General features: G+C 40.2%; 2 protein-coding genes across 2 annotated transcripts; one reads left to right on the plus strand and one right to left on the minus strand.

Moving 5' to 3' along the window:
• Positions 1 to 31,753: 31,753 nt before the first annotated feature.
• On the minus strand, positions 31,754 to 34,507 carry LOC114259869 (uncharacterized). Its single transcript, XM_028199903.2, has 3 exons — positions 34,246 to 34,507; positions 33,957 to 34,086; positions 31,754 to 32,185 (listed from the first exon to the last, which is right to left on the minus strand). Exons 1-3 carry the CDS (start codon positions 34,361 to 34,363, stop codon positions 31,792 to 31,794), a joined length of 642 nt encoding a protein of 213 aa, XP_028055704.2. The 5' UTR covers positions 34,364 to 34,507; the 3' UTR covers positions 31,754 to 31,791.
• Positions 34,508 to 36,300: 1,793 nt separating this feature from the next.
• Positions 36,301 to 38,090, plus strand: LOC114259878 (uncharacterized). Its single transcript, XM_082908409.1, has 3 exons — positions 36,301 to 36,571; positions 36,736 to 37,058; positions 37,506 to 38,090. The coding sequence occupies exons 1-3, from the start codon at positions 36,301 to 36,303 to the stop codon at positions 38,088 to 38,090; spliced, it is 1,179 nt and encodes a 392-aa protein (XP_082764535.1).
• Positions 38,091 to 72,089: the final 33,999 nt, after the last annotated feature.

Genomic DNA, 72,089 nt, shown 5'->3' on the forward strand with positions numbered 1-72,089 from the left:
GTTTTGAAACATTTGATTGATTGGGAGGAAGAGAGGTTTGTAAAACCTTTGGTTGATGAAATCACTTCAATTAATGTTGGTACTGAGAAGGATCCGCGTCTAGTCTAGATCAGGTCCACGTTGTCTTTGGAGGAACGCGAGTGCTTAGTCGCTTTATTAAAAGATTTCAAAGATGTTTTCGCGTGGTCCTACAAAGACATGCCTGGAATCGATCTTGAGGTTGTACAGCACCGGATCCCTCTTGACCCTGAGGCCCGACCCGTCAAGCAAAAGCTTCAGAGAATACGCCCGGATTGGGCTCTGAAAATCAAGGAAGATGTCACCAAGTAGATAGATGCAGGGTTCCTGTTAGTATTTAAGTATCCTACTTGGTTGGCCAACATTGTTCTGGTACTAAAGAAAGATGGAAGAATTCGGGTGTGTGTGGATTTCAGAGATCTGAACAAAGCTAGTCCGAAGGACGACTTTCCTTTACCGCACATCGACAAATTGGTGGACTTCACCGCTAGGCATGCGCTGCTCTCCTTTATGGATGGGTTTTCCGGGTACAACCAGATCTTGATGGCACCCGAGAATAGAGAGAAAACTGCCTTCACCACCTCGTAGAGAACCTACTGCTATAGGGTGACGTTTGGTTTGAAGAATGCTGGGGCTACTTATCAACGGGCTACAACTACGATCTTGCACAATATGACCCACAAAGAGGTCGAGGTGTATGTGGATGACATGATTGTCAAGTCCAAGGAAAGAGAAGGCCACTACACCGCCTTGAAGAAATTTTTCCAACGGATTAGAGAGTATCGGTTGCGACTAAATCCTCAGAAATGTACTTTTGGTGTTATAGCAGGGAAAATGCTGGTGTTCTTGATTACACAAAGAGGAATCGAAGTCAATCCTTCCAAAATGAAGGCCATCTTAGAAATGCCACCACCAAGGACTAAAAAAGAGGTGCGCAGCTTTCTGGGTAAAGTGCAATTCATAAGACGGTTTATTGCAAAATTAACCTTAACTTGTGAACCACTATTTGGTCTCCTGAAAAAAGAAAAGAAATTCCAATGGGATGATCGATACCCAGTTGCTTTCAAGCAGATCAAGTAGTATCTACAGAACTCACTCGTGTTGTCACCGCCAGAGCTGGGAAAATCGTTGATTTTGTATCTGTCAGTAACCGACATGACAATGAGCTGCATGCTTGTGCAGGAATATGAGGATAAAGTAGAGAAGGCCATCTACTACCTGAGCAAGAAGATGCTGGAATACGAGACCCGTTACACTCTGCTGGAGAAGGCTTGCTTAGCCTTGGTATGGGCTACCAGAAGTTGAGGCACTACCTATTAGCTCACTCAGTAATTCTGGTTTCGAGATTGGATCCTATCAAATATCTCTTCGAGAAACCAGCGGTTACGAATAGGCTAGCCCGTTAGTTGCTTCTTCTCTCCGAATTTGATTTGAAGTACATGACTCGCAAGTCTGTGAAAGGGAGAGCGGTAGCGGAGTTCCTAGCCGATCACCCAACAGAGGGAGACGAAGCAGTGGAGTATCTGTTCCCGGATGAGGCCATTCTACAACTCGAAGAAGAGATTTAGACTATGTACTCTAACGGAGCGTCTAATCAGTATGGGTATGGGATAGGGGTGTTGCTGATACCACCCGATAATTCACACATACCTTTGGCTTTCAAACTCCGATTCAAGGTATCAAACAATGAGGCAGAACACGAGGCATGTATCGTTGGCTTGGAAGCCACCCTAGAACTAGGGGCAAAACGGTTGGATGTCACTGGGGACTTGAACTTGGTTGTGTCTCAAGCGAAAGGAGACTGGAAGGTTAAGGAAGAAAGGATGTAAATCTATCACCAAACCTTGGACGTTCTGATTCCCAGGATTGAGAAGCTAACCTTTACGCATCTGTTAAGAGAGGGCAACAGGGTCGCTGACGCTTTATCAACTCTATCTTCCATGATAGACATCCCTTTGGGAGTCCGGATGCGTCCAATCATCATTGAACAGAGGTGTGTGCTGGCCTATGACCTGATTGCCGCGATAGATGAGGTACAATAGTATCAAGATATCTAGAACTTCTTGGAAAAGGAGGCTTATCCACCAGGGGCAAATGCTAAAGATAAAAGGGCAATACGGCGAATGGCTACTCAGTTTATCATCTGAGGGGGTAAATTGTACAAACGGGCCATCTGGGAATGCATAAACTGTGTGTTGATGCTGAAGAGTCAAAGTGCTTAATGGGGACCATCCACGGAGGAGAGTGCAAATCGCATATGAGAGGGGTGATGCTAGCTCAGAAGATTCTCAAACAGGGTTACTACTGGTCAACTGTGGAGGAGGATTGTATTGGTTTTGTTCAGCGATGCCACAAGTGTCAGATCTATGCAAATCGCATGAATATCTCGCCACCGAAGCTATACAACATGACTTCAGTCTGGGGAATTGATGTTATTGGGGCAGTTACTCTGAAGGGGTCAAACGGGCATAAGTACATCCTAGTGGCGATAGACTACTTTACAAAGTGGGTCGAGGCCCAATCCTACGCAGTGCTAAAAGCATCACACGTAGCTAAGTTCATCAGGAATAATATCATCTATCGCTATGGGGTCCCGAATGAGATTATTTCAGATAATGGTTCCCACTTCAAGAAGGAAGTGATCGACTTGTTGGAAAAATACAACGTGACTTTTTATAAGTCATCCACATATCGACCACAAACCAACGGAGCTGTTGAGGCCGCCAACAAGAACATCAAGCACATTCTACAGAAGATGGTGGAAACCTATAGGGATTGGCCAGATAAGCTGCCATTTGCTCTTTGGGGCTACAGAACATCAATTCGAACTTCTACTGGGGCAACCCCGTATTCTCTGGTTTATGGGATGGAGGTTGTTCTGCTTATTGAAGTTGAGGTGCCGTCGCTGCGGGTTATGGCTGAGTGCCAGATAGCGGAAGCGGATTGGAAGCAGACCAGGTTCAAGGAACTTATGCTGTTCGACGAGAGGAGGCTGAAAGTACTATACCATGTCCAAGGTTATCAACGCAGGATTGCTAGGGCTTTCAACAAGAAAGTTAAGTCCAGGAATCTGAAATAAGGGGATTTGGTACTCAAAGACAACCGAGCTCCCATCCACAACTGTAGGGGAAGTTCAGACCTAATTGGACTGGTCCTTACGTCACCAAATCTATCTGGTCGGGTGGAGCTGTCATTCTTATGGACCTAGATGGCCTTGAATTCTCCCAACCAGTCAACATGGACAAGTTGAAGAAATACTACCCCTGAGTGGCTCGCTAGGCGAAAACCCCAAAGGGCGACCTAGGCAAAAGTTAGAGCACAAAAAATTTGAAATAAGAAAAACTGAGCTCGTAAGGTTGAAAACCCAAAAAGGGCGGCCTTGGCAAAAGTTAGAGCGTAAAAGGAGAGTGTTAACACCCAAGTGAACCCAAACCGAACTATATAAGGCTTGATTCCCATCTTCAGGATACATAGGCAACTTCATTCTGAAGTCTAGCCATAAACACTTTCAAATCAACTGTGTCCATGTGATTGTTCTGGTCATCTTTGTCTTTTCTACATCTAAGAGTTTGGTTGTGATCTTTGCTATCGGATGGTTACTATGCAGTGCAGTGCTATTCAGACAAGGGGCAACTTTTCAGTTATTGGATTTGGGGTTGTACATCTCAAAGATAGATTCCAGGTGTGTCAAGTTGTGATCCTTATCGAAAATGGTTTTGAAAAGTTTTAATAAAAGTTGATTTTGTTCAAATTAATCTTTTTATAGCTTAGACTATTTTTGGACCAAAAAGAAAATTTTTAGTACCCACAACCTTCAATTTCATTGATTTTAATACAGAGTTCTCAACCTCTTGATACAAATTGAAGTTGCTTTTTATTACATTCAAAAGGAAAACTTGAAAGTACAGATTAAAGCAATAAACTTGGGGCATAGTTGAGTCAGGTGTTCCTGCGCCCCCTCCCAGAGCTTGTGGAAGCTTCAGATGCCAAAGTAGGCCCAGTTTGTGCCTCATCTTCAAGCCAAGCTATGCATTCGCCAGAAAGGATGCAACTGAAATTGGGAGCGGGGGCCAAAAATTCTTTTGTCCTCCATGCAGTGGAATACCGAGCTAGTTGTGAGCCTCGGATCGGAAATGAAGATGGGGACTTTATTTCCTCTTCTGGGCAAGTCTGGTCCTATCCAAACTGACGCTGGAACCGGAATGGAAAGTAGAAGACACAGTGTGTCAAGCCAATCAGCTGAAAGCCAGGCTGGCGAGAGATACTGTAGCTCATCTCAGGAAAATCAAACCAAGGGCAACGCCAAGCGATGTCAACAGTAGACCTGTTGTACATCCAGTGGCGCCACCATTCGTCGTTCGGGAAATCAACTAGCCGTGGGTCAAAGAAATAGCGTCGTGCTGAATACGCAGGGCAAGCGTCCACTACTTTCAACTTATCCATCAGCCATACCTGGGGAGGGATGAAAAATAAGAGAGATTTAAGAATAGAGAGGTGTACGTGGAAAGAAAAGTGAGAAAAGGGTTTTGAGAGAAAAACAGAGCCTAAGGGCCGAGTGATGTGAGAAACACATGTGAGAAGGATGGGAAACATTACCTACAAGAGTAGTGGACTCCCTGCAAACTTGGTTGTCTCTCGGCGATGGAAAGCATCCAAACGCCTCAATGTTTCGGCTAGTGCCAAGCCAATACAACCTTTGCCCTCCTTCAAGCCTTGAGCAACTTCAATCAAGCGAATGCTAGACCCTCCAAAGCCAGGGGCAAGCAGAAAATGGGCCAGCATACACAAGCAGAGGGCATGTTGCCGAAAACCTTGCCAAAGACGGTCACTGCGATTGCCGGCATCAGAAAACCGATGAATCAAACTGGGTATGTCCAACTCCCCGCTGTGAACCAAAGCACGGGCTTCATGTAAAGTAAGCCCACACATCCTTCCTAAAGCCTGGATGTGGCTAAAATGAGACTGGGGCAAGATCTCCTCATCACACCAAGATTCCATAAAAGCTTGGAATTCTTCAATTGTAGGGCATATCTCTTGTCCGCCAAAACTGAAAACATGTGTAACCGTATTCCAACATCTAGCCGCGGCATGGAGGAATGGAAAACACAGTGAAGTACAACTTAGCGGGAATAATGCGTTTATCCCAAAACCCTGGAAGTTCAACTTTTCCGAGCCATCTAAAGTTGCAATCCAAATCGAGAGTTTTTCGGAAAAGAATGGCTCCATTTGTGACAAAAATAGACCTAAATTGCATAAACCATGAAGCTGGAGCTATTGTAGAAGATAAGGTGTTGAGTGGAAGACAGGTGGCATTCCTGCACTGGTGGCCGACCAGCCATTTTTGTAGCCGACTGGCCAGTACTAGTGGCCGACAACCACTTTAGATGGCCGGCAGCATCTTTAGATGGCCAGTGGCCTCTTATTTGGCTCGCTGGTCTGTCCATGTGTTTGAAAATGCCAAGAACCTGTGTTTGGTTCCACTCTTGGTGCATTTCTTCTGTCTCTCTTTAAGAATTTGGTCAAATTGCTTATCGAGTTGTTGTTTTGTTTATCGAGTTGTATTTATTTTGATTGTCGAGTTATTGTTTTGTTCATTGAGATGTTGTACTCTTTTTGTTATGTTTTGGTCGGTTCAGTACCTGATTAAGCCATTGCCAATACAATATTCAATTTTCATCCAATCTCGTTTTTGTGTAAAATGGTGCGATACGATGAATGCTCAGAATATGAAATGCAACGCTTTTTGAACCAAAAGCTGAATTTTCATTCCAATCATGGTTTCTTTTTACAAAGAGTACAAGTTTTAAGAAAATAAAACTGTCTAAGGCTAGACAATGTGCTAACACTACTAGTAAAAAAGAAATAAAGCAAAAGCATCCGAATCAGTGCTACCCATCTCAGGATCGAGAGGCCCTCTTCGTCCTCTTCCTGGACATGGACTCGGAACTATCGCCATTGGTGCTGCTATCTGAATCTGAACCGGAGCCCTTCTTGGAGCCCTCCTCAGCATCGCCACCGCCCTTAGAATCTAAACCGGTACTGTCGCCTCCACCCTCAGATGACTCTGACTGCGGGCTTGCTGGCTCCTCATCCTCATCTGTCTCATCATCATCCGATACAGGCTCTGGTGGACCGCTCTCGACATGAGTACGCCTGGCTCTGCCTCAATTGTGCGCCAGAGTCCCTCGTCTCTCTCTCCCTACTGTCAGGGAAGGCACTAAAGGTCCTGCTGCAGCTGCAGCTCCAGCTGGGGCGCCCGATGGAGCTGGCATCTAAAAAGGGACCTGAAAAAAACAATTTGTCAAATGCATCAGTTATGGTATGCAAAGATGGGTATAATGTTGAATGCAGTGTATGGGAGCAATGTATCACTGCAGTGTTGATAATGTAATGTGTTCAGATCTGTATGGGGCAGATTGCAGTTGAAATGCTAATGCGTCAGCAGAAAATTTCATGATATGAAGTGCAAACTGAAGGAAACTTACTAGAATCCTGTATAGACTGAGTAGGTTCAGGCTTGTCTGAACCATCCCCATCAGAGAAGCTGCTAGCTCGAGAGCCTGTCCAATGTACTTTATGGAAGCCTGCAAATGTTTTGAGATGATCCATGGTCTGTAAAGCATAACTGAAATGAATTGAATATGAAAAATATAAAGTGTGGTACATACCGGGATCGGGCCTCGAACTCCGACAAGCTTGTGACCAGCTGGTGCGGGCTCAATGGGAATCTGATAAGTCTCCACTCTGGATCCGCAGTAGGTCAGTGTAGTAACAGCTCTGGCCACCCTGCTCTCTGCCTCACCTGAGGGCTTCTCCTATCATGAGCTCGGGATACCCTAGATCCTCCCGCTCTCTCCTCTACCGCTGGAGCTCTGGCTCTCTCACTTCCATAGGCCCCAGTCAGAGGCAGCATGAGGTATGTCTGGATAAAGGCAGCGTAATCGCCCTCAAGCCTGAAGAACTCAACGTCCTAACCCCTTGTGAAGTCGATCATCTCCTGCGTGTTGTACCTCTCTGTGACCCTCATATATGTGGGAGGCGGCATCAGAACTACCAGCTTAGGCAAGCCGAGGCTCTGCCACAGGAATCGCTTCCCTAAGAACCATGCTCGACAAACTAGGCCCTCGAGCAAGATCCGAAATCGGGAAGGCTCCCGTGCGTTGGCAAACTAATCTCTGACCCTGGTAGGCATCACTACCCACGGCTACCAGGTGATCTGCAAATAGTGAATATACAGACTGTTAGTTGTTATTGTAATATGCAATATGAACTAAAGCTGAAATGATTGTAAGATTTGAGTTACCTCTGCCGCGGTCATGGTGTCGAAGAATCGGCGGAAGAAGGAGAATGACTCTCGAGGCCTCCGATGGCATCTCCCGTCATATCTGTGCGAGTATGGCACCATGGGTGGAATCTCTACCTCTGGCTCTGGGGCAAGCCTCGGAAAATAGGCGTTCACCCATAGCTGTAGAAAGTGGAAGTATAACAGTGAGTATATATCAAATGTGTACAGAGAATGTAAAGCAATGCAGCGTACAGTGTGTGGAGTGTGCAGAGAATGTAAAGCAGTGCAGTGTGCAGTGTACAGTGTGTGCAGTTAATGTAAAGCAGAAAGTAGAGTGTATGCAGAAAGTGTACGGTGTGTGTGTGGTATACAGGAAATACAAAGCAAAAATATAAAGCAGAAAGGTAGGGTGTACCTTCCAGGCTCTCCAGTAGCCTCCTAGTAGATGTCCGCTTCGACGTGAGCTGGAGCTCATGTATCTGTATAGTGTGGCCAAGCCTGCACCACCCCAATCATAGAATCGGACGCGAGACAGGTCCACCAGTGCACTCATGAGGTAGAGCCTGACGGTGTTCGCCCGGTCGGCGAACAAAGTAGTACCAAACAAGAACATGAGAAACCCCCGGGCGTAGTACTCGGTCTCCTTGCGGATCGTCGGCATCGTCCCTCTGAAATGATTAGCGAACCAGGTATATTGCACCATCTCTGATCGGGAGATGGGTGGGCGAATCCCTAGAGGTAAATCTTAGCGGCCTCCCACTCGCCCATGTCGGTGTCGTAAGGAATCGGATGACCCCCAACTGCTATGCCGGTGAGCATAGAGAAGTCAAAGGGAGTCATCGTCATCTCCCTTGCTATAGAGAAGTGGAGGGAATCGGTGGTATCCCACCACCTCTCTACTAAGGCGCCCAGTAGAGGCCAGCTCGCAATGAGACGTGAGAGCCCCATGCAAAATGCGGCGAAGGCGGCCTCGTCGATGATGTGACGGACGGCGTCAGGAAGCTCCATATACCACTCCCTCGCAGAGGTGGTCCCGTATCCTCGAAAGGTATGTGAATCCCCCTGTAAGCATAACAAGCAGATACAAGGCAGCGTAAGAAATACAGTGCAAGGGTATGTTTGAGACAAGCAGATGCAAGGTAGTGTAAGAAATACAGTGCACAAGTGTGTTTGGAATGAACAGATAAAAGTCAGTGTGAGCTGCACAAGAAATGTGATCTACATTGCGAAAAATGAAGAGAAGATGTATAGCTCGGAGGTGCCGTGGGATAGATGTGACTCCGATTTGCATAGTAGGAGGTCCTCCGGTGCACCTCGCGCAAACCCCGTGAACTGGCGGATGCTATCGGGAGGTAGCACGTGTACCTCGGGATGGTATGTCACCGGGTCGAACGGTTGAATGTTGAGCGGTAATGGCTCGAACTTGGGATCCATCTCCATCTTCGGAGAAGCTCCGTTGTGTGGGATGTCGTCTGCCATCTCGAGGAACGATGAGAGAATGGCTGAAAATATGGGAAATGGGCGGGAATGCTAAAAGTCAACAAAAAGTCAACACCGAAGGAGGAAAAATGGAAGAAAAGGTCAAGGCTCAAGAGAGGGCACTGAAATCAAGGGTAACTCGGGGGAAACAAATCCCAAGTGATGGAAATCAAGAAGGGAGCACCCAAACCACTTTTGAATCGGTTCAAAGTGTTGTAAACTATGAGGGTTTATCGAATCAGACGTTTGTGGGGCGTTGGAAAATGTGTTTAAAGCTCAGATCGGAAGAGGAAAGTGGTCTAGAGCAAAAGGGGAATGTTTTTCGGCAAGGGAGAAGTGAAGAATTAGGGTTTGGAACCCTATATTTAAAGACCCATGGTGAAATGCCAAAAATGCCCTGAATCTGTCATCGGTGGTTGACCGGCCACCAGTGTTGGCCGACCGGCCACATTTGTGGCCGATGGCATTATTTTGTGGCCGATAGGTGGCTGGTGGCCTCCCAGAGTGGTCGGTAGGCCACTGATGCTCTCCTTGGGTGTTGTGTTGTTGTTTTGTGCCTTGATCCCTCAAGGAAGTGTAAGGGAATTGCATTTTTAAGCTTAAGTGGCCTCTGCGGAAGCTCCGAACAGTGTTCTCAGTATGTGATGCTCAGCGCATACGAGGTGTATCCTTTTAAATTTTTGCAATTCCTCCGAGAGGTAAATCGGAGGTAGCAACTGAATCGGTCTTGTGAAGGCGTGCATTTCATTATTCAGTGTTTTGCATCGAACATGTTATTGATATTGCATTGAATATGCATTGTTATTGTACACAGAATATGTATGCTGCATTGCATTGTGCTACACATGTTCTCATGTTTGAATAGAATATGCATGTCACATTGTATTGCACTGTGCATGCCCTTACGTTAGCATAGAAATTGTCTGTACTTGTTGCATTGAACATGCATTCAATGTTGCATAGAACATGCTTCGTTTCTCGTTGCATAGAACATGCTTCATTTCTTGCATGATCTGCACGAAGCATGCCTCTCTAAGCATTGTGTTATGGTTATTTGTCTTGCATAGAACATGCATTCCTATGGTATTGTACTTGTCAAAATTTCTTTCTTGTGCAGGCACAATATTGTATATATGGTTCATCCAAAGCTGGTGCAACCAGACAATATTGTATGTACGATTCATTCCGAGGAATTCCGGGTAAGATCATTCCTGTACTTTGAACCTTCTTGCTTTGGTTAGAAACACTCGGGTACGCCCGGTGTTTACACCACTCCTCGCTGGTTAGAAGTATTCGGGTACGCCCAGTGCTTACACCACACCTCACCCCGTTGGTTAGAAACACTCGAGTACGCCCGGTGTTTACACTGACATCTCATAGGTTAGAAACATTCGAGTATACCCGGTGTTTACACCGACATCTTTTTGGTTAGAAACACTCGGGTACGCCCAGTGTTTATACCACTCCTCTGGTTAGAAGCGTTTGGGTTGTGTGCCCGACGTTTATACCTTGCGTTGGTTAGAAACATTCAGGTACGCTCGGTGTTTACACCGACACCTTGTTCCGGTTAAAAGCATTCAGGTACGCCCGGTGCTTACACTGCATCCCTTTGGTTAGAAGCGTTTGGGACGTGTGTTCGACGCTTATACCACCCCGTTGGTTAGAAACACTCGGGTACACCCGATGTTTATACCATCCTTCTGGTTAGAAGCGTTTAGACCTTGTCCCGATGCTTATGCCACTTTGTTTTGGTTAGAAACGTTGAAACGTGCTCTGATGTTTATACCACCCTCCGGTATTTTCACCGCTCCCTTTTCCCTCTTGCGCATTGTGCGTTAGGGCGCTTTGGTTAAATACATCTGGACGGGTTCTGATGCTTATACCGCTCTTTGCTTTGATTGCATAATGGTTGGAAGTGTTTCACTTGTTATTACTGTTCTCTGTGGTTCGGAACCTTAGAATGTGTGTCCTTAGGTTCGCACCACTTCTCCTCTCGCGTGTGCTACGTGTTAGGATCTTGTTTGCCTTCCCGGGTGCGCCCGACGGTTGCGGTTCTTTACCTTTCCCACGTGATTCATGGTTAAGATTGCATAATTTTCCTACATCCTTTCTGCACGAAATGTGGTTTGGTTTATGTTAACTTGCTTATGTATGAGTTTGCTGTAGCATTTCTTTGCACAACATTTGCATTTAAATGCTTCGTTACAGCCTCATTGCATGATCATAAGTTATGTTCTACATCGTGCATATTGTTTGCATCTTGCCCCAGAACTACGTTAGTTTGATTCCTTGCAAAGGGATACGTAGGCAGCCTGTGGGCCCAACCGTTCTTTGTTCTGATTGTTTGTTTGTCCAAGTCTTCGGCCTTGTCAAAAATGGGTCGTCTCTGGGCTTTGACATTCACTCATGTTATTTCATGATTTCCGAGTTCTGTCAAAGAAGGGCAACTGTAGACACCCCATTTTTGATCATCCTCAAGACTTGGACGTCATCATTGGAACACCCGATGATTGTCCTTGTTCGTGTTCGTTTTGAGTCCCTGAAGGTCTCGGCTGAGCGCCTTGCCTCGGAGCCTCTAATCTTGTCTGTTTTGTGCTTGGTTGTGGGCCAAGAGCTTGTTGCTTCACTTCTGGAGGAGAGGGTGACCTGTCGACCATCCCTCTAGCCTGTCAGCCATGACTTGTGGTGGCCGTTCGTCTATGTTTATGGCCGGTCGGCCACTTTTGATGGTCGACGGCTATTTTTCTCCTTTTTCAGATATTTGTTTGCCAGTTGTGCCACCTGTTGATCATTGATGCTTATCTCTATACACGTGTATGAAGGGATCAAGGCAAGCCTTTGGCTTGTTTTTCTATATAATGGGGGGTCTCTCCCCCATTTGAGGGGTTCCAAAAATTTGTGAGCAAATTTTCTCCCTCTCTCTCTAGAATCCTCTATTTCTTCCTATTTTGTGCTTGAAAGTGAGAATTCTCTACACATTTGCAAAGAGACCCTTTGCCAAACACCTTCATCTTGGAGCTGAGGTTCTTGGAGGCCTAGTTTGAGCTCATAAGAGTGGTTTTAGTCCAGAATTATCTCTCACTTTTATTCCTTAGTTTGTGAGCTTCATGCATCATCTTTTAACATACTAAAGTCAACCTTTTTTGGCCTTTTAACCACTGAATTCTAGGGGAATTTCAGTGGTAAAAACTTGGTTTTGAGGTCCAAAATAGGAGGGGGTGGCTTCCCCTCCTTGTGTCTTGTTTGCAAGTGTAGATGACCTAACATGTGAGCATGTTTTTCTACCTTTTTGTGACTTGATCTTAGTATGTTTTAGCTACTGATTTAACATGATTTAACTCTGTTTTGAGCTGTCTTGACCATATGAGCCATGTTTTGTATAGCTATAGTACAAATGGCCTTCACTAGCTTAATGAGTTAGGCCTCGAACATGTTTTGCATGAGTTGATTGCATGCTATAGCATCATTTAACATGTGATTTCAGTGTGTATAGCTCTGTCACACTCTCACTTGTATCAATCTTTCATTGCTTTTTAGAGTTGTGCTTTGAACCTTGTTTGTGAGCCAACATGTGAGCATGTTTTTCTTGCCATTTATGCTTCCATCTCAGCATGTTTTAGCCACTGTTTTGGCATGTCTTAGCTCTGTCCAGAGCTAGTTTGGTCAGTTTAGCTTGATACTGCATACTTCTAGTGTAGTGCTCTTCACTAGCTTTAATGCTTTTGGCTTTAAACATGTTGTGCATGTGTTGCTTGCATGTTTTAGTGTCTTTGGCATGCCATTTCAGCATTTAAAAGTCTGCAACCTCCCTCATTCCTTCATTTTTCTATTTGTTTTGAGGGTTGGTTAACCTTATGATTGTGTTTAAGCTTGAGATAGAGCTTGTGCTCAATGGCTTTAACTCTCTTTTGAGGGTTCCTCCTAGCCAAAGGCATGATCTCTCTCATGTCTTAAACCATCCTTTGGTTGACCCCTCTCTCATTAGAGGACACTCACCTTGGACAAACCGATTAAAGAATGGCTTGGTAATGTTAAAATGCGTAAACAAATTGAATCATGTAAAACATGACTAAGATAAGTATGTTATTTGCATTGCATGTGTTCAATCAGATGTTATATTGAACACAAGGTAGATTGGTCCATTTCATACTCAAAGTGATGAAATGAGCCAATCTCCTTTGTCTCCATCATCCTTGATCATGCATGATAGGATGGTGGTCATTCGAGTCTTATTTGTGCATTCATTGACTTTATACAAGCTTGACTCTTTGGCCATCATGCATTGAAAATGCTTGGTTGATGGCTTGAGAGCCAAGAATTACACTCCTCTGAGCTTGAGAAATGATAAGGAGGGTAATAGTACATATATTGTGTGAGAATACACTGCTTTGCCTCTGTTTGCTCTCCATTGCAGCAAAAGGGAGAATTCTAGGAAAATGGTGGCCGACAGCTACAAACAATGGTCGACCGGCCAGTAACAGTGGTCGATAGCCACCTATGGTAGCCGACCGTCCACCAGTGGAAAAGTTGTTCAAAATGTTCCTGTGTTGGGACAGAAGCAGTCTGGAAATCGGTGCAATGTTCAGAGATCAAAGCAAAGTGCAAAAAGAGGCATCCAAAGGCAAGGCGGTGGATTTTCGAAAGGAAGCCAACCGAGCATGCATGTCTCCCTCGCCCGCGAGGCCATTTTAATTGCTTTATTAGCTAGTTTTAGTTAATTAATACATGTGTTGTAATTAATTAGCTTAATTTATTTTGTAATATTTTAATTAGCTTAACATAGCTAGTTATGTTGTAATTAATTAGCTAGAATAGTTAATTAGTTGTTTTGTAATAATTAGCTTAGCTTAGTGTAGCTTAGTGCAGACACCCCATTTTTGACTGACCTTAAGATTTAGACGTCATCGATTGAGCACTCGGTGATAGTGCACATTGTGTTCGTTTCGAGGTTTCAGAGTTTTGGCTGAGAGCCTTGCCCCCGGACCTCTTAACTCTTTGTGCTTCGGCTCGGTTTGCGGACCAGGCCTTGTTTCTCTTCCCTAAGGGAGGGAGAGATCTTGTAGACCATCTCTTTGTAATCGTAGACCACTTTTTATGGTCATAGACCACTTTTTCCATTTGGAGACTAGTTTTCGGTTTTCGGAGCCTTCGGTCGCGTGCCTTGTCTCGGGACCGCTTAACGTTCTCCGTTTGGCGTGGTTTTTGAACCACACCTTGTTTCCTTGGCCTAGAGGGCCACTGTGGTTTGGGAGACCACTTTTGTGGTCGTTAACCACTTTTGGTGCTTGTCAGCTAGTTTTCGAGGCTCTCGGCTGCGCGCTTTGCCTCTCAAACTTTCGTCTTGCATCCGTTTTGGTTTGTTTTTGGTACAAACCTTATTTTCATTGTTTGGAAGGTGGTATACGGGTGGGGGACCGATTTTTTTCCTTGGAGACCACTTTTCTTCCCGCCAGCCAGTTTTTTGATCTGACAACTGGTCTCCTAGGTCTTTGAGCCATCTTTTCTAGTCGACCACCCCACCCCTGGCTTGTTTTCAGTGTGCTGATCATCTCCCACCATGGCCGACCACTTGTTGGCTTGGGAGACCACTTGTGGTGGTCGGTCGACCACTTGAAGTAGTTGGCCAGCCATTTCAAGTTGTTGGTTGCTTTTTGTCACCTTTTTAGAGATATTTTCCTCCAGCTGGCACAGCTAGAGGGCATTGAAGCTATCCTCCATACACGTGTATGGAGGGATTGCCTTGATTACCTTGAACCTTAGCTTCTCCAAGAAGCTTTGCTTTTGGTTCTCTATAAGAGAGAACCATCTCCTCCGTCCTCTAGGTTTAGAAAATAATGGCTGGAGTGATACATATAGTTTTGTATCTATACTTCTTCATTTTGCTCTTGTTTTGTGTTCAAAAGTGTCATTTTGTCTTACTTTAACACACAAGCACACACTCAAACACCATCCTTTTGCTACTGAGGTACTTAGGAGCTGGTTTTGGTGTTCTTGGGTTGGTTTGAGCTTGAAAAACCTGCTGGAGTTGCAGCCTTGAAGAAGTTCATCAAGGGTGAGTCTTTAACCCTTAAAACCCCCATTTTTGCTTAAGCTTTTGAGCCCTTTTGCATGCTGTTTTGAGCTTAGCTTCCTACTGCAAAAAGTTCTGTATTTTGGTGCTTAATAAGTTTGTTTAAAGTCACTTTTGTGTTTGGGATTGTTTACCTCCTCTTAGGCCTTGTTTGGCCTTGCTTTTGTGCCTTCTTTGTGAGCTTTGGGATCACCTTGTTTTGGCCTTCTCACCACTAAAACTCAGAGGAATTTCAGTGGTGGAAAGGGTGTTTTGAGGTCCTAAACTCCTTGTGTCTTCAATACTTGTCTTCATTAGCCTCATGTGTGAGCATGTTTGTTAAGCTTATGTTGGCCATATCTTAGCTTGTATTTGTGGTTATTTTGCTGTGGCATGCTACTGTTTTTTCTTGGTTTTGTCACTCCATGCATGCATAATACACTTGTAGTGTAAATCACACACACTAGCTTTATATGCTTCATGATGTAGCATGTCATTCTAGCTTGTTTTCTTTCCATTTTAGCATGTTTTTGTTGATGTTTTGCCATGTCGTACCTTTGTTAGGGTTTGGTTTGGTCACCCTTTGCATGCTCCATATACTTGTGGTGTAATTCCTTGAAATAGCCTAACATGCATCATGTTGTAACATGTCATTCTAGCATGCTTTTGGCTTAACTTCAAGAAGCTTTTGTCTTTGTTTTAGCATGCTTTAGCTCTGATTTTGGTTGTTTTGGCCATGCATGACTTGCTTTGTATAGCTATGGTTCAATCTAGCTTGTTAGCTTTGTGTGTCAAGCCCACTAGCATGCTTTACTTGGACTATTTGAATGATTTGGCATCATTTATTATATGATTTCAGTCCATGTTTCATGCTCATGCACTTGTATTTATCACTCATTCAATGTGTTGGAGGGTTTGCCCCTTTATGCCTTAAGATGAGTCATTGTCTATGCCTTCATGCCTTAGCTTGCGAGCCATCATTTCAATGAGTTTTTGGGGTTATTATTTCATGATATAACTCTAAATTTTGTTGGTTAAGTCATCCCATCCTTGGTCTTAATAGATGTAGTGTAATCCACCTTATTTGCCTTGTATGCATCATGCCTTATGCCTTTCATGCTAGCTTATTTTGGCTTCCTTCCATGCATGTTTTAGACTTATTTAAAATGTTCTAGGACTGTTTTGGGTTGCCTTGATCACATGCTTCATGTTTTGCATACTTGTAGTACAAGTGCTCTTGCTTGCTTCAAGCTTTGAGCACCACTGCATGCTTCATTTGTGTTGTGTACATGATTTGGCATCATCTAACATGACATTTCAGAGCTTTTAGCATTGTCATGTTCCCACTTCATTTACTCTTTAAGTGTCTTTGAGTGTTGTGCATTGTTGCCTAGTTCATGGCTTAGCTTGTATACTTGCATGCCTAGGTCTTTGAGTCCTCATCTCAGCATGTTTAGGTCTTTGTTTTGACCTACTTGAGCTCTGTCCATCCTTAGTTCATGCTTATTTGCCATGTATTGCATGCCTCCTTTGTAGTCCTCTTTATTAGCTTTCATGCTTTAGGACCCTAGCATGCTTTACTTGCATTGTTTAAGTGATTTGGCATCATTTCTTGTCTAATTTTAGTGCACTTAGTGTTGTCACACTTGCACATTTGTCACTCTTTGAGCACTCTTGAGAGTTGTGCTCTTAGGCCTCTTTGATGGGCCATTGCATGTGCATGCTTGTATATGCTCCATGTGCCTTAATTTTATCACCAATGGCCACTGGTTTGGGCATGACTAAGGTCTACCCCCTTTTGGTTTAAGTCCATTTAGCATGCTTGTTTATATGTTATTCGCATGCTTATTGTTCATTGCATTAAGTATGTCATCTTACATTGCATTGTGCATGCCATGTGGTTATTTGCATTGTGTATGCCAAGTTGTTTCTTTGCATTGAGTCTGCATGTTCCTAACATTGCTAAGTTGCCCTTGTAGCATTGCATTGTGTATGCATGCATTAGCATTGTTTGCATGCCATTAGCCTTGTTAGGTTGTTCGCGTTGCATTGCATGTTTGCATGCTTCAGTCATATTGCATGTTTGCATGCTCGAGTTGCATTGTGTATGCCATGTTATGTGTTGCATTGCATTTGGAATATGTGTTAGTCCAAACACGAGAAACGAGGGACATTTCATACTTAAAGTGATGAAACGTGTCTCAATTCTCGGTCGCCGACGCTCTTGATCACACATGATTTAGTTTTAGGCCTTATGTGTTTACTTGTGCATTCATTTTCATATTGAATTGTGCAACTTCGCCTCTCGACCATCACGCATTGAAATGCGCGATTGGTGGCCCAAGGGTCGAGAACTACACTCCCTTGAGTTCATTACATGATAGGGAGGGTGGTTGTGCACACATATCTTGCAAATACATTGCCATGCCCTTTCTTGCTCTCTGTTGCATCAAATTGCAGTTCAGCAGCAACAACTGGTCGGCTAGCCAGAAAAACTAGCTGGCCGACCACTTTTTATAGCTTTCAACAAAGATAGGTGGTCGGCCATGGCTGCAGACACTAACAACTGGTCAGCCACCGTTCCACAGGTCTCCAAGGTGAAGTTTCAGCTTTCTGGAGCTTTGTGCAATGTTCTGAGAACAATTGAGAACAGAGGCAAATCGGGTCATCGCATTGGATTTTCGAACGAGGCGACCGGGCATGCATGCATTCCTCTCCTTCTGAGGTTCCTAATTTACTGCTTTCCTTAGCTGTCATACTTAGATAGCTAGCTTTTTCTTTGTTTTATACTTTAATAGTTAATGCGTTTAGCTATTTCAATTTGTTTTGTAATAATTAGTTAACTAGGATTAGTTAATTAATTTATGATGTAATAATTAGTTTAATTAGCTTAGACTAGCTAGTTAGCTTCTTATTCGGTCTCTCCCTCGAGAGGGCACAATGTTGTAATAAGCGTGTGTGCGTGTGTGTGATGCATGTTTTCCAACCCCCATTTCTTTCTCCCTTTTACTTAACTGCTTACGATGGTTAGTTTTAGGGCACGTTTCAATTAGCATACCTTATGCTTGCATGCGTGCATCCATTCATCTGTATTGCATGCATCGGGCTCGGCGCGTCATATAAACCAGCATTGTATTTTCAATACCTATTTGAATACATGTACCAAGTTGCATTTCACATGACACTCTTAGGATAGCCGAGCCTATCTTAGTTGCATTTTCGCATGTGTTGCATTAGCCATCTTAACATGAACTAGGATCATGCATGATCTCTAACTAGTTCCTTGTTTTGGCTCGGAGTACACTGTGAGTGTTTATGCTTTAGCATACTGCATGTGTGTTATCGATTACCATGAAAACATGCTTGCCATGAGGCAAATTGCTTATTTGTTATAACTACCTGAATGCCTGTGGGTGAATGTTGGATTACTTGAATTGGAATAATTCATTGAAATCCTCGATTTAGCCTACTTGCGAGTAGCAAACTTCAAACCATTTCCAAACAAACGGATATGCAATGTTTTGTTCCAAATTAGGCGATCTAGTCTATACTTGTATGTTGTGCGCATCACATAGTAATTCTAGCTAATTAACCGGAATAAGAACACATGTGTTGTCAAAAATAAAATATCATGTTTAATATAGGCCGATCTTTGATTGGGCGAGCGGGGGTGCTCATTACATGACCTTCCCCTCTCGTACCCAAGTTCCCGAGCCGATGCAACTTTGGTGATGACGGACACGTCGCCTTAGGCATGAGTCAGGGTTTCCTAAATTCTCCCAAAATAAAATATTTAGGTGGCGACTCTGTATCTGGCAAAGCAGTCCATGTTTGGCACTTCTTTATAAAAATTAGTTTTCCAAAACGATTTGCCCGATTTGGACTCTTTGGTGATTTATCGGTCTTACATCGCACATTGTAAGATTAGATTCAGAACCGTGAAATTTGAGTCCAAATTGTAGTTGCTCAGAACAAAGCGAGATTCGCGCTGCCTCGTCGCACGCGCGGATGTCGGGGAGTTCCCAGGAGTGCGTCTACACATAGCTTATTTATTTGGACCCTCTTTCGCGAGGGCGTAATGTTGTAATAAGCGTGCGTGCATGTGTGTGTGCATGTCTTCCAACCCCACGTCTTTCTCCCTTTTATTTAATCACTTTCAATGGTTAGATTAGGGCATGTTTCAATTAACATACCTTATGCTTGCATGTTTGCATCCATTCATTTGTATTGTATGCACCGAGGCTCAACGCATCATTCAAACTGCATCATATTTCAATACTTATTTGAATACGTATATCAAATTATTGAATTCATATGCCATCTTAGATAGCCGAGCCTATTTAGTCGCATTATTGCATGCGTTGCATTAGGCATCTTGTATAGTTAGGGTCATGCATGATTTCTAACTAGCTTTTGTTTTGGCTTGGAGTACACTGTAAGTTTTACACTTTAGCATACTTGCATGTGTGTGGGTGATGCCATGATAGCATGCTTGCTACAAGGCTATTTGCTTAAATGATAAACTGCATGAATGCCTGTGGATGAAGGCTTTATTGCTTGAATTGGACAATTAGATAAATGTGAGTTTTAAGCCCACTTTGCAAAGTGGCAAATCATGTTTTAAGCCCACTTGAGGGTGGTAAATCCGCGTTTTAGTCCACTTGAGGGTGGCACTTTCAAACCATTTTTGTAAACAAACATGAGTTGATTTGTTTCAATTCTTGCGATTTTAGTCTATACTTGGGTGTGCGTCACATAGTAAAAGTTAGCTAATAAATGGAATAAGAACACATGTGTTTATAAAATAACATATCATGCTTAGTAAAGGTCGATCCTTTGATCAGACGAGCGGGGGTGCTCATGTCATGACCTTCCCTTCTCGTACCCAAGTTCCCGAGCCGAGGCAACTTTGGTGATAACGGACACGTGGCCTTTGGCACGAGTCAGGGTTTCCTAAATTTCTCAAAAATAAAATATTTAGGTGGCAACTTTGTAATCTAGCAAAGCAGTCCAGTTTTGCCATTATTTGATTCAAAATCTGCTTTTCCAAAATGATTTGCCAGATTGGATTCTTTGGTGTTTATCAGTCTCACATTGTACTTTATGATATTAGATTCAGAACCGTGACAGGAGTCCGAACTATAGGACCAATTCGAGCTCTCCGAAAGGGGGCGCGAAGAAAGTCGAGTCTACAATTAGCAAATTGGAAGATCTTGAAGCCAGAGACTTGGAGAGAGTAACGAAAAGGCACGGGGATGCTAATTAATTTAGCAAAACCAGGGATTCTAAGTTTTCTATATTGTCTTAATAAAGATGCAATCATGGAATATAAGGGGGATTGGTAGACTGGAGAAAAGAAGGAAGATTAAGAAAAGTCTTGCTGACAAGAAAGTGGACATTGTTCTAATTCAAGAAACAAAGGAGTTAGTAGTCAACCCTGATCTTGCTAGGTCTATGTGTCCTGGTGATTGTTTCGAATTCATGTCAATTGACGCAAAAGGTAGAGCTGGAGGCTTACTGTGCATTTGAAATCTAGAGGTATTTCAATTGAAGGCTTGTTGTTGCAATTACAACTTCTTGCTGCTAGCAGGTACAATTTTTATTTTTATTTTTAATTTTGAATGTGTTATTGTTAATGTCTATGGTCCTAATGAGGTGGCAAAAAGAAAAGAGGTTTGGGAGGGCTTAGTGCGATTAAAATTTAGTTTGCCAAAGCCTTGGTGTCGGGGGGGGGTGACTTCAATGAAATTAGGAACATTTCAAAAAGAATTGGATGTTCTAGAAGGGATATAGGGATGAGGAATTTTAACAACATGATTGAACAATTGGATTTGATGGATATGTCTATGCTTGGAAGGAAGTTTACTTGGTGTAACTCTTAGGATAGGGAGAAATGGAGTAGGATTGATAGATTCTTACTTAATCAGGAATGGGTGCAGAACTTTAACTTCAAGCTTGGGGGCTTTCCTAGGTTGTTGTCAGATCATTGTCCAATTATTCTAATGGAGGATGATAGGAACTGGGGCCCTAGACCATTTAGGTTTCTTAATGCGTGGTTGTTATATCCCAAGTTTGTGCCATTTGTGTAGCAGAGCTGGTCAGAGTGTAGGGCAGAGGGATGGGCTGGGTTTAAATGTCTTATGAAATTAAAAGCTTTGAAGCAGGCACTAAAACAATGGAATGAGGAGGTGTTTGGAAAGGTTGAAACTAGACTTAAAAAAGTTGAAGATGAGGCTCATGCTCTCGTTCTGTTAGCTGAGGAGAGATCTCTACTTGGTTCTGAAATGATTAAAATGAAGGAAGTGGGGGAGGAAACTTGGCAATTGAGTAAAATGTTGGAATGGATTTGGCGGCAGAAATATCGAATTAATTGGGCATCTAAAGTTGATAGAAACACAAGATATTTCCACATTATGGCCTGTAGCAGAAACAGTAGGAATTACTTGAGTTCACCCCTGGTGAATAGGTTAATGATTGAGGTAGGGCTAAAGTTAAAGCTCATTTCATGAGGCAATTTTCTGAATTTTGGAAAGTTAGACCTAAATTATCTGGCCCTTTTAAAAACATTGTTGGTGCTCAGGTGGTGGAACAATTGGAGGCAGAGTTTATACAAGAGGAAATTAGAAATGTTATCAAGAGGTGTGAGGGCAATAAGGCCCCTGGGCCTGATGGGTTCAACATGGCATTTTTTAAGAAATGTTCAGGAATTGTGAAATCTGATGTGTTACAGTTCATGAGGGATTTCCACCAAAACGCTAGTTTTGTTGGTGGGATAAAAAACTTTTTCATTGCTCATATTCCAAAATCTGATAACCCATCTTGTTTAAATGATTATAGGCCAATTAGCTTGATTGGCTCTATATATAAGTTACTTGCTAAAGTGTTATCAGATAGATTGAAGTTGGTAATGCCCAGGATCATTTCTGAGGTTCAATCATCTTTTTTGGGAGGAAGGAATATTCTTGATGGGGTTTTGATAGCAAATGAAATAGTAGATGGATGGAGAAAATCAAATAGTAAAGGTTTGGTTCTTAAACTGTATTTTGAAAAGGCGTATGATTCAGTTAATTAGGAGTTCTTATTTTCCATGCTTTCAAATTTTGGCTTTGGAGATAATTGGGTGAGATGGATTAGAGCTTGTGTGTCTTCTACAAAGATTTATGTCTTGGTTAATGGGTTACCGACATCTAAATTTAGCCCACAAAGGGGTCTATGTCAAGGAGACCCTTTATCACCATTCCTATTTAATATTGTAGTAGAGGGCTTAAATATCTTGTTAAGTAGAGCCAAGGAGTTGGGCTTAATAAAAAGGGTTGTGGTGGGTTCAAATAGATTAAAAGTTTCTCATTTACAATTTGCAGACAACACCATTTTGTTTTGTGAAGCCGAGTGGGTGGAAGTGGTGAATATCAAGCAAATTTTAAGATGTTTTGAGATTTTATCAGGCTTGAAAATCAATCATCATAAGAGTGTAATTTGTGGAATTGGGGTGGATGATGGGCTGCTGCATGCATTTGCTAATAGACTCAATTGTCTACACCAGAAGCTACCCTTGAAATATTTGGAGATGCCTTTGGGGGCTAATCTAGGTAGGAAAAGCACTTGGAAACTAGTGGTGGACAAGTGTAAACAGAAACTAGCTTCTTGGAAGAGGAGGCTGCTCTCTTTTGCTGGAAGATTGACATTAATCAAATCTACTATTTCTAATCTGCCTATTTACTACCTATCATTATTTAGAATTCATGTTGGTATGGCTAAGGAGATTGAGAAATTGCAATAAACTTTTCTTTGGGGTGGATCAGACCTTAGAAGGAAAGTACATTTGGCCAAGTGGGATTTGGTTACTAAAAATAAGAAGTTTGGTGGTTTAGGAGTGAGAAGGATTAGAATTATGAATGAGTGCCTCCTAAAATGGTGGAGGTTTGGGGTTAAAAATCATTCTTTATGGAATGAAGTGATTTGCAGGAAGTATGATATTGGGGTGGTAGATGGTTCCCAAGCTTGGATGGCAAAGGATCAAGGATTTGGTCTAATATAGTTAACCTATCATCTTCCTCATCCAATCTAGAGTTGCACAATTTTTATCTCAATAACACATTGATGGCATTGGGGGATGGTAGGAGAGCTCATTTTTGGTTGGATATGTGGGCTGGTAATGTTTGTTTTAAGGAGGAATTCCCCTTGCTCTTCTCCTTATGTAATGACAAGATGGTGTGGTCAATGTTTATTATCAGAGAAGGAGAAGGATGGAATCTAGGCTTCAAAAGAGCACTGCTGCCTTGGGAGGAGGAGGAAGTGAATAGACTCTATACTCTTCTAGGTTTTGTACCTGCATTGTGCAACAATAAATCAGATAAGCTATTATGGGTTGCAGATCCACCAAGAATTTTCAGTGTCTTCAGCCTACACTTGGTGGGAATCTAGTCTTGGGCCTATTTTGGACATGGCTGTTGTAATTTGGAATAATTGTGCCCCTCCCAAAGCACAATTTTTTGGGTGTTTGGCCTGGCATGGTAATGTTAAAACTACTAGCTTCCTTCATAGGATAAGGATCCTGGGGGGGAATTGTTAATCTCACCTGTGTTTTTTTTTTTTTTTTTTTTTTTTGTCAAAATGATGTTGAAACAGTGGCTCATGTTCTTCTATCTTGCCCTTTTGTGTGGAAGCTTTGGTCAAATATTGTAAAATGGTGGGGCTTTCGGTGGACATTACCTGTTTCTGTTAATGGGCTGCTGCACTGGTGGTCTAGATGTAAATTGAGGAAGTTGGAAAAGAGGATTTGGATGGCTCTGCCCTTTGCTGTTTTATGGTCCACGTGGAAGCATAGAAATGAGTGTTTGTTCAAGGCTATTCAACCAAATTTGAAGGAGCTGTGTGATCTGGTTAAGGTGAGAGTTGCAATGTGGATCAAGTCTTCTCCAACTCCAGTGGTGTTCTCTGTGAATGATATTGTGTCAAATCTGCAACAAGTTCAGTTCTACCTAAGGAACTAAGGTTGCTGCTGTTTTTTGTTCAGCTTTCCACCTTCAGTTCTTTTTTTTGTTGGCTGTTACTGAACTGAGGTTGCTCCTTAGTGTTGTGGTGGACTTCAGCGTCAAATCTGCAATGCTGGTGTCTGACTACTGAGGCTGATCGAAGGATGCTCTGCTATTTTCCTTGTTATGTTCTATTGTTGTTTTCCTTCTTATGCTCTATGGAAAGCAGCTGGCTGACTGAAGGTGGAAAGTAGCTTGCTGCTGTATGGAAAGCAGTTGGCTGTAAGTCTTGGTCGTTGTTAAATGGAGAGGTGGATGAATTGATATGCTGGCTGAAGGTGGATGCTCTGTTTTGTTGGTCTGATATGCTCAGCTGTGGACTGCTATGCTATTTGAGTTTCTCCTGTTTCTTTGGTTGGTTGCTAACCAACTTTAGGGGTGCTAGCAAATGATAGGATGAGTTTTTTGATGTCAACATAGTTGGGATTATTTAGTTCATCGTTATATTTTTGCACTTGTCTTTCTTTTTTGATGTTTGTTGTTTTTATACCCTTATACTTTGTTCTTACGTCAATAAAAAAAAAAAAATTACCGATCAAAAAGTTAGAGACAACGTCATGCCCGGAATCCTGAGTTTTGCACGGAATCCTGAAAACTTTTGCATTGAAATCTTTTACACTACCATCATGGTCCTAGATATGTAACTTCTTTGTTGTCCTAAGGTTACTTGGGACATTATTCAAAGGAAAATGGTAATTTTATTTTTATTTTTTATCTACAAAATCAGCCTTTTAAAATGATATGATATGATATATTTATAATTTATGCTCATAATGAGGCTTCTGTTTTTAATTGAATGGCTCGCGATAAATCATACATATTTCTATATAGGGTTTGTGTTCTTTCTAGTTCACTATAGCTCACAAACTGGGCTGGAGTACTGTTGGAACTCGTGAGGCGGTTGCCAACTGTACTTTGACAATTGTGTGTGAATACCTCTCCTTTTCTCTTTGTTGGTTTCTCACTAACTGGTACTTGGGGTTTTTCAGGCCCAAGCTTCTCTTTATTGATGTAAACTTCATTTCTTGAATGTTTTTTTAATAAAGATTTTCTTTGCCGATCAAAAAAAAAATTGTACTTTTACAATTGGAATTGTTCATTTTGTCTGATTATAGGGTTTACTTCTAAATTATCTTCAAATTGTCTATTTAATTTATAAATTATCAATTGAATCTATTAAGTCCCTAAACTATATAAATCAAAATATATTTAGTCACTAAACTATTGATTAAATTTATTAAGTCTCTAAAATATTTAATTTAAACATATTTTGTCCCTAAAAATATTACAAAAATAAAATATATTTTCATAAGTATTATAAATTAGTAAAACATTTGCCCAATTAAGATTTTAATACAAACAAATCTTAAATTTTATTTTGTCTGTAATAGGTATTTTTATTTCATTCTGTATTTAAAAATTAATATTAGAGTCTGATTTTTTCAATCTTGTCAATAAACTAGATATACTGAAGAAGTATAATTAGATAAGTAACAAAATACTATAGATAGTTACCATTACCATTATAAAGGAAATTTATTTTTGTAATCATTTTAGGGATTAAATAGTTTTGAATCAAATACTTTAGGGATTTAATCAATTCAATCGGTAGTTTAGGAACTAAATAGACTTTGATTTATAAACTTGAGGGGCCTAGTAGATACAATTGATAGTTCAGAGACTAAATAGATGATTTGACAATAGTTTAGAGGTATAAAGTGTAATAAATCCTTTGATTATGCATGTAGATCATCTATAGAAAAAATCAAATTGATTAGATAAATATATTCACATGTTTTGATGATATTTGTTTCAAATTGATTAGACAAATATATTCACATGTTTTGATGTTATTTATCTACAAAAAAAAATGAACGACAAAAATAATTTTAAAAGTAGATTGTTTACTTCTTTTTTTTTTTAGAAAAATTTGATAAAATCATGAGTTATTATTAGATGAATTCAATTTTTTTCGTAAATGATTTACAAGCATAGTCAAACAAAATAAATGATTGAGGTAGTTGAAATGAGGTCCGTGATGGGCTTTATGGAACCCAATTACACCTCCAATCCACAATGTAGACTTAAAAAAAAAAAAAAAAAAAAAAAAAAAACATTCATTCTATATAAGAGTTTATTACAATATTTCTATTTGCATAATACTACTCTTACTCAAATCTCTTTCTCACTCTTCCTTTTTGCCTCTTGACGTGCATGATTAGCTAAACATCATAGTTCTTCACAATAATGTTTGTGACTAGGATTCAAAATTCAAAATTCAATGATTAGTGGATACCCCAGGGTTAATTAAAGATCGAGTATCCAAAGGCAACATGCATAAAACATGTAATCATAGTCAGTAGTGTTGAATTTGATTATGTTCATAGAAAGGAATAGAAAAATAAAAATAAAAATAAAAATTATTTTTCATTCTATCATGTGTATTTAATTATTGTAGATCCTATCTATTAAAGTATTTAAGTTAAAATTAATTAGTTATGGAGACATTTGAAGTACATTAATTAAATTAAATTTGGGTGATTTAGAGAGATCGTATGGAACAAATCTAACACTGTCTTAACTATTTTTTTAAGAAAATAAATTTTTTTTTTTTTTTTTTCTGAAAGCCATGTCTATTAAATTGTTGATTACCAGCTGATACTCATCTTTATAAATGGTCCAAACACATGCAAGTATTGTACTTTTTTTTATAGCTAATGAGATTTGAACACATGAAAACATGGGCAGTGAAAATACGTTTTTATTAGTTATACTCTCAACGATACTCTGAAAAATGTCCATATGTATCTCTATGTATGAGAATTACAACATTAAATCACAGAAAACCAAGGAAGCACGGGTGCGGGTACGAGTACGGTACGGGTACGAGTGCGGGTACGCCGATTCGGTAAAACTCAAAAATAGTACGATACGGGTACGGCTACGGTACGCCGATATTTTTTTATTTTTTTTTAAATATAATTTTGATTAAAGGATCCAACCTACAAATTAAAATTAAATATCAAAACTAAAAAAAGAACTACTCATTTTCCTATAATTTAAAACCATTAAGCGTTAAAAATAATATTTGTGAAATCTCTCACTTTGACATGTTATGCACTGTGAATTTGTGATCATAATTTATTTTTAAAATCTTTCTTTTTGCTCATCAATTTGCTATTTTTATAGGGTGAGACCAAAGAAATAACAGGAGACCAAAGAAAGATTTAAAGTTAATTACCAACAGTAAAGGAAAAAAATTCTCAATTGGGGCAGGTTGTCAATTGCAATTTGCATAATACATAAAATTGCATCATTCCCAACAATTACTAATCAACTAATACAGTATCAATTTTTAATGTTTTGTGCATAAACTTTAAAAGTTTGTTATGATTAAAGATTTTATAAAGAAATTCTAGGAGGATCTAAAGCAAAAGCATAATGCATAGTCATACACAGAACTACCCTTTATAGGCCTTGTTATTTTTTTTGGTTCAAATTGCTTTTTAAAAACATTAAAATCATTTGTTGATATGCTTCTACAATTTATATAGACAAACAGGACAACAGAGAAACATCAAAATTACTGATCTGTAAGGGCACCAAAAAAAATAAAAAATAATAATAATAATTGCTAATCTGCAAGGGCAGGAAAAAAAAAATAATAATAATAATAATTGGCCCTGGCGTACCCATGGCGTACCCACGCCGTACTCATGGCGTACCCGTGGCGTACCCATGCCGTACCCAACAATTACTAATCAACTAATACAGTATCAATTTTTAATGTTTTGTGCATAAACTTTAAAAGTTTGTTATGATTAAAGATTTTATAAAGAAATTCTAAGAGGATCTAAAGCAAAAGCATAATGCATAGTCATACAGGCCTTGTTATTTTTTTTGGTTCAAATTGCTTTTTAAAAACATTAAAATCATTTGTTGATATGCTTCTACAATTTATATAGACAAACAGGACAACAGAGAAACATCAAAATTACTGATCTGTAAGGGCACTAAAAAAAATAAAAAATAATAATAATAATTGCTAATCTGCAAGGGCAGGAAAAAAAAAAAAAAAAAAATTGGCCCTGGCGTATCCATGGCGTACCCGTGGCGTACCCATGCCGTACCCGAATAAGCCAAACGTACCGGACCCTCTTTTGCCGTACCTGGTACGCGTACCGCCGTACCGGTACGCGTACCCGCACCCGGTAAGTACCCGGTACTCGTACGGTACTATTTTTGGAGTACCCGTGCTTCATAGCAGAAAACATAATGTATATTTCAATAATATTTATTTTTAGTGAAAATAATGCGAATGTCAAAAATAAATAAATAAATAAATGTGCTCCATCAGGTTGACTAGTACATTATACATTGATATCTTCTGCCATTGTAATTCGTGAAAAATGATCAACAAGTGGACACTCAAATTCAAATGTTTGACAATTCATTAAAATAACAAAAGAATAGAAAAGTTAATACAAAAAATCATTAATTTATTCTCACTATTTTTTTTTTTACATTTTTTTTAATGAAAAATTACTAAAAAACTTAATTTCCAAACAAACCCTGAATATAGTGATTTAGCGGCTTTATCTCCATTCAATGGAGACGAAAATTATTCGCTACCTATGGGGTAAAAGCGACTATTAATTATATATATTTGGCAAATGATAACATATTAGGGGTGTTTTGGAAGCATAGAAAAAAGTTGCTTTTTATTTATTTATTTGTTTTGTTTTGTTTGGCTTTTTCAAAAATGCATTTGAGAATTGCTTTTTATTATTATTTTTTGCTTTTTGAAAAATATTATAATATAATGTCACATCATATATGAAAATTGTAAAATTCTCCTATTACTCTCATGCATATAATATGGTATGCCCTAGTCAATGAAATAAATTGAGAATATTTTGATAATTTGACATATAACATATGACGTATTTATCTCTTACCAAAAGTAAACATATCTTAAAGAAGCTCATTTTTGCTTATTTCTGAAAAGCAAAAAAAGGAAACTTTTTTCTATGTTCCCAAAACATCCCTTAGAGGATTAGTAAGATTATAATAGAAGGATAACAATCGCTCTATCGATTCGAATCCTGAACCTTTGACTCTCTCACTATTCCAAAGAATAATTACATAGATCATTGGGCTAACTTCCCAATTCTTTATTAACGCTTATTTCCCAATACTTATTTATAGGTATATAATAATTGGAAATAAATGAATAATTTTTGTTTTAAATTCATTCTGGCAATTCTCATTGATATCTACATAAAATATTTATTTATTTATTTATAATTTATGGTATCTTCCACTTAGCCTCGCCTAGCCTAATTAGTTCCAGATTATCTTGTGTCTTTGAACAATTGAAAATTAACCTCACAAGGTGTTAAAATTAATGACCGAACATACATTTAGTAACTAATTGAAAGACTCAAACTTGGCACATGGATCATATTTTGACGAATGTCAACATTGACTATTGTTCAACTAATGTGACCTAACAACTTACAACAAAAAAGAACAAAATAGGTATATACAGACGAGCCTCGTCTATAATGTGTTTTTTTTTAATTTTTTTAATATATATATATTATGTAAGGAAAATAGACAAGACAAACTACAAAACCCAGTTGTTTGGCTTTAATTATTGTCATCTCTTTGTTAGACGTGTCCCAACAACAGCCACAGTACCCTCCTCTTGGATTTCCACAAGATCCTTTGACAGTGCCCTCCTTGGCCCTTAGTAATAGTACATGGTCTTTCATATTTGCATATGTACATCTAAAAAAAGGTAGTTAAAAGGTTTTATTGTTTCCTTAAGTGTCCTTTAATGTATGTAAGCTTATGCAAACCTAAATTTTCCTGATTTTAGGCCAAAGATTCATGGATTTGTTTAAGCATTATATGTTGGAATGATATTTTTTTTTAAGTGAACTTAATACATCACAATTATTATAGTTGACATTATACCATATACCTAGGAATTTAGTAACACAAAATTGGTGCACAGAAAATAACACTGGATAGAGAGGAGAAGAATCACTTTTGTATTTGGTGTATTTTTTTGTGCATTAATTTTGTGTTTCTACACTACTACAAAATCATAAAATGATCATGGTTATTAACCTTGATTTATCACTTTTAATTACAAATTTTTATGTTGTCAAAACGTGATCTTTTCAAGTGCGGTTGTTAAGGATTATTTTCGATCACATGTTCTAACCGTGATTAAAAGATTAATCCATCATGTGTTTTGACCATGATAATAAACATTTAGATCACAAATTTTAACCCTGATTAATAACAAAACAAAAAAAAAGCCTGAGATTGAACTTAAATAGTCCGTGATTAGTAATGTGATAAGATCACAGTTATATGCATTTTTGGTCACACATATATAATACGTGTGATAAAAAAAATTCTTATACCACAAAATAATGACTATCAATCAAGCATATAACCGTGATTAAAATCAAATACAACGAACACATTTGAAAAATGTATAATACATTATTAATTAACTATCATTTGAATCACAACATTGACCATATACGAATAGCAATCACAACACTCACCACATATGGATAGCTAGTAACTTCATATATTTCATAATTGAAAGTCAAATGTTAGAAAAATATATACAAGGTATAAATTTAAGGAATAAAAGGTTTTAAATTACTATGATTACACAATAAAATCTCATTAAAAAAATTGAAAAAACTTACAGGAGAACTAAAAGTTCTTGAAGTGTGATGTTCTGTCTTCTTTGGAAACCGAATATCATGTTGCATATGAAGTCATAAAAGCCTTCTATACTCTTAATGAACTTGCAAGCTTTTTTTAACTGATGGCATATATGTCTAGCGTGTGAGCATGAATACTCAAAATAGCGAAAAAATGGTGGCAATACTAGAAAGATACTGAATACAAGGTTAGATAGCAAAAAAAAAAAAAAAAAAATGAAAAAAAAATCTTATGAATGGTTTTGGTTTTGGTCTGTTTGGTTATTATACTGTTTTTCTTTGTATTATGTTGGCTATTTCCTCTTCAACTAGGATGCTGTATATGATTGGATGGTTTCGCTTGTGCCAACTATTTGGGATGAGTTGGTATCACTACAATGTTTATAGCACTCTCTTTTTCTTTTTCTTTTTCTTTTTCTTTATTGATGTATAATATAAAAGATTTATCATTGATTCTATTCAATAAAGTTATTTTATTTTGCTGATCAAAAAATAAATAAATAAATAAATTCACATGAATGGATGGTTTTATAAGATTTGTTAGTAAGTTCTACTTTCGAAAAGTTTATAACTGAAAAAGCAATCATAATTCAAGAAACCAGAAAATTTCATAGAATTAGATTATTTAAAAAAGTTACCTGAGTTGACATGATTTTACAAGATTTGTTATGAGACAAACTTTTAAGCAATTCTGTCCATTAATGTATTTTATGTGTCTAGTTATATATTTGTTTTTTGCATTCTAATACTTATTTGAAATGATTAAAATTCTTTGTAAATGTTATTAAATGCAAAAATCTTGTATAGGTGGCTTAATCCCTTGAACTTTACATCAATTGATTGTATTTTGGGATTTAAACCAGTCTTAAACCATCAATATAAGATTATAACACCAAAAACTATTCAAGAGAATCCTGAGTAATGCTACACATCATGAAAAGAATATCATGAAAAGTTTCATGAAACAAATCCAAGGGTGATTGTATAACATACAATAAAACATTACAAACACTATAAACTAATCCAAGGGTGGAGATTCTTCATGAAGACTTTTCATAATACTTATTTCATGATACCTAGTATTTTTGTTTGAAAAAGCAACATACCAATAAACACTCTGTTGGAGAGAATAAATGACTTCAAAAATTAAAAATAAATAAATAATTAAGTCTACAAGCCATGCCAAACAGAATCAGGAGAATACTGATCCAAGATTCCCATTAAACTAGGGCTATGTAAGATATTAGAAAACCAAAAAGGGCTTTGGCAATACTCATTCAGCATGGGCTCTTCTACTTCAAATAACCCAACATTGCTCTGGGAACCATCTTGGATGGCCTTTTGGTCCTCGGCTTCGACATTGCAATCATAATTTGGCTTCGAATTTGCATCTATGGCGACATTTACATTTTCTGATACTTTTGTAGAGATTTTTGTTCGTGAAGAATTTCCAGTCTTGGTTCTTCCCTTTCTGATTCCGAGCTTCTTGCTCAAATGAGTGTTCCAGTGGTTCTTTACTTGGTTATCGGTCCGTCCCGGAACTCTTCCAGCAATCAAAGACCACCTTTGACATTACAAATTCACCAAACTAGTACTTTGTTTCAAAAAAGCATAACAATCTGTTTGGTTTGAGTTTTCTGGATTTTTGAAAATTAACTTTTTTTATTTTCGTATTTTTTTTTTTGTTTTTAGTGAATATTTTTTAAATTTTAAACTTTTTTTTTTTACTTTTTTAGATGCACCTTACTTAGATGTATCTAAAAAGTAAAAAAATTGTGAAAAAATATTTTAAAAAATTAATAAATACATAAAAATACAAAAAATGTACTGAATTTTTGTATTTTTTTTGTATTTTTGGTATTTAGTGAATTTTTAAAAGATTTTTTTTTACAATTTTTTTACTTTTTAGGTGTATTTATGTTAGATGTGTCTAAAAAGTAAAAAAAAAAATTACTTAAAATATTAAAAAAATTCAGTAAAAACAAAAAAATATGAAAAATAAGAAAGTAGAATTTTCTGAAAAGTGTTTTTTGAAAAGTGAAAACAAGCAAATGTTTTTGTAACAATGAGGAACTATTGTTGCAGTAATAAATGTTTTTTACATACCATGACATTTTACTAGGCATTACATGCATAATGCAATAATGCTATACAATTATTTAGCTTGTGTTTAGTTCATGAATTTAAAAGGAAATTTGAAAAAGGAAAGATAAAAAATGTTTGAAATGTAGGTATATTTTATTCATATTTTACCTACATTTTTTTTTTTATTTCCAAATCTCTTCTCAAATTTATGAACTAAAACGCAACATTAGGGATAGTATCAACTGATACATATCAAAATTTTGTCATTCTAATATTGATATATGCCAATATATTTACACATGTATTAGGCAATTTGCTTGGTACATATTAGTTTATAGTCAATTCACAATTGATACAGACATTTTATAGCTGATACAATTAGTTCAACTATTATAAAGCTCTTTTATGGGTGATAATTTTAAAATGACGATACTCAACTCTTGACACAAATTGTTCGTTCCTCCCAATACCAGTATATATCTCCTACTATTTAAAAAGAATAGCATGTACATACATATATATATATTGATGATTAGCAAAAATGAAACTTTATTGATAAATCACAAGTATACAAATAGAGTATGTATATATATGAGTATATATGTGAGAAAAGTTAAAATTGAATAGCAACAAAGGAGGAATGACAGCAGTTGTGGCCCTAACAATATGTCAGTAACACGACTAATATGAAAGGCGCATTTGCTGAAGAAAACAAGGGAAGAAAAAATTGAAACTGCTTTAAAGACAGAACGAGCCAAGCAAGTTCATTACAACTGGAATATTAATAATGCTTTTTTTGATCGACACAAAAATTTTATTGATGAGGAAAACCTTACAAGAAAGGAAGAGAGACATCAATAAAGTCGGGGTACCCAAATCACGAATTTGTTTTGATTACCACTGGAAAATAATATTATGTAAATAATCCTTAGTTCAAATGTTATTCCAATATGCTGAAAAAATGGTTTATTAACTTTCTCATGATGATGAAATATACCCACGTGAGTGTTCCTCATATTTTTTTTTTTTGTTTAATTAGTTTATCTGTAAGTTAAACTATTATTAATAATTGTTTAATTTAAAAGTTTAGAAGTGACAATAATTGATCAATGATGTAGCTTGATAAAAAACTTTTATTCCTTCATTATTATTCATCAGTTGTACATTGATTCTAGAGGGTCGATTAGCACATTGTATTACTAATTAATTTTATTATATTGAAACTTTATTGCCCAAAAAAAAAAAAAAACCTGTTTCCAAGGAGATTATGAAGTCGGATGATGAGGTCATCTTCTTCCTCTGAAAAATTGCCATGTTTAACGCTTGGACTTAGATAATTAAGCCATCTTAATCTGCAACTCTTGCCACACCTCTTCAATCCTACACCACATTCCAAAAAAAAATTATAATATAAGAAACTCTATTCTAAATAATAATTTACACCCCCAATGTATACAATTTTTTTTGAGAATTGGGAGAATAAAAGAAAGGGAAGGTGCATCACAAAACAATTAAGACTCGAATTCAGACAACACAGACCTGTGATCTTAGCGACACGATTCCATCTTCCTTTACCATGCAGTGTAATGTAGTCCATGAGAATTCTGTCTTCCTCCACTGTCCACAACCCTTTTTTGTATCCCTTCTCTCCTTCCATTTTTGTTGCCAGCTAAACAAAACACTACTTACAGAGAGAGAGAGAGAGAGAGAGAGAGAGAGAGCTTTGGAAGTCAGCTTTTGTTGTCAATGGTGTTGTTTATATTGTGTGAATAGTTTACAAAGGTAGTCCACAAGACATGATCTTGTACGTGATTTTTTCGCTCTGTGTGGTTGGTTAGATTTCATCAGCTACACTTAGATTTATATGTTGTTTTAAAACTTTAAATTACTACTACTACTATTATTAATATTATTTACAATCAGATTGATCGTACGAACTGGGCAGCATGGTACAATTTGATAAGGCTGTTATCGCAGCAGAAATGCAGCCCTGCCCTGCCCGGCCCCACCTGAGGGCATCTCCCCCACGGGATGGCCAAAAATAAGAGCAATGTAACGAATTTAAAATAAATAAATTATTAAAAATTTACACAATATTTATATAAAAAAATTATATTTAGCGGAGCATTGATAAAAAAAATTATATTTTTATGATGGTACAACTCTCCTGTATTAATGGTACAAATTCATTTTTGTACTTGGCACAACTCTTCATGTGTGTCACAGTGTGTTTGGTTTGTGTTTGTAGAGTAGTTTTTGAGATAAAAAGTACGAAAACTTGTTTGGTTTGCCTTTTTTTAGAAATAGTTTTAGAAAATTATTTTGGAGAGAGACTTTTAAAAAAAATAATTGATTTGATGTGTATGAGAGAGAGTGTGATTTTAAAAGTAGATAACCAAACAAAATTTTGATATTTTTTTTGAAAAAATTTGTTTGGTTTGATTACTCTTGAAAATTTATTTGTAGAAAAAAAATTTTAAAAATTTTTCTGAAAAACAAACCAAACAAGGCATCATTTTTAGTGGTTCATTATTTTGTGACTATCCCATCTATTTGGAATTTCTCCTATTTATAAAGATGTTGGATATGTAACTATTGTGTATAATTTTTTATGTACTCTTATCATAATGTAATCTTTTGCATTTCATCTCATCAATAAAGTTTTCTTTTCTTTGATTATAATAATAATAATAATAATTGCCAAAAGATATGAGTTAAAATTGTTACATGACAAAAAGTGGAACCCAATTTTGTGTGTTTAGCTATATTTAGTGACATTTACAATTTAAAAATTTTATACTTTTTAAATATATTAAGATTAAGTGGATCTAATTTTTAAAAAAAATCACTGAAAACATAAAAATACAAAATGAAAATTCAAAAAATTATTTTTGAAAATTCCAAACCAAACATAATACCAAACAGAGGTTAAGTGTTTGTTAATTTAGATCGTGGATGCTCTAGTTAAAGTGTTAAAATATATGTTAGGTAAGTATAAGATTTGAGAGGATTCAAATATATATAAAATAAAGGTTGGCTTTCTTTCATATTCAAATATGAACTTGAACTTGAAAGAATTTGAGGGGCCTATAGAGCTTACCACAGGTCTCATTTTAATGATTTAAATTGTGCATTTTGTAAGCTCCTCCATATATATCATTTATAAATAATAATAATAATAAATTAGATTAATCTAATAATCCTAACATTTTCATTTTACTATATTAGTCTCCAAAAACACAAGTCAATCATACTTTTAGAGAAAAACACAACAAAATAAAAATATTATGACAATATGATCGATCTAATATAAACTAAGATATGGGCTTCTCTCCAATCCATAATCAGACTGGAGAGGTGTTGTTCGACCCAATGGGCGCACTTTTGGACTCCGTTTTGATAATCCGAACCGTTCATATTTTAGGATTCATCGAGTACGTCATCTCTGCAAAAAATTAAGTCGATCAAATAATTATAACCACGTATTCGGATCAAGTTAGAGCTACACTAGAAGTTGAGTTTTCTAAAGCAGAAATAGTAGTAGCAGTAAAAAACTGTGAAGGGAATAAGGCTCCTGGGCCTGATGGATTCAACATGATGATGTTTCAGAAATGTTGGATGATAGTTAAAGGTGATGTGATCAAATTTATGGAGGAATTCCATCAAAATTCAAAATTGGTTCATGGACTCAACAATTCTTTTGTGACTTTGATTCCAAAATCTGATAATCATACTTGCCTTAATGATTTCAAGCCTATTAGTCTAATAGGTTGCTTGTATAAAATTCTTGCCAAAGTTCCTTCAAACAGGATAAAGCAAGTTATGCCAAGTATTATTAGTGAATCTCAATCAGCATTTGTTGGGGGTAGAAATTTTTTGGATGGAGTTTTGATTACTAATGAAATATTTGGGGTAGAAATATTTTCAGAAAGCCTTTGACTCCACTAATTGGGCTTTCCTCTTATCTATGCTATCCAACTTTGGGTGGTAATAAATGGATTAGTTGGATTCGAGAGTGTTTAACCTCAGCAAAAATTTCTATCTTGGTAAATGGTTCACCCACATCTGAGTTTATTCCGGTGAGAGGATTGCGACAAGGGGATCCATTATCACCATTTTTGTTTAATATTGTGGCTGAGGGTCTCAATATTCTGTTGTTGAGAGCTCTGCAGAGGGGGTTGATTAAAGGGGTTGTGGTACGATCAAATGATGTTAGGATCACCCATCTCCAATTTCCAGATGACACAATCTTATTTTGCGAGGCAGAATGGGAGGAGATTGTTGCGATCAAAAGGATTCTGAGGTGTTTTGAAGTATTATCTGAGCTAAAGATTAATTATCATAAGAGTGTGGTATGTGGGGTTGGGATTGATGATGATCTTTCTAAGGAGTTTGCTTCCAAATTGAATTGCCCTCACCAAAGTCTGCCACTCAGATACTTGGGACTACCATTAGGAGCCAGTCCAACAAAAAGGAGGATATGACAACCAGTAATTGATAAATGCTAACAAAAATTGGCTTCTTGGAAGAAAAGGTTTCTATCCTTTGCTGGTAGATTGACATTGATAAAATCTGTGCTTTCTAGTTTACCAATTTACTAGTTATCTTTGTTTAAAATGCCAGCGGGAGTTGCAAAGGAAATAGATAAAATTCAATCTAGATTCTTATGGGGAGATGATGAGCTTAGAAGGAAAATACTTCTGATCAGTTGGGAAGAGATTTCACGGAGTAAAAGCCAATGAGGCATAGGAATCAAGAGACTTAGACTTATGAATGATTGTCTTCTTTTGAAGTGGTAGTGGAGGTTTGGTTCTGAAGATGGTGTCTTGTGGAAGCAGGTGATTTGTAGTAAATACAGTGAGAGTGGTAAGGGTTGGTGGCCATTACTTGTGGTTAACTCCAGATCTTCCCAGATCTGGAAAGGTATTATGGGTGTAGCCTGGTTTAGGCCTGAGCTGGTTGACTTCTTCAAGAGCAAGATAAGTAAAGTTATTGGGGATGGAAGGAGAGCTCAATTTTGGGAGGATCATTGGGTTCGCAATGTCTACTTGAAAGAGGAGTTTCCTAGACTGTACTCCTTATCAGTGGACAAAGCTAAATTTGTGAATTTGGTACTTAGTAGGAGGTTTGGTTTTGAAGAGGGCAATCTATGCTTCAGAAGCGCTATGTACCAGTGGGAAGGTAAGGATTTGAGGAGGTTATATGAGATGGTTTACAATACACCTGCTCTTAGGGTAGGGATATCTGATAGGTTGAAATGGGCCGCAGATACATCAGGGCTCTTCTCTGTTGCCTTTGTTTATAAGGGGTGTGAGTTGAGTCATGTTAGTAATAGTAGAATAGTAGATTTCATTTGGAAGAATGTCTCTCCACCCAAAGTTTAGTTCTTTAGTTGGTTAGCTTGGAAAGGTAGGATTAAGACTTCTACCTATCTCCACAGAATTGGAGTTCTTAGTAATGGTGTTGATCATAGATGTATTTTATGTAAAGGTGAGGTGAATAGTGTCAATCATGTGTTATTATTTTGCCTCTTTATTTGGAGGATTTGGTCTAGGATTTTACACTGGTGGGGTATACAGTGGGTAATGCCTGGGTCTGTCAGTGGTTTGTTAAACTGGTGCACTGGTATTAAGCTCAAAAAATAGAAGAAGATGATCTGGAGAGCAACTCCCCTGGCAGTGCTTTGGTCGATTTGGAAATAGAGAAATGACAATATTTTTAACAATGCTCAGGTGGATCTTGATGGGTTGTGTGAATCCATCATGGTTAGGATTGCTTTGTAGGTTAAATTCTCTGGCCATTCTATCAAGTACTATGTTAATGACTATAGCGATCCCGATTTTGATCTAACCTTTGTTATATTTTGGATTCGAGTTTCGTGGCTTAGTATTGTATCCATGTCTTGTTTTCCTACTTTAACTCTTTGAATTTAAGTTTTGGAATGTGTTGGGCGTGTTTGGAACAGGTTGATTGCTAGTTGGTCAAAATTGTTGCTGTCCAGATTTTGGCTTCTACGCCCGAGCGAGACTTGTTGCGCTCGAGTGAGCCTTATGAAATTTTTTTCTTTACTCGAGTGAGGTTTCTTACGCTCGAGTGAGTTTTGAGAGTTCTCAAGTTTCCTTCCAGACACAGCATTTTTGGGAAGATGAAATTCTTCGCTCGAGCGACATTTCTTACGCTTGAGCAAGGTCACTTGTTGTGTCTGGTCGCTCGAGCGAAGGTCGCATATATCAGTTCGCAGTTGAGTCATTTTACGTCACTTTTTGATTTCATTTCTTCTAAAAACCCTAATACGACATTCTCTCTCTCTAAAATACTCTCTCTCTCTCTCTCTACAAATACACCTAGATTTAGGGATCTCTCAACCCTAGTTCCTTTGATAAAAAGATAGAGCATCTTGTGGGCTTCCTTTTGATCCTAACAAAGTGGAGTTTGGGCATTCTTGAAGTTCTTCATTTTCTTCTTTGGGCTTCTACTCTTGAGGTAGGGATGTTCTACACCTTGTTATGATTTTTAACCTAGGCATTTGTCATTTTGTATAAATTGAGGGATTTGGTAGGATTTGGGTGAAGTTAGGGTTTAATCTCAAAAATTATAGAGGGGTTCTCTATTTTGGATTCTAGGATAACTGAGGGACCTTGTGTGTGAAGTCCTTTAGTGATAAAATGGTGAAATTTGGCCTTGGGGTTAATATTTGGAAAATGAGGAAATTTGCCCTTATTTGAGTTAAATAAATTAGTTTGCATAAATGATGAGATTGATATGGAAAATATGAAATTGGAAGGATGCATGAATGAATGGTGTAGTTGGATTTGTTGAATCACTTACCTATGGGAATTTGATAAATTATCTGTTTAAAAGATTGTATATTTGTTTAGAGATATCTATTTTGGGCCATCGGTGGAGGATAACTATGATTGTTGTAGGAACTGCATGTGGATTAGGTGAATTAAAACCTATCTTTTAATTTACCTCATTGAATATGATGGTATGATCGCGATATGGAAAATGTGTCGTGGATAGTCATTGTATATGACGATACTTTTAATACATTGTATATGTATTTTTCTGTGGAAGGAGATAGAGGGATGCACTCCATTGTTTGGGAGGAGATAGTGGATGAACTCCATTTTAAAATTAAGTTGGCCGGAGTGTCCAGGGTAAAACTCCCAAAATCTTATAATTATGGGTGATGATTCCCTCGGATGTGAGTTCCGTAAAATGGAATGTTGAAGTGTTTTGAATATTAGATGTTGTTAAAGTGTGAACTAATGAATTGTCATTTCATTTGGTGTGTTTAGATGAAAATGAACTTGACTCATAAATTGAATTAAAATGGATGGATGGAAATGGATTGAGATATGAAAATCTACGTTGAATGGTCCTGGAAAGAATATAAGTTGGTCGTGAACATTGAATATAATTATACTTGGCATTTATATCTTAGTTAAATCTCATATATTGTGTTAGTTTATCTTTACTAGTTTTTGGCTCACCCTACTTGGGAAACCATTTTCAGGTACAACTGACATGCCTCCTCCAAGGGTGTAGCTTGGGAGGACTAGGGGCTGAAGGCTTTATTTTATTATGATGTGTTTAAATGTTTATTCAAACCGAGGTCTTTACATGTATAGAGCTTAGGACTCTTCCTTTTGTTGTAACCAAGTGATAACTTGGAAAGATGTAAGCCTGTAGGGCATTTATTTTATAGTTATTAATCTACTATTACATGCTATAGATTCAGGATAAACATTTATAAATGTATAATGCATGTAATACCTCTTTTATGATATAAACTCTGTTGAATGTAGTATACCATTTTATTATGTTCATAGATCTTATGGGATGGATTAATTATATTATATTTTGGGGGCCTTACAACTTGGTATCAGAGCATACAGGGTTTACTTTGGGTACGTGGGACGTGGTTAGTACCACAATGAGTTTGTCTCGCTTGTTAGAGACTTAACTATGGATTTTATATGCTTATATGATAACATGCTTATGTGATTATATGGGTATGAGATTTAAATTTCTAGGATGTTGATCAGGTCCATGGGTTTCTAGAAGTCCTGTTGGAAAGGCACTTGATCACTGCCGTTTCTAACTAAAACTCTAGCAACGCCACGGGACGGTCATTATCCGGAAATGAAATTCGTATGTGTTTATGTGATTATGTGCTTATGTGGAGTGAATTACAGTTGTCCATCGTATTAGGACGTGAGTGAATTAGCTACGGCACATTTGTAAATGTGGTAATCTCCTTGTTATCTTCATTAGGATGTCAGGACGAGGTCATGGTAATAGTAGGCGTGGTAGGCCTAGGAGGCATGAGATGCCTATACCGGATGAAATTTCGGCGCAAGAGGAAGGAGTGGGTCAGACTAATATGGCTGAGCCAGTAGGTCAACAGGCTATGGGCGCCTTAGCCCGTGAAATGGTCGGAGCATTGAGGGAATCCATGGACATTCTCAAGGTTGAGAATCAAGTCTAGGCCCATGTAGCTGAAATAGGGCCATTTTTTCTGAAGAGGAAATTCTTTCGGTCAAATCCAAACGAATTTTTGGGTGATCCCAAGGAGCCACTAAAGGCTGACGAGTGGTTGGAACAGATGGTGAAGACGTTTGAGATGCTCGGCATTGAAGACGGAGGTTTGAGAGTGACCTTTGCATCCTTCCAGTTGAAGGGAGACGCAGGTTAGTGGTGGAAGTATGTGCGGGAGCGCATTTGATGGACTTGGGAAGCCTTTTTTGATGCTTTCGACAAGTACTTACCTGCTATAGTGAGGGAGAAGCTGCGGGATCAATTTTCTCAACTCAAACAGTTAAACACACCGGTGGCTGAGTTTGAAGCCACTTCCACTAACCTATCTAGGTTTGCACCGGAGCTGGTGGCAATTAAGGAACACCGTTGTGTGGAGTTTGAGAAGAAACTGCGAACTAGGCTCATGTTTAGAGTGGTCGGATCCATGATTAGGGACTATGGGCGCCTTGTAAAGGTTGCAGCCCATCTTGAGACTATCATGCATGCAGAGGAGGAGAGGATGAATGGCTCTAGGAGGAGTTAGAATGGACAAGGGGACAACAAGAGGCAGAGGGATTCTAACCCACAGCAATCCCAAGGAACGCATTCGATGTCTGCCTTTCCAGTGCCGAGTTCGGGTTCTAGGAGAGGTTGTCAGAGAGACATCACTTGTTTCAAATGTGGTCAGTTGGGCCACAAGTCTTTAACTTGCCCACAGAGGGGATAAGAGCAGCGATCAGCTTCATCTTCGGCCTGTTCTCAGGGCCAGAGTCAGGGCAAAGGCCAGCTGCTCACTTGTTATCAGTATGGGTAGGTAGGGCACTTGAAGAGGTTTTGCCCACAGTTGGGTGGCACACCTGGTACGTCGAGTTCGAGACAGACACAGAGTCACCAGCCAACGCAATCAATACAGGCCTCGAGGGCTAATTAGGGAGCCTCTTCGGGTTAGTTAGTGCAGCAGTCTTATGCTCTAAGAGGTGAGCTGGTAAATTAGAGACATACGGGGCACGTGTATGTTGTTACTGCGCCAGATCTTGTACCAGCTCTATCTGTTGTGAGAGGTATCTTTTTATTTTACAACTCAGTTGCTAATGTATTGATTGATACGGGTGCATCCCATTTATTTATTTCGTTTGCATTTGCATCTGCTTTGGGGTTAGAGTTGGCACAGTTAGCATCTTCTATATGTGTTGTGTCACCTATTGGGGACGAGATGATTTTGAAACAGGGGTGTCGGGGCTATGATATAGAGATTGTCGATCGCCGGCTTCCTTTTTCTTTTATATTAATGGACATGTCTGGTTTGATGTTATTTTGGGTATGAACTGGTTATCGTCATACCAGGTTGTGATAGATTGCTACCGTAAGAGGGTTACTGTATGTACCTTGAATGGTGATTGTTTTCATTTCTTAGGGGATCTAGTTGGTAGAGTCGTACTACCGGTGTATGATTTACGTGGGCGGAGTAAACTTAGTTGTCTTCTTGCTAGCTTCTTGAGTGGAGAGTATGATGAAGTTCAGGTTAAGTTACCAAGAGTGGTTTGTGAGTATTCGGATGTTTTTCCTGAGGATCTTACTAATTTACCACCTCACCGAGAGATCGAGTTCTCTATTGATTTAGTGCCTAGTGAAGCACCAATTTCTATGGCACCGTATCAGTTTGCACCAGTTGAGTTGAGTGAGTTGAAGATTCAACTCCATGAATTACTAGATAAGGGTTTCATTTGCCCTAGTACTTCGCCTTAGGGAGCACCAGCTCTCTTTGCTAAAATGAAAGATGGAGCCTTGCGACTTTGTATTGATTACCAAAAGTTGAACCGAGTTACGGTTAAAAACAAGTATTCAACACCTCGTATAGATGACCTGTTTGATCAGTTGAAAAGGTCTCGTTGTTTCTCCAAGATAAACCTAAGATCGGGATACCACCAGTTGAGGGTCAAGGAGGAGGATATCCCGAAGGCGGCATTCCGTACGTGGTATGGCCACTATGAGTTTCTTGTGATGCCTTTTGGGCTAACCAATGCCCCAGCTATGTTTATAGACTTGATGAACCGGATCTTTCGAGAATTCTTAGACCGTTTGGTGGTCATCTTTGTAGACGATATTTTGATTTACTCACCCCCTGTAGAGGAGCACGAGGAACACTTGCGAGTGGTGCTTGAGTTGCTTAGAGCCCATAAGCTGTATGCTAAGTTTGGGAAGTGTGAGTTTTGGCTAAAAGAGGTTAAGTTCTTAGGCCATGTGGTATCCGAGAAACGGGTGACTGTACATTCATCCAAAATTGAGGCAGTGCAGGATTGGGCACAGCCTAAGAATGCTTTCGAGATTCGTAGTTTCTTGGGGTTAGCTGGGTATTACCGTCGGTTTGTGAAGTATTTCTCCAAATTAGCGTCGCCATTGACTAGATTGACAAGGAAAGGGGTCAAATTTGTGTGGAGTGAGACTTGTGAAAAGTCGTTCCAAGAGCTTAAGATTAGACTTACCACCGCTCCAGTCTTGATTATTCCGAAGAGAGGTTTGGGCTATTCAGTGAATTGTGACGCCTCACGGGAAGGTTTAGGTTGTGTGTTGATGCAAGAAGGGAAAGTAGTAGCCTATGGCTCATAGCAGTTGAAAACACACGAGAGAAACTACCTTACTCGCGATTTAAAGTTAGCAGCTATTATTTTTTCCTTGAAGATTTGGAGGCACTATCTGTATGGTGAGACATTTGAGGTGTTTTCTGATCATAAGAGTCTAAAGTATATGTTTACACAAAAGGACTTGAACTTGAGGCAAAGAAGATGGATGAAGTTCATAGAAGATTACGATTTTGAGTTGCATTACCATCCGGGAAAGGCCAATGTTGTGGCCGACGCTTTGGGTAGCAAATCTATCAGTAGTGTAGCTTGTATTGCCATCCGAGAATGGGAGATGTTGGGTGCCCTTAGTGAATTTGACTTGTATCTGGGCAAGTCTATTGAGTCCGTAGCCTTACTTTCTGTAGTTGTACAACCTACACTTGTGAACCGAGTGCTAGAAGCACCGAAGGGTGACTTGGAGGAGGAATTCCTCCGGGAGAAGATCTCCTGTGGGAAGGTAGAGAAGGGTTTGACTGTGTACCTTGACCTGAGTGTAAGATACCGTGATTGTTTGTTTATGCCGGAGTCTTGTTGAGAGGAAGTACTCTGAGAGTTTCATTATTCACGCCTTGCAGTGCATCCGGGAGGCACAAAGATGTATCATGATCTGAGTAGCCAGTTTTGGTGGAGGGGTATGAAGAAGGATGTGGCCGTGTTTGTATCGAAGTGCCTTACTTGTCAGCAAGTGAAGGCCGAACATCAAAGACCAGTAAGTTTGTTACAGCCTTTGCCTATAGCTGAGTGGAAGTAGAAGCATGTCACGATGGATTTTGTTGTGGGTCTTCCGAGGACTCAACGCGGTAGCGATGCCATTTGGGTGGTAGTTGACCTGTTGACCAAGTCAGCGCATTTTATTCCTATGCACGTAAATGATTCGGTAGACTATCTTGCCGACTTGTATGTTAGGGACATAGTGAGATTACACGGGGTCCCTGTGACGATTGTCTCGGATAGCGATCTGCGTTTCACAGCTCAACTGTGGTAGAGCTTGCAGAGTGCCTTGGGCAATAGACTGATTTTTAGCACAACTTACCATCCTCAGACTGACGGGCAGTCCAAGCGTACTATTTAGATCCTTAAGGATATGCTTAGAGGTTGTGTCCTTGATTTTAAGGGTTCGTGGGAGAGACACTTACTCTTGGTGGAGTTTGCCTATAACAACAGTTTCTAGTCGAATATCGGTATGGCACCGTTTGAAGCCTTGTATGGCCAACCATGTAGATTTCCAGTGTGTTGGGCCGAGATGGGTGATGCACCTTTGTTGGGTCCAGAGTTGGTTCGAGAAACGACGGAGAAAGTGGCACTTATCTGTAAGAGGTTGGTTACAGCCCAGAGTCGTCAAAAAAGTTATGCCGACCGTAGGAGACGACCTTTGTCCTTTGAAGTGGGTGATCACGTCTTTCTGAAAATATCACATAGGCGGGGTTTGATGAGATTTGGGAAGAACATGAAGTTATCCTCTCGGCTCATAGGCCCTTTTGAGATCCTTGAGCGGATTGGAGAGGTTGTCTATCGTTTGGCGTTACTGCCACAACTTTCTAGAGTTCATGACATATTTCATAGTAGTATGCTTCGGAAGTATGAGCTGGATCTATCGCATGTATTGGATTGGACCGACCTAAAGGAAGACGAGGGTGCTTCGTATGAGGAGGGACCGGGAAGAGTCTTGGATAGACGGGACCAAGTCTAGCGAGACAAGAAAATTCCCTTGGTCAAAGTATTGTGGAAACATCACGGGTTTGAGGAAGCAACTTTAGAGCGTGAACTGAAAATCCGTGAGAAATATCCGGACTTATTTGTTGATGTTTCAGTTTACGCTTAAGATTTTAAATTTCGTTTATGAACTACAAAAACATGGCATATGTTTTGGATTATGAAAGCATTGTAAATGTTGAATATGTTTCAGAAATGCAAGTTTAATTTGAACATTGTCTATGTTGTTTAAGTTTTGCAAATGTAAACTTGTCATAAACATTGAATTTGTTTTGGAAACATAAGATATATGTATTGAAATTAGTTAAATTTTGGAAGATGCCTATTGGTAATATATGTTGAGCGATATGTTGTGGATTTGTTCTCTTGTGAAGAGATTGAATGACCGGTGGATGGTCATGATGATGAGAGTTGAATTGTGAACATTTTAAAAATTGGGTAATCATGGTTTTTGAAACTTGAACTAAAATTTCGGGGACGAAATTCTTTAAGGAATGGAGGTTATAGCGATCCCGGTTTTGACCCGACCTTTGTTATATTTCGGATTCAGGTTTCATGGCATAGTATTGTATCCATGTCTTGTTTTCCTCGTTTAACTCTTTGAATTTGAGTTTTGGAATGTGTTGGGCGTGTTTGGAACAGGTTGGTTGCTAGCGAGCCTTATGAAATTTGCTTCTTTGCTCGAGCGAGGTTTCTTACGCTCGAGCAAGTTTTGAGAGTTCTCAGGTTTCCTTCCAGATGCAGCATTTCTGGGAAGATGAAGTTCTTCGCTCGAGCGAGGCTTCTTGCACTCGAGGGAGGGTGTACATCTGTGAAATACCCGAAGGTATGTATTCTACGCTCGAGCAACACTTCTTGCGCTCGAGCGAAGATTGTAGTGTCTGGTCACTCGAGCGACAACTCCTTCGCTCGAGCGAAGGTCACGTATATCAGTTCGCAGCTGAGTCATTTTACATCACTTTTTTATTTCATTTCTTCTAAAAACCCTAATCCGGCATTCTCTCTCTCTAAAATACTCTCTCTCTACAAATACACCAAGATTTAGATATCTCTTAACCCTAGTTCCTTTGATAAAAAGATAGAGCATCTTGTGGGCTTCCTTTTGATCCGAACAAAATGGAGTTTGGGCATTCTTGAAGTTCTTCCTTTTCTCCTTTGAGCTTCTACTCTTGAGGTAGGGATATTCTACACCTTGTTATGATTTTTAACCGAGGTATTTGTCATTTTGTATAAATAGAGGTGTAGACGCGCCCACGTGAGGCCCTCGCTACTACAGTTCGAACTCGATTTGTGTCACGGTTCTAAGTCTGAACCAAAGAGTCCAAATCCGGCAAATCGTTTTGAGAAACAGATTTTTTGAAAAGAAGTGCCAAACATGGACTGCTTTGCCAGATACAGAGTCACCACCTAAATATTTTAAAATGGGAAATTTAGGAAACCCTGATTCGGTGCCAAAGGCCACGTGTCCGTCATCACCAAAGTTGCCTTGGCTCGGGAGCTTGGGTACGATTGGGGAAGGTCAGCTATGAGCCCCCCCTCTCGCCCGATCCGAAGATCGGCCTCTACTAACCGTGATATCCGTTTTTGAAAACGTTATGTGTTCTTAAACCAATTGTTAGTCTAGAATTACTATGTTATGCGCACAGCAAACAAGTATAGACTGGATTGCCTAATTTGGAAATGAGCATTGCATATCCGTTTGTCTTGGAAAAATGTTTTGGAATTTGCTACTCCCAAGTAGGTTAAAACACGGATTTCAACGAGTGTTTCCAACTCAGACAATCCAACCTTCACCCACAGGCATTCAAACAGTTTATCACATAAGCATGTAGCCACATGGTAAACATGTTGTTATGATAGCATTCACACGCATGCGATATGCTAAAGCATAAATGCTTACCGAGTACTCCATGCCAAAACAACAAACTCGTTAGTAAACAATGCATGATCCAAGTCCATGTTTAAATGTCTAATGCAACACATACAGGATGCAATTAGAGTGGGCTCGGCTAACCTAAGCATGACATGTGAAATGCAATCAATTGATGCACGTATTCAATTTGAAATTGAAATACAAATGTAGTTAGCATGATGTACCGAGCCCGGTGCGTGCGAGACAAATGCATGGATGCACGCATGCGCAGCATAAGGTATGCTAATTTAAACATGACCTATTACTAACCATCAAAGCGGGTAAGTAAAAGGGAGAAAGAAGTGGGGGTTGGGAGACATGCACACAATCACTCACACTTATTACAAGTTTACCCTCACTCGGAGGGATGGAAAGAATAATACAGTTCGAATAATGAATTAACTATCCTAGCTAATTAATTATTACAAATAACCTAATTAGTTAACAAATTAACTAAGCTAGGAAAAACAGTAAACCGCCTCGGGAAGAGAGCTCGATGCAATGCATGCTCGGTCTTGCTCGGGAATTCACTGCCATGCGCAATCTGCCTCTGTTTTCCCTGCTCTGCTCCTCTAAAGACTGTCAAAGTCTCAGAGTTGCTTCTCTGGACATTGGGAGACACCACCGGCTGAGTAGAATGGTCACTGGCAGCGGTCTGGTGGTCATCGGCACATAATGAATCCATCGGCTGCCAGTTTATTACCAATCGGCACTCTATGAAGTCGATCGGCAGAGAATGCCTGCAGAACCTGTTTTACAGCAGCAGAGGACAGGACTTTGCATGGCAATACAATTCAAGCCATATATGCACCAATCATGCTCCTTATCATGTGAGTGAGTCAAAAGGACATGCTCCTTGGTTCTCGGACCACCAATCGCGCATTTCCATGCGTGATGGCCCAAGGGACCAAGTGTGCACATTTTGATGTCAAATGCAATGCAAACCAACAAACCAAAGCCCAATTCCTATCACTAGATCAAGGAACAAGACATGCATGCTAGATGCAATGCAACCTAGGCATGCAAGCTAAGGATGAAACATGGGAATGCAAGATGTGCATGCAAGCATACAAACAACATGCAAGGTAAGCATGCAAGCAAGCAAATGAGGGACTTAAACATGATTTGGGCAGCTCTAATTAGGCCCAAAACAGTGGCCAAAGCCAAGGAAATGAGGCCCAAAACACACGCACACATGTATGCAAATATGGTCCAATTCCTAAGGCCCACCAAAGAAGCATTGAACTACACTTAGTGCAACCACACATGGCATGGATTAAATGACTAAAAACAGAATTTTAGCATGTTAAGACAAGGCCTAAAGATCACTTAGACGGCATCCAATTGACCTAAATTCAAAGGCATGAACAAATGCCAAAAACATGGAGCATGCTACACAAGCTTTCAAAGCTTCAAAGAGGCATCCAAGGCAAGCATACAAGCATGTTAAAGGGACTGAAATAACATGGCAAATGGTCCCAACACACTAAATTAAGGCAAGGATGCATGCTATACATTCGCACACTTAAGGCCAACAAAGCAAAAATGCAAAGGGGCTATATTAAACATGCCATGGCCGACCCAAACAACCTAGGATAGACCTCAAACATGATAAAATAAGCACAAAAACTTCACAAAGCTAGGCCTAAAACATGCTAGAACAATGGTTCACAACCTAAGGCATGTTAAGGGCTAAACATAGCATTACAAGGTAGGTATGCTAAGCATGCATGGTGTACCAAAACCAATTAAAAACAGAGGCATATTATGACATAATAAGCACAAAAAACAGCCAAAGCATGGTCAACATGAAGCTTAGCTAGGTGCTCCCTCAAGAGGCCAAAAATGGTCCATTTCAAGGACAACAAGGAGAGGGGGTGGCCCTCTCCTTCTTGGGACCTCAAGGCACCATCCTCACCTCTGAAATCCCTCAAGATTTCAGTGGTGAGGAGGCCCAAACACCAAGGTCTCGGAGCTTACACAAAATAGCACAAAATGGAGCCTTACAAGGCTTAGGAGGGGTCAAACACCTCCAAACCACAAAACACCCTAAACAAACTATTTAGAGGGCCTAAAAACAGAACTGTTTTGTATTATACACTAAGCATAAAAACAGTTCTAAGATAGGCAAAACAAGTATGCAAGAATGGGGAATAAAGGGACTAGTTTCTTATCCTTGAAGACCCCTTCAACAATGGTGGACCAATAGCTTCTTTTAGGTTGAAATCAGCTTCAAAACCTCAAAAACAACCCTCAAGAGGTCTTAGCTCCAAGGGATGGTGTAATGGTGGGTGCTTGTGAGCAAAAGTAAGACAAAACACACACACTAAGGCTAAATAAGAGAGAGGTATAGAGATAGAATATATATCAAACCCTAAACCTAAAACCAGAGCTCTCACAATGTTTTTCTCTCTCAAGTGTCTAACCTAGAGCCAAGAGAGGAGGGCTCCTCTTATAGAGGAGCCAATCTTGTAAAACTTACAAGGTAAGCTAACAAGGAGTCTATCCCTCCATACACGTGTATGGAGGGGAACAAAATGCCATACAGCTGTATTAAAATATCTGTAAAAGTAGATGAACAGTAGTTGGCTACTCAAAATTGCCATTTTGTCAAAATTGAGTGCCGACCGGCAATATACATTGCCGATGGCACCAAAAAACCAGCCGGTGGCCTCTGGCCATGGCCGATGATGTATGGGGATGCCTCACAAGGCATTCCCTGCCCCTCCAAGGCAAAACACAAGTGTTTGGTGCAAAACCAGACACTAAACAATCGAGTTCGGAGATCCTGAGGCAAGGCGCATAGCCGAAACCTCCGGGAACTCCAAACGAACACAAACACGGATAATCACCGGGTGTTCAAACAGTGACGTCCAAGTCTTGAGGACGGTCAAAAATGGGGTGTCTACAGTTGCCCCTCTTTGACAGAACTCGAAAGTCATAACAATGACGGGAGTGAATGTCAAAGCCCAGAGACGATCCATTTTTGACAAGGCTGAAGACTTAGACAAACATGCAAGACAAACAAGGTATGTGCCCGAAGGCAGGGACAAAATGCAAGACAATGCACAGAGCCGGACATAACTTCTGATCATGCAAAGAAAGCTGTAACGAAGCATAACATGCGACAGTTTTAAGCTAGCATACACTAAACTACATTACCATGCAGAAAGGATGTAAGAGAATTATGCAATTCTCGATACTTCTCACTCGGAGGATACAATACCTGTGCGGCTCGTCTGGTTGCACCAGCCTCAAATGAACCGTACATACAATATCGTGCCTGTAAAGAAAACAACTCAACAGGTACGATGTTGTTAGCAACATGCATGACAATGCAAAAATGGATGGAAAATGATATGCAATATATATACAAAACAATGTACAAACAATGCAAATAAAGATGCAATGGAATTGAAACAATGCAAACTATATGCAAAGCAATTGAATCATGATCCAATCCTGAGCGGTTCAAAACCACGCCTATGTCAAATAGATTGATGGAGGTAACAAGTCCGTCTACCATAGAACGGTCTACTGAACTATGAGTAATGTAGACAGACACAAGAACAAGTATTGGGGGGGGATTGACACAAGTGGGGAAACGACCCGCTGGGGAAAGGACTACGATCCTAATGCTGGATGCAACAATTACACTACAATGTAATATATAATGAAAATGCTGGGGAAATGGCAATGGATATGGCACGCGGGCCAAACCAAATCTTGCCTAGGCAAGGCATGTACGCATACAAACCATGTCTAACATAGAACGGTCCACTGAACTATGTTTCGACACGAGAAGTATGGGCACGTACCAGACCAAGCTCAATATGGAAAGGCGCAAGCCATGGGCGGAGGTGCGATGCAATGGATGCATGCAAGCTACGATGCAATGGATATGGCACGTGGGCCAAACCAAATCTTGCTTAGGAAAGGCATGTAGACGTACAAGCCGCGTTTAACATAGAACGGTCCACTGAACTATGCTTCGACGTGAAAAGTATGGGCACATACCAGACCAAGCTCAACATGGAAAGGCGCGAGCCATAACGTTACAATGCAATATCTACAAATATGCAATGGAATGGAAATGCAATACAATGGATATGGCCTGCGGGCCAAACCAAATCTTGCCTAGGAAGGGCATGTACACGTACAAGCCGCGTCTAACATAGAACAGTCCACTGAACTATGTTTCGACGTGAAAAGTATGGGCACATACCAGACCAAGCTTAACATGGAAAGGCGCAAGCCATAAAGTTACAATGCAATATCTACAAATATGCAATGGAATGGAAATGCAATACAATGGATATGGCCTGCGGGCCAAACCAAATCTTGCCTAGGAAGGGCATGTACACGTACAAGCCGCGTCTAACATAGAACGGTCCACTGAACTATGTTTTGACGTGAAAAGTATGGGCACATACCAGACCAAGCTCAATCATGGAAAGGCGCGAGCCATAGATGGAAGTGATGCAGTGAATGCATGCAAACTACAATGCAATATGCATTGTGTTCTAATAATGCATGACAATGCATGTGTTTGTTTTTTTTGTTTTTGAAATGCAAATGATGTATAAAATGCATGTTGCATGGAATGCGCGACAACACGCGGCTTTTGAGATGCATGCACAATGCAACTTATCAAAAGTCGTTCGGGCACGACAAACACCGAAGGACTTGCACCTTCAGAGGATTTAGGGTCTCCTAGACCGTACAATACCTGTGCGGCTCGTCTAGTTGCACCAGCCTTAAATGAACCGTACATATAATATCGTGCCTGCAGGGAAAACAAACTTAACAGGTACGATGTGATTTACAATATGCATATTAATGTATTTGAAAATGCGCGACAACGCAAAGCAAGTGGGAAGCATAACGATGCTGTGAAAGCACAGACATGTAAGTGGAGCACGTGGTCTACGCAGGCAACAAAATCGATTGTAAGCATGCAGTCCGCGCAAGTAATGATATTGAACGTAAGCATGCGGTCTACGCAAGTCATGGAATTGATTACAAATATGCGGTCTACGCAAGCAAAACATGCGGTCTACGCAGGTAACGAAATTGAACAATCATGCGGTCTACGCAAGCAAAACATGCGGTCTACGTAAGTAATGAAATTGAACAATCATGCGGTCTACGCAAGCAAAACATGCGGTCTACGCAAGTAATGAAATTGAACAATCATGCGGTCTACGCAAGCAAAACATGCAGTCTACGCAGGTAATGAAATTGAACAATCATGCGGTCTACGCAAGCAAAACATGCGGTCTACGCAGGTAATGATATTGAACAATCATGCGGTCTACGCAAGCAAAACATGCGGTCTACGCAGGTAATGGAATTGAACAATCATGCGGTCTACGCAAGCAAAACATGCGGTCTACGCAGGTAATGATATTGAACAATCATGCGGTTTACGCAAGCAAAACATGCGGTCTACGCAGGTAATGGAATTGAACAATCATGCGGTCTACGCAAACAAAACATGCGGTCTACGCAGGTAATGGAATTGAACAATCATGCGGTCTACGCAAACAAAACATGCGGTCTACGCAAGTAATGAAATTAACATGCGGTCTACGCAAGTAATGATATTGAACAATCATGCGGTCTACGCAAACAAAACATGCGGTCTACGCAGGTAATGGAATTGAACAATCATGCGGTCTACGCAAACAAAACATGCGGTCTACGCAGGTAATGGAATTGAACAATCATGCGGTCTACGCAAGCAAAACATGCGGTCTACGCAGGTAATAAAATTGAACAATCATGCGGTCTACGTAAACAAAACATGCGGTCTACGCAGGTAATGAAATTAACATGCGGTCTACGCAAGTAATGAAATGATTGAATGTATGTAAAATGCAATGAGATGCGCGAAACCACGCGATGCGTTTCAGACAACTCGAGCGCGCAAGACAGTGCGATTGATATGCGACACGCATGGGGCAACTTTTGAGTTTTGTAAAAGCCAAAAGGATACAAAAAGGATACACCTTGCACGAACTCGAGTGCCACGCACAGAAGACATGACCCAAGGTCACAACGGAGGCTGGTTGAGCGTCGGAAATGCACTGTTTTGCACTGTTTTGAGCAATGAAGGCCCTGAACCCCACAAACAACTCAAAAAAGGGTGTAGGAGGCTCCAAAATCACTGTAGGAGACCACCGGATGTCCACTGGCCATCAAAATGCATCACCGGCCGTCCACCGGCCATCATAAAACTCCATCGGCACAATATATTGCCGACCGGCAAAGAGTGTGGCCGACCGGCAAAGAATTCCTGTATCGGGACAGTATTGTCATTTCAGCACGGGTCTTTTAAAATAGGGTTTCCAACCCTATTTTTTTCACTCCTCCTTGGTCGAAAATTGCCTCTCTCTCTCTCTAGAGCATTTTCCTCCCTTGATTCTCTTATTTTCTTGCGTTCTAGCTCCCATTTCGTTGCTCGATTCGCGATCTCCTCCGCGTTTCGGACATTTTCAACCGAACGAAACTTCGTTTCGGTGTTTCTTTCTTGATTTTCGCCACTCGAGGCTTTCCCTCGAGTTTTTCTCGAAACCCGTGCCTTTTCCACACTCCGATTTTTTCGGCCTTTTCCTACCCTCTCGGGGTTTGACTTTTTGTTGACTTTTCACCTTCTCGCCTGATTTTTTGCCTTCCGGCCATTTTCACATTCTCTTCGAGATGGCGGATGATCTTCCACAGGGCGGGGCTCCTCCGGAGCTTGAGATGGACCCTGAGGCCGAGCCCTTGCCACTCCGTATCCAGGCGTTCGATCCGGAGACCTACAGGCCTGCAGTTCATGAGATGATCCCCGATGGACTACGCCAGTTCCGGAGCTTCGAGAGGCACGTGCCACGCGAGCTACTACTGCGTGAGCCTACCTCCCACCTGTCCTTCGGCGCTTCCGAGGTAACTTTCCTTCTCTGCTTTACTTTCTGCAATGTAGGGTGCAAAACTGCCGTAGCTGGTTATGCTCTTTAACTGCTTAATTCTGATATGCTGTATACTGTAGTTGATTGTAAACATACGTGCAACTGATATCTGTTTGAGACTGACACATGCACACACACTGCACTTGCTTTGAATCACCCAAATACACGGCGCACACTGTATTTCACTGCATACACACTGGTACCTGGTATTGGCTTGAGTCTGAAAATATGCACGCATGCTATACTGTACTGAACTACCCAAACACGCTAACACGTTGTAGTTCATTGTATACTTCTCAGAATTGCATTTTGAACATTGCCTTGCAATTGTTGTTTTTGATTACAGGGGGATTCCCATACCATCAGCGGGTATGGGAACACCGTTGCTCGGGACTGGTACCTCGAGCTGCCAGATGCGGTTCGCGACATCATCGACGAGGCCGGCTTTGGTATCTTCTGCAGGGGGCTCTCTCGATTGACTACCTACAGGCCCTTGCTTGCCGCTCCGGCGGAGAGGTGGTGGGATACCACCGACTCCTTCCACTTTTCTATCGTAGGGGATATGACGATGACCCCTTAAGACTTCTCGATGCTTACTGGCATTGGGGTAGGGGGTGATCCGATCCCATTTGACACAGATATGGACGAGTGGGACGCTGCCCAGCTGTACCTACTTGGCACTCAGCCTCCCCTCGCTCGAGCGGAGTTCGTTAGGTATTCCTGGTTTGAGAGCCACTTTCGGATCCAGCCAACTTTGGCAGAGGAGGCGCAGATGTCCCCGGAGGAGGTGGACCAGTACACGCGGGGCTTCATCATGTTCCTCTTTGGGACGACTCTCTTCGCCGATCGGGCGAACACCGTGCCTTTATGCTTGTTGAGCGCACTGGTGGACGTCAGGCAGATCCGCTATTATGATTGGGGTGGCGCCGCTCTGGCCACTTTGTACGGTTATATGAGCTCTTCTTCCCGCCTCTGCGGACAGCTCCTCGGTGGTTACTGGCGAGCCTGGGAGGCACGTCATCTTCCCCGTTTACATTTCTGCTTCCTGCTTTCTGTATTCTGCACACTGCACATATACTGTACACTGCCCCACACTGACTGTACACTGCACACCCGGCACACACATACTCTGCTTTACACTGACTGCACACTGCACACTCTGCACAATACACTGCACAACACACGGTTCTGCTATTTCTGTTTTGTTCTATATCCTGCCTTATCTGATAGTCATACTGATATCTGTTTTGCAGTTGTGGATGTATGTCTACTTTCCTAGGCTTGCCCCAGTACCTGATGAGGAGATCCCACTTGGCGTCCCCTTCTCTTATCGTTTCGATGTACGATGCGTGCGGAGACCACGGGAGTCTCTTATTTTCTTCCGCCGATACTTCGACACCATCACCGCGGCGGAGGTACGTTCAACTTTAGAGTTTATTATTGTTTTGGCTTTGCTTCGCACCGTATATTTTCAATAACGGTAGATAATAAACTGCATATTATTTTTAGATCACCTAGCAGCCCTGGGCTCCGTTGCCGGCTGTGGTGAGAGATCACTATGAGGGCACGGAGGAGACTGCCCGTTGCCGGATTCTGTTGGAGGGCCCGGTCTGTCGGGCTTGGTACCTGGGCGAGCATTTCTGGCGTCAGACCCTGGGTTTACCGGAGCAGATAGTTCCGGGTCCACCTCCTATGCATATGAGGTATACGGAGAGGTTCTCTCTCCAGCAGATGAGGGACTACACCGTTGGCTGGGGTACAGAGCATCACAGAGGCGAGGGCGACTACGCAGAGTATGTCCGGACCTATATTATGCGACCCTTGAGCGGTGGTCGCCGAGCTGAGGGGGAGAGGCCAACGGTGCCGGCAGCTGGAGCTGGAGCTGGGGCTAGAGCGAGCACATCGAGGAGGGCCCGAGTGTATGGCAGGAGCGGAGCTCATGGAGGACGGGGGACTGGCTGGCCCGCCTTGCCCACTGTACTGTCATATAGAGGGCAGGATGGGGCGACCTACCAGATCCCCTTTGCTCCTCTCCCGGCTGGTCATGAGTTAGCCGGTATTCCCGACTTGCCTCCGGTATGTATTACTTCATTCTGCATCTTGCATCTGCATTTCGTTTCAGTTTATTTGATATTTCGCAGAATACTGATATATCTTATACTCTTGCAGGCATCCTCCGAGTACACCCAGCAGTCCGTGGAGTTGAATGCCCCCATGATGGGGATGCTGCAGTGGACCTTTGACCTCCTGGCCCTCTACAGTATTCCGGTATGCCCTTCTGATGACGGTCTCAAACCACTCATACACTGCTTCACATTATCTGATGCACGACACAACACCTGATACACTGGTCTCACAGTATCTGATACACTGCATGCACTACATTTATACACTGTACTCTGCAATGATAAACTACCCACGGCATTCACACACTGTGTACTGCATTCTGCACTAATAAATTGCTCACGGTATTCTCACACTATACATAGCATTCTGCACTGATGAACTGCTCACATTATTCTCACACTGTACACATACACTGCATTCTGCACTAATACACTGTTTTCGGTATTCTCACACTGTACACTACATTCTGCACTGATAAACTGCTCACATTATTCTGATGTATTTTCCCTTTTATGCTTTTCAGCCTCCCTTCCAGATCCCTCCGGTGGGTGGCGCTCCGGCTGGGCCTTCTATTCCTGCTCGAGGAGGGCGTGGAGACACTGCACGTCCCCGTACCAGGGGAAGGCATACTCATGTAGGGAGTAGTTCTCGGGCGCCGACCCCCGATGATGATGATGATGATGATGACAATGACGGGTCCGAGGCAGAGGCAAAGTCAGAGGCGGAGTCATCGGAGGAGGAGACCGGAGGCGGTTCTAGCTCGGGCTCTGATGACGATGCTGATGATGCTCCTGGACCTTCGTCCAAGAAGAGGACTAGGATAGACTGATAGCCCTCTGAGCCGCTTGACACAGATACAGATTTTTGTTGTTTTTCTTCTTTCTTGTACTTTTTCCTTTTTGTTGGTAGTTAGGATACTTTGTACTGCCGCAGACAGATTTTTGTTTCCAAAACTTGTGTACTTGAAAAGATGATGAAATGAAACAGGCTTTTTATCTGAAAAAGTGTTACATTTTTTTGTATTCCACTGCATTGCATCATGTTACACCTCAATGTAAATGAAATTGATTGGTTGTCTGAAGATTGAACACTTGCACCAACAACAAAAATAACCCAAGCAACCCACTGCCTGATTCTGGACACACAGCCCTTACTCTATTGGGGATTAATCTGCATACAGCCTGTAGCCCAACACTTGGTACAGCATTTGGTTCATTTTGCACACAACAAATCCTGAATAAACAGCCCAATCTGACAAGGCGGACTACAAAGACGGGACCAGTTGAAGTTGAAGCACACTCAGATGCCCCAATTTTTTTGTTCTTTTAATTCGCACAGATGTAAAGAATGGCACAGCACTCTGGGCATAAACGATTTTTGAAATAAAACGGATTTTCAAACCGGGGCATCGAGCCTACCACTGAACACGGCGGGAAGGACTCAAACAAAAGGGTACACGACCTAAGCACATTGAGTAACACTCGGAAAAGACTCAAAACAAAGATTGAGGCAAACAAAACAAAAGACACGACACACAGACGCGCAAACGGAGATAGGGGACCTCAGATCACGAGGAGCCAGTTGCTCTGGGTATTGTTTCCCACCCTTTTCTCACTTGTGATTCTCACATCACTCTAGCACTCAAGCTCGGTTTTTTTCTCTCAAAACCCTTCGGCTCGCTTTTTCTCTCGACTTACACCTTTCTATTCTTCATTCTCTCATTTTTCATCCCTCCCCAAGGTAATTAATGAATGAATAGGAAGTTGCGGGTTCATGCCCGACGTCGTTAGCTCACCGCTATTTCTTCTGGTGGGTAGAGTGCCCTTCTGGCGAGTATGTTGACGACCGGAGGGGGGGGTCAGAACGCCTGACTCAACTGCGCCCCTAGTTCATCATTTTGACCATTTTTTTCTTTTACTTTCTACTAAAACAGTTTTGATCAAAATGAGAGTTAGATTAACACACTTGTTCGATTTTTGATTTGGAAACCATGCAAGTCAGGCTGTAAGCACTGAAAATTTTCCTTTTTAGGTCCAAGAAAATGGTCCAGTTTTGGAAAATGGAATAGTTTTCGAGAAAATAGTCAACCTCAGTAAAAATTTTCAAAAACTATTTCGCAAACAGTCAGTGCTCACCGAGCATGGGACTTACTCTTTAAGATGCGCAAACCCGGATCGGAGGCAATGGAAAATTGCCCCTGGCTTGAAAGGGGTGGGTGGCAATGGAAAGTTGCCCCTTGTTTGGATGATGCCGTAGCAGTCCGCAAACAGTCTTCATTGGTGGTGGTCGAACTCTTGGACACAGAGATGACGAAGACAGTTATAACAAATATATGGACGCAGTCACCTTGGAGGCGTTGGCAACTGGACTTTGGGATGAAATCGAAACCATTGTATGGACTGAGACGCTATGAAAGCGTTGGGGGCTGGACTTCAGGATGAAGTTGCCTACGTATCCCAAACATGGGAATCAAGCCTTACGTAGTTCCGGTTAAGGTACACTCGGGTATTTTAACCTTCACTTTTCAGGCTCTAACTTTTGCCAAGGCGCCCGATGCGGGTTTTCGACCTTGCGAGCTTCTTTTCATTTCCTTCTTTGTTCATTTCTTTTTCTTTTCTTTTTCGCATTTTTCTTTTCTTTTCTTTTCTTTTTTGTACTTTTTGCTTTTTGCTTCTTTTTGTATTTTTCTTTTGCTCTAACTTTTACCTGGGTCGCCCTTCCGGGTTTTCGGCCCATCGAGCCTCTCAAAGGGTAAAAGTGTAACAAGTCCATGCCAAATGATTTTTGAAGTTGAAGCCTCTTTGTATCTAGGAGAACGACTGTTGCAATGATTTGCAGAAGAATCCATCATGGTTGCTCCACGAGCTTCTTCTAGTGAGATCTGATCCTTTTGACTCGCCTTCGGTGCCTCTTGCTCGAGGGCTGCTTCAAAACTGGCCACACGGGCCTCCTCTGACAGTTAACTGTTTGAATGTTCCAAATGAATTCGAGGTTCAAGACAACAGATCGAATCTTGAGGTTGAGAGCGATCCTAGGCTGCACAATCTCAAGAGCAATCCCACACAGGTCTTCGCAGGGCCGCGTAAAACATTTGTTTTTGAAAGTTTTTAAGAAAGCGACAAATTGCTCGCGCCGAAAATAGTGTGGGACCAATCTGGATCAAGCCAGGATCCTTCTCAGTACTCACGCCGACAAGCATGATTTCATTCATTAAAGGCTTAGCATGCCTCTCATTTTCTCAATTTGATCAAAGTTTTACAAAACCCGAGGAATTCCTTCCTCTTCGTTTTTATCACCGCAGTGTTCAAAAGGTTTTTTTGAAAAACTTAGGCTAATGCAATGAGCTTGGCGCGCAGGAGAGCAGGCGAGATGTACTGTCAACCCATTCAAGTCCCCCGGCACAATTAACTTACTGAAAGCAAGCATGAAAATGAGATGGCCACAGCTGTTTCATTCAGATTTGTTGGTATAACTGGCCCCTCGGCAGAAACAGACTCAAAAAAACAAAAACGGGTAATTACAAGACAAAACGGTGTTCAAGGCAACAACCCCGGAACCACCTGGTATTCTATACAAAGGGGACTGACTCGCTACAACAAGACAGACCCTTAAGCAAAAAGACGGACTCAAGACAAAGAGACAGACTCAAAACAAAAGACTGACTCGATACCCAAGCCAGAATTTACAAAGCTAGCGTTCACAGACGCTCAAAAATGCGTGCCAGACGCCACATCCAAAATGTACCAGATGCCACCCGCAGGTGGTTCACTTTCTGATTACATACTTGCAATATCTGTGTCCTCAAAATCCAATAACTAGGTGGTAACGGACTTGGCTGAGGTGGGCGGGAGGATAACCTCGTTGTCAATCAAATCTTGCACCTCATGACGGAGGCGGAAACAATTGTCGGTAGCATGGCCTATCTGCTGATGGTACGCGCAGTACTGAGCAGCATCATGCATAGCAGGAAGATTCTTCGGGAGAGGCCGAGGCTCCAAGGGCTTAAGGTGTCCCCTCTCGGCAAGGATCTGAAGTGCCTTAGATAGAGGCATGTAGAGAGCATGAAAGGTCCTGCATCCTCGGGGCAGGTATTTTGAAGTCTGAGCGTTCTTACTAGCCGCACAAGCAAAAGGGTCGGCAGGCGCTGCCTTGGCTTTCTGGTCTTTCCCGGGTGCGGGGGTGGGAACAGGAGAAACTGTTCTGGCATGACGGGGCCTATCCCGATTTCCCGACTGACTTGAACTACCCTCAGGTGGAGTGGGGAAAGCATCCCCCATAGTTTTTGCCACAACTGCGGATATCTATTGCTTGTTCATCCCCCCGGCTTTCAAAGCCTCGACTGCCCACAGCAGTTGTTCAATGGGATCGGCATTTGCCTTCATTTTGTCTTTTCCTCTGGCCTCAGCCTGATCGAGGGTTTGGGTTGACGCTGATATGTCATTACCATAGTTGGAGGCCATCTCTGGTTGGCTAAGTTCGATCACAATTCGCCCCAACAGCGGGGGCTCCTGGGCTACAAAACTCCCGGCATATGGTGCGGCTGGAGGTGAAGCCGACATTCCATAGGCGAGATCCGCCACAGACCTCTGGAGATCACCTATCATCCCCATTAGTTCAAATGTAGTAGGCTCGCGAGCCTGGTATAGCTGGGGGGCCCAGACCGGGTGCGCGATAGGCGACCTGGGTGGATGTGGCATATCAATATTAGTCTCACTTTGCAGAGTGATCCCTTGCTCTAATGCAGCTGTCATAACCACGATCTCTTCTGAATTCTGCGTCATCATAAGTCCTGCCTCAGCAAGAGGAACACGAGCTATCCTGTACCAGCTGTCCGAACTGAAAGAGACAACAAGCAGCATTTCAGCCCAAATAGATCAAACACTGGTGTAGTTGAACAACTATACTCTACTGCTGATCACTGTTCCCCAGAAATCACTGTCCTCAAAACTGAACCTGATACCCGCAGATAACTGATTCTCAACAACACTGATACTGGTGCCCTCAGGCCTGATACTCAAACCTGCAAACTGATATGTACTTTCCCTGTAGAGATACACTCAAAAAGCACATAGCAAGTAAAGAGAGCCAAAACACCCCTATGTTGGGGTAAGGTTTCCCTGTCCTATTTTGTCAGGAGCTAGGGTTTTACTATGCACGCAGCAGTTTTCAAACAACCAAACATCAGGTAAGCGGCCTGTCCTAATTTGGAATGGTCACTATGGATCCGAATATGCACTAGGTCGAATGGTCGAAAAGGGTGCCCCGATAAAATCGGGGTTTGTGTTCCCATACTGTCAAAGCCCATAATCGGTCAGCCTTATGGTCATGCCTTGACAAGACAAGCCTCCGGCAAACTGCTCAGGAATGGCAGATGGCAAACACTGTGTTCCTAGGCGCACCAATGCACATACAATGCAAAGAGACACATAGATGGAATCAAAATAGGATATCACGAGTTCGAGTCAAGCTCTCTAAATCCCCAGCAGAGTCGCCAGAAACTGTAGACGCGCCCGTGTGAGGCCCTCGCTACTACAGTTCGGACTCGATTTGTGTCACGGTTCTAAGTCTGAACCAAAGAGTCCAAATCCGGCAAATCGTTTTGAGAAACAGATTTTTTGAAAAGAAGTGCCAAACATGGACTGCTTTGCCAGATACAGAGTCGCCACCTAAATATTTTAAAATGGGAAATTTAGGAAACCCTGACTCGGTGCCAAAGGCCACGTGTCCGTCATCACCAAAGTTGCCTTGGCTCGGGAGCTTGGGTATGATTGGGGAAGGTCAGCTATGAGCACCCCCTCTCGCCCGATCCGAAGATCGGCCTCTACTAACCGTGATATCCGTTTTTGAAAACGTTATGTGTTCTTAAACCAATTGTTAGTCTAGAATTACTATGTTATGCGCACAGCAAACAAGTATAGACTGGATTGCCTAATTTGGAAATGAGCATTGCATATCCGTTTGCCTTGGAAAAATGTTTTGGAATTTGCTACTCCCAAGTAGGCTAAAACACGGATTTCAACGAGTGTTTCCAACTCAGACAATCCAACCTTCACCCACAGGCATTCAAACAGTTTATCACATAAGCATGTAGCCACATGGTAAACATGTTGTTATGATAGCATTCACACGCATGTGATATGCTAAAGCATAAATGTTTACCGAGTACTCCATGCCAAAACAACAAACTCGTTAGTAAACAATGCATGATCCAAGTCCATGTTTAAATGTCTAATGCAACACATACAGGATGCAATTAGAGTGGGCTCGGCTAACCTAAGCATGGTACGTGAAATGCAATCAATTGATGCACGTATTCAATTTGAAATTGAAATACAAATGCAGTTAGCATGATGTACCGAGCCCAGTGCGTGCGAGACAAATGCATGGATACACGCATGCGCAGCATAAGGTATGCTAATTTAAACATGACCTATTACTAACCATCAAAGCGGGTAAGTAAAAGGGAGAAAGAAGTGGGGGTTGGGAGACATGCACACACTCACCCACACTTATTACAAGTTTACCCTCACTCGGAGGGATCGAAAGAATAATACAGTTTGAATAATGAATTAACTATCCTAGCTAATTAATTATTACAAATAACCTAATTAGTTAACAAATTAACTAAGCTAGGAAAAACAGTAAACCGCCTCGGGAAGAGAGCTCGATGCAATGCATGCTCGGTCTTGCTCGGGAATTCACTGTCATGCGCAATCTGCCTCTGTTTTCCCTGCTCTGCTCCTCTAAAGACTGTCAAAGTCTCAGAGTTGCTTCTCTGGACATTGGGAAACACCACCGGCTGAGTAGAATGGTCACCGGCAGCGGTCTGGTGGTCATCGGCACATAACGAATCCATCGGCTGCCAGTTTATTGCCGGTCGGCACTCTATGAAGTCGATCGGTAGAGAATGCCTGCAGAACCTAGTTGACAGCAGCAGAGGACAGGACTTTGCATGGCAATACAATTCAAGCCATATATGCACCAATCATGCTCCTTATCATGTGAGTGAGTCAAAGGGACATGCTCCTTGGTTCTCGGACCACCAATCGCGCATTTCCATGCATGATGGCCTAAGGGACCAAGTGTGCACATTTTGATGTCAAATGCAATGCAAACCAACAAACCAAAGCCCAATTCCTATCACTAGATCAAGGAACAAGACATGCATGCTAGATGCAATGCAACCTAGGCATGCAAGCTAAGGATGCAACATGGGAATGCAAGATGTGCATGCAAGCATACAAACAACATGCAAGGTAAGCATGCAAGCAAGCAAATGAGGGACTTAAACATGATTTGGGCAGCTCTAATTAGGCCCAAAACAGTGGCCAAAGCCAAGGAAATGAGGCCCAAAACACACGCACACATGTATGCAAATATGGTCCAATTCCTAAGGCCCACCAAAGAAGCATTGAACTACACTTAGTGCAACCACACATGGCATGGATTAAATGACTAAAAACAGAATTTTAGCATGTTAAGACAAGGCCTAAAGATCACTTAGACGGCATCCAATTGACCTAAATTCAAAGGCATGAACAAATGCCAAAAACATGGAGCATGCTACACAAGCTTTCAAAGCTTCAAAGAGGCATCCAAGGCAAGCATACAAGCATGTTAAAGGGACTGAAATAACATGGCAAATGGTCCCAACACACTAAATTAAGGCAAGGATGCATGCTATACATTCGCACACTTAAGGCCAACAAAGCAAAAATGCAAAGGGGCTATATTAAACATGCCATGGCCGACCCAAACAACCTAGGATAGACCTCAAACATGATAAAATAAGCACAAAAACTTCACAAAGCTAGGCCTAAAACATGCTAGAACAATGGTTCACAACCTAAGGCATGTTAAGGGCTAAACATAGCATTACAAGGTAGGTATGCTAAGCATGCATGGTGTACCAAAACCAATTAAAAACAGAGGCATATTATGACATAATAAGCACAAAAAACAGCCAAAGCATGGTCAACATGAAGCTTAGCTAGGTGCTCCCTCAAGAGGCCAAAAATGGTCCATTTCAAGGACAACAAGGAGAGGGGGTGGCCCTCTCCTTCTTGGGACCTCAAGGCACCATCCTCACCTCTGAAATCCCTCAAGATTTCAGTGGTGAGGAGGCCCAAACACCAAGGTCTCGGAGCTTACATAAAATAGCACAAAATGGAGCCTTACAAGGCTTAGGAGGGGTCAAACACCTCCAAACCACAAAACACCCTAAACAAACTATTTAGAGGGCCTAAAAATAGAAATTTTTTGTATTATACACTAAGCACAAAAACAGTTCTAAGATAGGAAAAACAAGTATGCAAGAATGGGGAATAAAGGGACTAGTTTCTTACCCTTGAAGACCCCTTCAACAATGGTGGACCAACAGCTTCTTTTAGGTTGAAATCAGCTTCAAAACCTCAAAAACAACCCTCAAGAGGTCTCAGCTCCAAGGGATGGTGTAATGGTGGGTGCTTGTGAGCAAAAGTAAGACAAAACACACACACTAAGGCTAAATGAGAGAGAGGTATAGAGATAGAATATATATCAAACCCTAAACCTAAAACCAGAGCTCTCACAATGTTTTTCTCTCTCAAGTGTCTAACCTAGAGCCAAGAGAGGAGGGCTCCTCTTATAGAGGAGTCAATCTTGTAAAGCTTACAAGGTAAGCTAACAAGGAGTCCATCCCTCCATACACGTGTATGGAGGGGAACAAAATGCCATACAGCTGTATTAAAATATCTGTAAAAGCAGATGAACAGTAGTCGACTGCTCAAAATTGCCATTTTGTCAAAATTGAGTGCCGACCGGCAACAAATAATGCCGACCGGCAATATACATTGCCGATGGCACCAAAAAACCAGCCGGTGGCCTCTGGCCATGGTCGGTGATGTATGGGGATGCCTCACAAGGCATTCCCTGCCCCTCCAAGGCAAAACACAAGTGTTTGGTGCAAAACCAGACACTAAACAGTCAAGTTCGGAGATCCTAAGGCAAGGCGCGTAGCCGAAACCTCCGGGAACTCCAAACGAACACAAACACGGATAATCACCGGGTGTTCAAACAGTGACGTCCAAGTCTTGAGGACGGTCAAAAATGGGGTGTCTACAGGAGGGATTTGGTAGGATTGGGGTGAAGTTAGGGTTTAATCTCAAATATTAAAGAGGGGTTCTCTATTTTGGATTCTAAAATGACTAAGGGACCTTATGTGTGAAGTCCTCTAATGATAAAATGGTGAAATTTGGCCTTGGGGTTAATATTTGGAAAATGAGGAAATTTGCCCTAATTTAAGTTAAATAAATTATTTTGCATAAATGATGAGATTGATATGGGAAATATGAATTGGGAGGATGCATGAATGAATGGTGTAGTTGGATTTGTTAAATTACTCACCTATGGGAATTTGATAAATTATCTATTTAAAAGATTGTATATCTGTTTAGAAATATTGTTTTGGGCTATTGATGGAGGATAGTTGTGCTTGTTGTAGAAACTGCATGTGGATTAGGTGAATTGAAACCTATCTTTTAATTTACCTCATTGAATATAATAGTATGATCGAGATATTGAAAATGTGTCGTGGATAGTCATTGTATATGACGATACTTTTAATACATTGTATATGTATCTTTGTTTGGGACGAGATAGGGGATGTACTCCATTGTCTGGGACGAGATAGGGGATGGACTCCATTTTAAAATTAAGTTGGCCGGAGTGTCTAGGGTGAAAGTCTCGAAATCTTGTGATTATGGGTGTCGATTCCCTTGGTTGTGAGTTCCGTAAAATGGCATGTTGAAGTGTTTTGAATATTAGATGTTGTTAAAGTGTGAACCAATGAATTGTAATTTCATTTGGTGTGTTTAGATGACAATGAACTTGACTCATAAATTGAATTAAAATGCATGGATGGAAACGGTTTGAAATGTGAAAATCTACGTTGAATAGTCCTGGAAAGAATATAAGTTGGTCGTGAACATTGAATATAATTATACTTGACATTTATATCTTAGTTAAATCTCATATATTGTGTTAGTTTATCTCTACTGGGTTTTGGCTCACCCTAATTGGAAAACCATTTTCAGGTTCAGGTGACATGCCTCCTCTAAGGGCGTAGCTTGGGAGGACTAGGGTTGAAGGCTTTATTTTTTTATGATGTGTTTAAATGTTTATTCAAGCCGATGGCTTTACATGTATAGAGCTTTGGACTTTTCCTTTTGTTGTAACCAAGTGATAACTTGGAAAGATGTAAGCTCATAGGGCATTTATTTTGTTGTTGTTAATCTACTATTACATTCTATAGATTCAGGATGAACATTTATGAATGTATAATGCATATAATACCCCTTTTGTAATATAAACTCTGTTGAATGCAGTATACCGTTTTATTATGTTCATAAATCTTATGGGATGGATTAATTGTGTTATATTTTGGGGGTGTTACAATGACTTAGTTCATAATCTTCAGCAAGTTAGAGTCTGCATTATGGGTGGACCTTGATCTGTTTGGGTGTTTTCTTTCCTTCTTCTAGTGGAGCATGTTGTAGCTGCTTGGTGATAGTTGGTTTGTTGGTGTGTTCACAGATGGTTGTGGTGCTTGGAGTGTTTTTTTTTTTTTTTTTTTTTCACCTCCTTGGATATCCTCCTTGGTGCCAACCTAGTTGGGATTGAGGGGTGTGTTATGATGCTTTCTGCACTTCCTTTTCTTTGTTGATGTTTTTTCATATGTAATGTATATATTTTCATCAATAAAGTTTTTTTTTGCTGATAAAAAAAAAAAAAGTATTCGGATCAGGTTTGTATAAATCATATATTTTCCCACTGTTTTTTTTTCTTCATAGAAAATTGATCCGAACATGTAGTAGTTGTTATCTGACCAACTTGATTTTTTGTAAGAATGGTATACTTGATGAATCTTAAAATATGAATAATTCGGATTATCGAAACAAGGTCCCAAAAGTGGGCTCATTGGGCCGAACAACACCTTTTCGTTTGATAATGGACTGGAGAGAAACCCAGCTCTAAACTAATGGTCTTATAAAATGAAAAATTCGAATTATTAAAACAATTCCAATGAGGAGCCTCATGAATTTCTCAAGTAATCTCAAATTTAACACAACCCATAAAATAAAATGATTTGTTTCCCGAAAGGTGTGGTGGTAGCATGATTTATATATTATGTATGAAAAAAAAAAGGCAAAAAAAAAAAAAAAATAGCAGTACACACTTATAAAGGATTGTGATTCTCTCCATTCTATGAAACATGGATATTTTGAGAAGCATATTGTATTCAAATCGGATACATATTGACATATGATATTTCGTATGGTACTTTTACATGTGTACCACATATACGAAACACGTATCTAATTTTTATTTTTTATTTTTTATTTTTGGTGTACCCAGACGTACCTAGCATATACTCAAACTGTACCGTATCTCAATCGAAACAATATTTTTTTATACTACAGAGATAAAATTCATTTTACTAGACTTCTTTTTTATTTTTAGTTTTATACTTAGCATGATTTTAAAATTAACTACGTTTATAAGTTATTTAATATAATGATATTTAATTTTAGTTTATACCTTTATTTTTGACATTAAATGTTAATTGTAAGTTGAATCTTAGCAAATTAAACCATTTAATCTATTTTTGTATTATTTCAAATTAAAAATAAATATTTTTTTACAAACGTACCAAGCCGTACTCGCATCTTACTTTTTTTAAATTTTACTGTATCATCGTATCCATATCGTATCAATACCAATAATTATACCTATGCCCGTATCCGTGCATCATACTCTCCGTTGCATATTTATAATGAAAAAATTTTATTATATCATTCAATGATGAGTATAATAATTTTTTTAATTTAAAATTTGGTTTGTTATTTTATAGATATTAGATATATAATAAAAAATTATCCATTACATACATGCATAAAATGTAGAGGATCAAAATCTCATTCGTATTGGAGAATGGGTAGAGTGCTCCCACTTTTCACATCATAATAGATCAATCACAATAAAATATAATAATCTTCACACAATATAAAATTATGAATAAGTTTGAACACCGCCAACGTCAACTCAATTTTTTCCTTTTTTTTTTTTTTTTTTTTTGAGAATAAAAAAAATAGGTAATATATTAAAAGAAAAATAGATTACAAGAATAACAAAAAAAAAATCTTAATAAAAACTAAAAAAAGTCTAAAAAAACAGCGGCGATTTGAGAAAATCAAATCTACTCGTAGATGTGGTTTGAATACTAACCTAAGGATGGAAGATCTGTCTCAAGCATAAAATTATTGCCGCTTCCGTCATCGAGGAGGTCGTCTGCCACCGTAATTGTTGGAACTCCACCACTATCGCCACTCGACCGGAAGACTGGAGCTCAAGAAACCCACAACAATTATGCAAACAATAGCATGGACGAAATAGTGTATAGAGCTCACCCGCTTTGTGCAAGATGATGTTTTTATGTATAGATTTGGTTTAACACAACAGCAACTTCACCTAAGTGGCCTCTTTTCATTTTATTTTCATGTTTTTATTACTAGCATAATACCAATGTGATGCATGTATTAAAATAAAGATTTTTTTTTTTTTTTTTGAATTAAAGAGAGAATAAATTGCTGATAAATCCAGTATAACAATCGCGTGAGGCAATAGGTCCAACGGATATTTTTTGTTGGTAAAAAGTCCACACTTCGTGAAATAGTTTGGTGAGAAGTACGTTTTTCAATTTTAGATTCAATTTTTCCTTTTTCTATTATGAAAATTTCTGTATAAGACTATGAAACTATGAAGTATGAGAGATCTTTTCTGCATGAATAGTCGAATGTGAGAGATTGTCGAGAGTAAGAGATCTTCTTTGACAAATAGCTGATTCTAATAGATTGTTGAGACTGATAGATTGTTGATTCTGAGAGATTGTCGAGACTAAAAGATATTGTTTGACGAATAGTTGATCTTCTTGGAAGAGTTCAATATTTTTATGTACCTATTGGTTTTTGTGATTATATTTTCTATGAGTATTGCTTCGAATTGTTCGAATAGTTTAAACAGATAGGTTGTTATAGGTATAAGTGAGCCATAGGTTATGTCATTGTGATTGAATAGAAAGGTTGGAGCTATATGTTCAAAGTTGTGTTACTTTTTTGATTAATTAGATTTGATTTGTTTTGGCGAAGATATTTGTGTTGTTGATATGCGTTTTAAGTCTTAAATCTTTTTCTTTTTTTTTAGATTTTTATTATATGTGTTTGTAGGATTGAATAGATAATTATTTAAACAAATAGATGCCTTTTTAAAAACATATACTTTGTTGTAGTTGTATTATTGTATCCTTTGAACAGATAGGTTTTTAAACAGATAGGTTGTTATTATAGATTCTTATTATTTCACAAAGACATTTTTTTTTTTAATATAGTTGTGCTTGTACTTGTATTTGAACACACACACACACACATATATGAGCATATATTGTTTTTAGTTGCATTTTGAATAGATATATAGGTTTTGTTGTTTTTTTTTTCTTTTTTTTTTTTTTTTTTTTTGATCGGCAAACAAACTTTATTGATGGAAGAGGAAAATTTACATCAATAAAGAGGAGCTTGGAGCTAAAACAAGCTCCAACCTCCTAGTTGGTGAGGAACCAACGAACAAACAAAAATAGAGAAAAAACCAGAAAAAACAGATTGGTTAGACACATCTGCACCAACCAGAGGAATGACAACCATGCTGCAACCACACATCTTTGTGAGATCTGATAGAATAACAACCAAAACAATATGCAAGAGATACTAGTAGGAGTATACCAGCAGTAACCCATTATGAACAACCAAAACAAAATTAAAGCCAGCCTACACCTAATTCTGCTTCCTCCTCCTCTGTACAAACCAGCCCAGCTGAATGCAATCAACACCGTCCACTCCACTCCACTCCACTACCAGCATACACCTAATTGCTCAAACAATCAGCATTCACCAGATTAACACTGCAGTATTCAAATCCAAAATTTGCTTCGAAAACACTGCTACCAGAGCTTCAACCGAAACAGGACCAACAGATTAACCAGCATATTTCAGCCCACTGCAGCAGCTTAGAGCAGATAGCACCAGCAGACATGTAAATCAGATTCCAAACACTAATTTCCACCCCTGATCTGTCTCCAGTAGAAGAGAAGATCATCAACCTATCCCTCTTCGACAAAACTTAATTTGTTGTAGGTTAAACAAGAACTCATTAACAGAAAAAGGCAACTTCGGGTCCGCAGCCCTAACCCACATAGCAGTCCTGGATTTAATTAAATCACATAGACCATGTAGATCTGGTTGTCTATCAGAGAACAACACCTCATTCCTGTGTTTCCAAATAGACCATAAGGAAGCTATAGGCAACACATTCCAGACTTTTCTCTCAAAACTATTACCTGAAAATCCGGCCCAAAACTTTAAAACTCCATCCACTGTTGCCGGCATAACCCACTGAGATCCCCACCAGAGAAGTATATCAGCCCACACCCTCCAAACAAAAGGACACCACAACAGAACATGATTGACAGCCTCTACTTCAGCTTTACAAAACACACATTGGATATTAGCAGTACCTGGAATAACACCAATCCGTTGAAGGAAAGATGACGTTTTTAACCTTTGCCTCCAAGCTAGCCACACAAAAGCTTTTGCTCTAGGAGTCGCAACATTCTGCCATATCATCTTGGAGATAGTACCATAGTCATTAGAGAGTAAACTATTCTCACACCACTTATAAGCAGCTGAGACGCTGAAGCAGTTCGAGTTTTCAGCCCCCCAACAAAACCCATCAACCTTATCAGCCCTCAATTCACAGTTGTTACTTACCAAATTAAACAAACAAAACACCTCTTCCTTTTCCCAATCTCGGAGTACTCTAGTAAAGCATTCCTCCCAATCGTATAAACTCCTTCTTAAATCAATCACTTGCTTGACTGTTTTCAGCTTATCAGGGGAGATACGATATAGTCGAGGAAAAACCTCTTTTAAACACCTAGCACTAGCCCACTTATCCTCCCAAAAGAGAGTTCTATCCCCATTACCAACCGATATGAAAGTATTGCTGATAAAGAAGTTATGCAGGCCAGGTCTAGAAGCTGCCACAGAGAGTATATCCTTCCATAACCGGGAATGCATCTGGGAGGCTTCCGTATTTGGGTACCACTTGCTGCCTTGGATGTTATATTTCCCACATAAAACTTTCTTCCACAACAAATTCTCATCACCTCCAAACCTCCACCACCATTTAAGGAGCAAGCAAGCATTAACATCCCTAAGACTCTTGATGCCTAACCCTCCTTTAATAACACTCCGAGTGACTTCGGACCATTTAACCATATGTATCTTGCTCTTAATCACCGATCCACCCCACAAAAACGCGGCTTGAATCTTATCTAGCTCTTTAGCAACTCCTTCAGGCATCTTGAACAGAGAGAGATAATATACTGGGAGGCTAGACAATACTGCTTTGATAAGAGTTAGTCTTCCTGCAAGGGATAAGAACTTT

Source organism: Camellia sinensis, chromosome 15 (assembly GCF_055761805.1).
Source record: "Camellia sinensis isolate YWXY chromosome 15, ASM5576180v1, whole genome shotgun sequence".
Taxonomy (NCBI): Eukaryota; Viridiplantae; Streptophyta; class Magnoliopsida; order Ericales; family Theaceae; genus Camellia; species Camellia sinensis.

Coding starts and splice junctions, on each gene's coding strand:
- LOC114259869 (XM_028199903.2), bottom strand. CDS start 34,363: ATGGAAGGAGAGAAGGGATACAAAAAAGGGTTGTGGACAGTGGAGGAA. Junction 34,087..34,245: donor TCGTGTCGCTAAGATCACAG/GTCTGTGTTGTC, acceptor AATGTGGTGTAG/GATTGAAGAGGTGTGGCAAG. Junction 32,186..33,956: donor CATAATCTCCTTGGAAACAG/GTTTTTTTTTTT, acceptor GTAATGTCAAAG/GTGGTCTTTGATTGCTGGAA.
- LOC114259878 (XM_082908409.1), top strand. CDS start 36,301: ATGATGATGTTTCAGAAATGTTGGATGATAGTTAAAGGTGATGTGATC. Junction 36,572..36,735: donor TCAATCAGCATTTGTTGGGG/GTAGAAATTTTT, acceptor GTTTAACCTCAG/CAAAAATTTCTATCTTGGTA. Junction 37,059..37,505: donor TTAATTATCATAAGAGTGTG/GTATGTGGGGTT, acceptor TTGAAGTGGTAG/TGGAGGTTTGGTTCTGAAGA.